Source organism: Pipra filicauda, unplaced genomic scaffold (genome assembly GCF_003945595.2).
Source record: "Pipra filicauda isolate LSUMZ 115617 unplaced genomic scaffold, ASM394559v2 scaffold2_size9829703_pilon, whole genome shotgun sequence".
Classification (NCBI taxonomy): domain Eukaryota; kingdom Metazoa; phylum Chordata; class Aves; order Passeriformes; family Pipridae; genus Pipra; species Pipra filicauda.
In genome coordinates this window covers 422,377-486,479 of record NW_024104421.1, presented here as the reverse complement: position 1 = coordinate 486,479, position 64,103 = coordinate 422,377, and the positions used below count along the sequence as shown (strand labels likewise).

Genomic DNA, 64,103 nt, shown 5'->3' with positions numbered 1-64,103 from the left:
GCATATCTAAGGACTCCCCTGTGAGCAGCAGGTAGAAGTTTATTCAAGGGAATAATTTTTTTTCAACAAGCAGTTAGCACAGAATATGCAAAAACTGAAATAAGTGGTCAACCGAGTGGCATTTTCCAAAAGCTTTTTATCCCCCTGCTTCTCACAACAGAGAAGAAGTAAAGACGTCCTCCCTTCCAATTCCTCCTGCTCCAAAGGCAAGCTTTCACCAAACTGAGAGGCAGAAGGGATCTGGTCTGATTGCAAAGCCACATTACTGACCCAAGGATCAAAACTGATGTCTTTGTCCTGGGTGATAGTGGTGCCAGCGTGCTCTGACATCTCTGAGCTCCATCACTGGGAAAATCCCCCAGGAAGGAAGAGAAACCTGTTGTCTTCTAAGCTGGTAAGAGAACTTGTTAACTAGGAAAGCTGTTTTGGAGGCAAATTTGCAACTACACCAAGCCAGGCATGCCTTTGAATACAGACAACAAACCATGTAGTTTATAGGATCATTACAGACAACTTGGTGGGCCATAAATCATGGTAACTCCACTGGCATCACTGAACAAACAGGAAAATCAGTGAATTTTCATCAGACTGTGGGAGGTTTAAGGGTATGAGCATTGTGTTTACCCAACTCTTGTTTGAGGCTATCAAAAAGACCTTTAATGGCATTATCAAAGTCCTTCTGTCAGAATAACTATAGAATACAGGAGACAGCTCAGCTATTTGGCATTTCTTTGCTTTTAGATATATAATCAAGCAGACATAATGACCTATGACTACCTGTTTTTATGATGTTTTCTAGTTGTTTATAAAAGACAAAAAAAAAAACAGCATCCCTAAACCCACAGTTTTCTGTATGGATTAGGATCATGTACCCTATAAAGAACAAACCCTCCCATGGGTTTTGTGTCCCCATTATCAACAATCCCTGTCTATCCTGGCACAAAAATAAGTTGGGAACAGAGCACTAACTGTTGCAGAATAAACAGAAAATACTTCAGGCTGTCAAATTTAAAGCCTTTCAAATGTTTTTGTAATACAGGATAAAGGCCACATTAGATTTAGTCTATGAGTTTTCACTATGAAATGTGGTGTTGCTTTGCCTACCTATAGTTTGGAATATGCTGAAAGTTCTTTCTAGATGAAGCTGTTAATACAGATCTTAATCACGGGGGTGGTTTGTTTGTTTGTTTGTTTCTCCAGTGTTACTTGTATCTCTTACTTTCTAATTAATTCATCTTTTTATTCTGAACTACTGAAACATAACAAAATCACAGTTCGAATTGGGCAAGAATTAAAAAACAAAAAAAATCTTGCACCTGAATTCTGAGCAAACCCCTGAGACCCCTCTGCACTAATATGAAAGTGGTCTGTAAGGGCAGACACTGTTTTTTAGAGAAGGTAAATTATCTGTTTGTGCATAGCCATTGATACTAAGAGGGAAGAGTGGCCATGGGGAACATCCGTGCCTGCTCTACGTGCCCTGAGGTCTTTGCCCAGCTCTTTGGCCAGGTCTTCATTATGGACAGGGTGGACCCTTGAGCCTGAGCCCTGCCTAATGCACCAGCAACCACCTGCAGGAGATGGCAGCCCTTAGCTTAGGTCTGAAAGTCCTGTGTTACAGTCTCTGGTTAAGAAAGTTGGGACACAGTTTCTGCCTTGTGCAATCCCGACCTTTTTAAGCCAACCAAACACACCACAGTAGAGTTACTGTGTGGGCTCAGACAGGTTGTGCATTGGATGTGTGGTAAATGTGGTCTCCTCTGAGACCAACCATGGTATCACTGCATTTATGGTCCAACTTCTATTCCTGGAGCTTGTCCCTCCTCTGCAGAGTGAGCCCCTTGAGGCGGAGGGTTGTCCTCCACCAGAGTAGGTGGAACAGAGGAGACACCAGAAAGATTGGAATGCCTGAGAGGCTGAAGCTGATGGTTAAGCAAGAGCTTCCTACACAGCCACCCACCCCTGTCCTGTGCTGGGAAAGCTCCTGCCTGGCCTACCTGTGCCCAAAAGACTGCTTTTTGGGCACCTCTGGCAAATAGCTTAATGGTTTAGGTGTGGGTCTGGCAGCAGAAAGCCTGGGATTATTTTCCAGTGTTTTTTAGTTAGGTCTTCTAAACATGCTCTAATGTGATTACCACTTTTAGTGAAAAACTAAGTAATAAGCCTTGAGTGATTAAGACTACCAGGAAGCAACAGGTCAGCAGATTTCAGCAGATCAGTGCAGCAAACTTAAAAGCGTGGCAATGCAGTAATTGTTACAAGAGAAATACAGGTGGAGGCAAAATATTCTCATGGAATCCTTGAGATGTGGTCAGAAAAAGAATTACATGATACAGGAGAAAACACCTGAAAAGTATTTCTAAAATTATTATAACAGATCTGCATCTTAAACCACAGACATTCTGAGTCAGTGACTGTCAAACCTAAATAATTCATCTCCTCTGCTGTGTTGCACTATAAGGCATTTATAAAAAAAATGCAGCATTTTCTTCTCTAAAGTCACCAGGTAAGAAATCATCAGAGGAATTTCATGTTTCTCAATAGGAGATATTGCTGCATAAATGAATGAGTGCTCTTGTTATCTGCAAAACCTATAAATGACTAGTGGAGTGTAGGGCCAATGATTCATGATGAACAGTGGGACACCACAACTCTGTACACATGTGCTGGTCCTCTCCCTTGAATCCCATGGGCTGCCACAGCTGTGAGTCACAGCTGGAGCTGGTTGTGTCTGAATGGCCTTGCAGAGCAAAGCTTCAGGGTGAGCTGGTCCCATCCCTGCTGGCATTTCCTTCCCCAGAAGCCAGACACCCTCAGTCCCTCCTTAGAGCAAGGGACAACATGTGTTAGCAATGTACATAATCACAGAGTTTGTGCTCCAGTCCCGGCTTAACTGACAAAGCCAATGAAACCTGAAATATTACTCCAGTGTTAATAACAGGTCATAATAATGATAATGATAACGTGGTCTGAAATATCTAAGAGGTCTTGCCAGGTTTTCTGTATCGATTGCTCCTACAATTTTTTAAAAGCTACAGGTGCATGGATGAGAAAACCATTTCCTAAACATAACAGATAGATTCATTTCTACACAGAATTTTACTCTTCATAGCCAGAAGAAGGTATGAATCATATATATTATTCAAATATAATATTATATCAGTTGGAGAATGGCTCATCACGATACCTGGTTTGCAGAGAGAAGCACATCAGCACATGAATAAAATTGCAAATGAAGAGGAGAATTCAGTAAATATGGCTTTAGGAGACTGTGAAAAAGTTTCCCATCAATGCTTAAAAATATAGACCTGCATACTCAAAAGATGATAATGAGTTTAGAGGAAGAGTTTCATTTTTGGGTATCTTTAGATGATTTGGGTAACAATTTTGAGTTTAAAAGCACTGGTACTCATCAGTCTCAAAAACTCTAGTACAAGGCTCACTGAATAAAGCTTTTTTTTAAAAAAAATATAAAATAAATCAGGACAACTCAAAAACCATTTTAACTTTTAATTTCCAGGATTTTTTGAAGTGTCATTTCAGACCCAGCACACAAATAGGTTTAACCTCTCTGAAGACAATAAATGTTTACTGATCCCTGACCGTTCCAATCTCGTTTTTGCTTTAGGCTGCGAATACATGACCTTATTTTGATTGGACAGATGGTTTGGTTATAAAGTTATAAATCAATATACAAAAAAGAGGAAGTTTACACTGTAGTCAAAGGTATGATCCCAGCTGAGTGAGCTGTGATCCTACTGAATCCACCTGCCACCTGTTACGGTGCTGAAGACACTTTAACACGGTCTGTAAAAACTTGCTACAGTTTCTGGGAAAATGTGTGGACCAAAAGCCAAAGCCCTGTGGTGAAAACTGGAAGGCAAAGATGTGTTCATAACTACTGTCATTTGAAGCTAAATGAATTAAAGCTAAACTTGCAGTGGCACAATGGTTATCTCCAGGCAAAGATTACTCTTGTATCAAGAAATGAAAGCACGATAACTTCAGATAAAATAATGTTTCCAAAGTGCTCATAAACAATGATTTCATTTTCCAGACATGGAAAGCTTGTCGAGAATGAAGGAAAAACTTCACTGTTAGTAAAGAACATAACATCCTGTTTTTTGAAGCTGTATCTCTAAAACATGAATTATCTCCTGAATCTCTTCCTTTCTTGTGTGTTTACTGTCATCCAGCTAATTCAAATGGAAGTTTTCAAAGCTCTTTCATGGTCCTGTTTCATTATTGAACATGATTTAAATTTTTTGGACCTTGCACCTGTTGATGTGCAATTGTAAAGTGAGAGACAAAATTTTGACTTAGAAGTTTGGCTTGTAAACTTGGTTTGTAAGTGCTTGTGAAAACGCTATTTTTCTTAGGATTCCCAATCTTGTATTTCTTGACCAAAGAAATAAGACTGTAACAGAGTAAGGAAGTGAATGCAGATATCCTAAGCTCCAAGATAGTCTGTTCTACTTTAGTGTGACAAAAAAATTACTCCCTTGAGTTCATGTGTGAGGATAACAGATCCTCTAGCAAAATTTTGGAAGGTGAGGAACACTTCTTCTCATGTCAGATAATTCAGTTGTTCATGTGTAATATAATGTTACTTCCAGCTCAGTTTTCCTCTGTTCTCCTCTGCCTCCATAATGTTGATGGAGACCGACCTAAAACCTGCAGATACTAATGGAAAGTGTGGTGGAAATACCATGACTTCCATTTATTTCTGTGGATTCCAGGAGACTTCATCTGAGAGAAAATCTGAGGTGCCAGAAAGGAACAAAAATAGTTAATGCTGGGCCTTGAGCTCTCACTGTAGAGGGTAAGTTACAGCAACTTGGAAAGAGGTGATTGCAAGAAGGGGAGTAATTCCTTAACAGGATTTTCTCTTTCGATTTCAAGTTGTACAGTGCAGGGACTCACTCCAGCACCAACACAAACAACCCTAGCCCTGCATGCGGTCCCAAGCCAGAGGTCCCCCTTTTTGGATCAGCTGGGCTGGATTATTTGCAGATTTTTGTTGTTGATACCAGATGTTGGACCAATTTGGCCTGGTTACTGTAATCAATCCTGTTCCTTGTATTTCTGTGTCTTTTTTCTTTTTTCTTTTCCCTCTTAATTCAACTTTCAATATAACAAGTCTTGCAAAGACTTCCCATGTGTACTCTCTGCTCTGTATTCTGATAACTTTTCACCAATTCAGGTGGTTTAGGAGATAAAATCATTTAGGTAGTACATTGATTTGACACATTTTTCCTTAAGTACCTGCTGCTAAGGTAACTTTGTTCTGCAATTTTTCATTCATTCGAACCTTCAGCCCTCTCAGAGCTTTATAGGATCAGCAGGAGCATACTTGTTTAATACATTGTCTGCTACTGCTTTCCAGTGAATGCCAATATTGACATCTATTCCAAGTTCAAATTGACTGCAAAGTCCATCCCTTCTCCAGTAGCATCACGGATATAGAGATAATGACAACTCACCCAGTGGCAGGACTTCCAGACCTGCTAATGCTTGGATGACCTTAAGGACTAGCTGTTGAATTCCTTATATCCCTGGTGGATTTGTCAAACAGGACTGGAATAAGAGCATTTATGAGACCTGGATGGCAAAAGCATTTCTTACCCTCCACAATGCTTCTTTTTAGCCAACCCAATGCATTCCTGAAGTCAATGAAAACAAGAAACAGCTTTAAATCCCGTGTATTAAAATGAGGATTAAAAAAAGACTAGTGGGCTGAAATTAATGATGATTCAGAAATGAGTCAGCTATTGAATTCTCCTTCAAAATCTGTTTTCAAGAGGAAAGAAAAAAAAGAAGAATAGTATGAATAATTGGAAACTAAGAAGCTTTTGCAAGTAAATACTTGCAGGTACTTAATATGCGTCTAAGTAAGGAATTCCAGAAAGCAGGCATGAGAAGGAGCACTAAAACAACTAACTAGTGCTATTACTGCAGGTATCTTTTAAAATGATTGATAACAAAGATTTTAGATGAATGCAACTAAAAATTTTGTCATTTACTTTTTGAAAGACTAGAGAGATCTGACTGCAGACAAGACATTTACCCTTGAAGTAAGTTGAACATGGTGGTCCACCCCTGTTCAGGTTTGTAACCCTAATCTGACAGGGCACTCAGGGTGGGCTTGCATAGAACTCTAGGGTGTCCTAGATGTTTCATATTTCACACTGATACACTAAATTAATGGTATTTTTTAAATTATAAGAATTTTATTAGAAGGGAAACATGTATGTTCAAAAGTGAAATCAGGTCTGTTGTTATGCTTCATTGAATACAATGAGTGACAGATGGCCACTTTACCAAGAAATTAATTTTATAAATTCTTAAGTTAAGAAAGAAGAGCTAATCTTTAACATTGATTCAGATGAACACTAATGAGCTTGAACAGGTAAGTCAAGTTATTCACAGTTGATGGATTTGCACTAGTGGATGACCTGTCTGAGATTTTTTTTGTCTCTGTGTCATATGTCTGTGACACATTTTATTGCCTGTAGTCCTGCTCCAGAATAAAACTTCAGTAACATTCATGGGGTAGCATACATTGCATAAAAACTGAATGAGCTTTGCATTGACTCAGATAAAGCTCATGGTACTACGCAGACTTAGAAAAACACATTTTTTTAATGTTTTTCAGCTTTACCTTGAAGTGGAGATAAAAAAAAAAAGAAAGAAGAAAAAAAAACCAACACCTTAAGCAAAGCATACTTAGCTCCAGAAGTATTCCTGTACTGATTTTGGACATCAAGTACTTTTTACTAAGTGGGAAAGATTCAATAAAGTTATTTTTCTGTGCACTAATAGAAAAGACAAAAATAATTCCCTGACCTGCCTTAGGCACAGAAAGTAGCAAAGGAGTAAAGGCTTATCTTCTCTTTGCATGCTTTTTCTCTCACCTATGGTGCAAGCCCTGAACATAGTACATTTATTTTGCAGTTCATAGCATGTCACCTTCTCTGTGTTTCTTTTGGGGGGGAAAGATAATTTCTTAAAATTCTTGTCGAAGTTTTGATTCATTCCTGCTCTCCCAGAGCTCATCATGCAGATGATTCCAGCTTTACTTTTAGCTTGTTTGCATCCATTCTAGTCTGAAAGAGCATTTCAAACCCACCCAGTTTCCCATCCTTTTCATGCTATTATATGAAAGAATTTAATGTTTGCAAGAAACTCCTGATGATGGTAAACTCCCATTCTGGGTGTCTGTTCCACAGTTTCCTGTGCTGCTGCTGAGGCTTCTCTGCAGGGCTCTCACCTGGCCTGGGCCAAAACCAGCAATGAAAAGGAGCCAGGCTGAGGTATTTTAAGTGTGAAAAATTAAACCTTTTTTCTGACACTGTTTGCCAAGAACCCTCACTTATCCATGAAAAAAAAAAAACCCAAACACAAACACGAAAAGCACATAAAGAAAACCAACACACACACACACAGTTGCTACAACAACTTCCAGCTTTCTGAGTTGGAAACTGGCTCTCAGGGCTTAGAGGCATTGCTCCTAATATTAAAAACTCTAATGTATTAATGAAGGGACCTGAATAAACATGTCCTGCTTTTCCAAAGAGTTAAGCAAAGGGATATATTTCGAGCAGGTGGATAAAACAGTAGACGTAGATTTTTAACTTTACTTACTCAATGTGTAAAAATTGTGGCTGCAGTGACGGATTGTTGCTGAAACACATTCAGGCACATCTTTCCACTGAGTAATTGTTCTCTTCTCAAAAACAATAATGAAAAAAGTATCTAAGATTTCCTCCCAGGACTGTAAAGGCATTCAAAATTCTCTCTCTAGTTTATTTTGAATCTCTCCTGAACATGTGTCGCACCAGTCATCATTATTTCTTGCTGGTTTTCCACAAGAAAGGGGAAAATCCCCTTGATAAGCCAAAGAGGCCAGTATATTAATCTCATTAGCCTGGAGTAACAACTTCCTAAATCTGCTACAGGACATAACACCTTTTTTCTGACATTGTTGAGTCCTTATGCATAATTCTCTTAGTCTGTTGTCTGGAATTAGCTCTTGTTTTCAGTTAAAACTGGTATATTTTGTCATATAAAACATGTTTTTGAAGGTTACAGATTTTGGATTACAAATATCTCATTCAAACCCCTGTCTGTCCTTCCCCATAGGAAATTACATATGCAGCAAGATGTGTTAATAAAATGTACTCTGAACAAAGCATCTGGAATAGAACCAGAACTACAGAGTTGCAATTGCTTTCCCTGCCAAACTCACTCTCAAGTTCAGCAGTTAGATAAGGTTGTTCATTTCTTTATGTCCCACAGGTCTTTCCTATGGCTGTATCTGAATATGTCAAAGCAAACACAATTGTAGGACAAGACCAGATCAGCTTTAGAATTATAGAATCACAGAATCATTTAGGTTGGAAAAGACCTCCAAGATCATCAAGTCCAACCTTTGACCAATCACCACCTTGTCAACTAAACCAGAGCACTAAGTGCCATGTCCAGTTGTTTCTTGAATACATCCAGGGATGGTGATTCCACCACCTCCCTTGGGAGCCCATTTCAGTGCCTGACCACTCTTTCCATGAAGAAATTCTTCCTGATGTCCAATCTGAATCTCTTCTGGCACAGCTTGAGGCTATTTCCTCTTGTTCTGTCACTTATTGCCTGGGAGAAGAGGCCGATCCCCACCTTGCTACAATCTCCTTTTTGGTAGTTGAAGAAAACTATTAATAGTCTCCCCTGAGCCTCCTTTTCTCCAGGCTAAAGAAGAATAAAGAACTTCTCTAGTTTTGCTACACGGAGAATCTCTGCCTTGGAAAAACGTCCCATTCTTCTCCCTTCAGCTGCTGCAATCACTGCTAAGTGACTGTCATGACAGACAACACTTATTTCAGAACAATTCAGTGTTTTCCTCAATGTACTTTTTCTTATCTAGCATGTCTATTAACCACATCCCACTGAGCCCTGAGCATCCATTTTAGAGTATCAACCACCCAATTCAATCCCTGTTGTGAAATGGTACACATATACACATCTTTTTATTTAAAGTAATAACAGGTTGTCAAGCTCCAAGTGACATGATGAATGCAAGCCAACAAATACACAAAATCAGCTTTGAATACACGAGGTAAAGGCTCGTGCTGAGGAAAATTTTAAGGTGTATGGAACCACATATGGGTGTTTTGCCTGCCTGATGATTAATTTCTCCCAGAATAACCGAGACTGAACACGACAGACGTATCCATAGTCGCAATAATCACAGGGGTAATGCTGTCGTTTGAGTTCCCTCTGCCGGACACTGCCTGGCATAGCAATGCAACAACTAGTGCGTGGATGTGCTTTCCTTGGAAAAAAAAAACAGCGCCGCGAAATTCAGAGTATTTCTTAAGTTTCGTGAAACTTCGGTAAAAAAAAAAAAATAGTTCTTAATAAAATTCTACGACTCTGAGATTTTTAAAAACAATTATTTCCTTTACGACAACCTATTTGCAGTTTTAAGTAGGCATAACATTTTCAGCTGAGCTAAGACAAAATGCTTCTTGGAAAAATACTGCTTTTGCCAATCTGGCGATGGGAAAGGATTGCAATGACTCCTTTAGATGAGCTGGAAATGTTTTGCTTAAGTGCTTTGGTTTTACTGTGAATTCTGATTGAATTCAATGGAATCAGAAAGCTGCTCTTGGTCTTGAGTTTGTCATTCCTGTGGCAGTCCACTGCATGGATCTGCATGCAGGATCAGCATCACCTCTTGTGGGCCTTGGCATACGGATGTTTTGGCAGCAGTCCTCTTTGATCCCACTAAAAATACCTGACTGGTTCTATCAGAAATGTCAAGGGAGGTTTTTCTTTATCTGTTGAGAATTTGGTTCAGTTTGTGTAACTTGTTCTGTCTGTCACTGGTAGCCGGGTACACATAAGGCACTTCCACATTTGTTTGTTAGTTTTATTGTTCTTGATCACAGGTTTGCTATTACTTATACTTTCTGAACAGTGTTATTATTTATTATTTAGTTACTCATAACATTGCAAAGGTTGTTTCTAAAAGAAGCTGACCTGATTGTGTGTCACTGGTCTAAATTTCTTTCTAAATAGAAGATTCATCTTCCCCATCAGGAGAACCTGGCAAACATTGCTTGATCTTGCAATTTTCTTCTTTGTTCACAGAAGCATCTTCTTGTCCATTCTCTATAGGCTTGGAGTTCTTATTTTGAAAGTGTTTCTTTATCAATATATAAAATATGATTGCAACCAAGAAGGAAGGACCTCTTAACACCGCTGCTAAACCAAGGAAGACATACCTGTGGGACAGAGCACAGAAGACAGTGCAAGGCATTGAACTTTTCAAAGACACTAAAATAAATCAATTTCATGGCTTTTAAGGATCACATCAAAATATCAACATCAAAACATCTTAGGGAAAAATGTTGAAACTCATTATTAGTGAGTGGTACCACAAACTGGACATTTTTGCTTGCAAAAACTTCTCTTAAAGAATTGATATTATTCTTTTTGCTTATGAAGATGGTTGCAAAGCTGAACTTTCATCATCTTCCCTTTGTTTTGGAAGACTTTTGAATCACTTTAAGGCTTTAGGCCTTTTAGGGTAGAAATATATCGAGGTCATCAGAGTGAGCTATAGTGTATAAAAATAAAAAACACTTTAGAGATGGCCAAGGCTTGAGTGAAACTGAAAAAAAAATCTGTGGAATATTCCTCCTGAAGTCTGATAGTGTTTAGGTTTAACCAACACTTACAGCTACTCAGCACAATATTCTTCCATCATTTTTTTTCTCAAATGTGGCCAATGCACAGAGTTAAAGTTCTTGCCAGTATGAGAAAACTATCTGGAAATAAAGTAAAATTGGGTCCTTTCCCTCTTGACGGTAAATCCTAAAGTCTCAGGTGTTTTTAATTGGCTCAAAGGGTATTAATAATACAAAATTAATTCAGACACCTCCATCATGGCTATTAAATTTCTTTTGCAGAACATAAACACTGACTAAAAACTGAGAGCTCAACATCTGATCTTGAGATTTTTAAACTTTAGGAACTCCAGACTGACTTAGACTCTGAGACCAGTGTCAGTATTTGACCATAATTTTTGATCCATGGTCTCACACACCAGAGCATAAAAGAACAAAACATGTTTCTCTGTAGGGAGGAGATGCTTGAGGGTTTTTGTGCCCTGATTTGCCTTACCTGTTAGCAATGGAGTCATAGAGCCTGCAAGCCCCTCTCTGCCCACAGCTTGTGCTTCCCCATTTCAAGCACGTCTTGTCAATCACTGCGCCGAAGTAAACTGGTGCTGGAACCCCGGCTGTGAGGAGACAAGCAAAAGCATCACAAGATTTCACAGGAAAGGACATCTTTTTAGAAATCAGCTCTATATTTTTTATTAGTGGTGACTTACACGCTGCAATGGGTGGGTCGGATTGTGTGGAGCTTTTCTTTCCCTTTATCAGAATAACTGTAAACTGGGACACTGTCTCTGTACCTTGAGGAAAATCAGTCCCCGTGCAATGTGGACTGATGGTTTTTGGCCAGGCTTGCAGTCATGCACGTTTTCTCATGCATGGCTCTGAGACCCAACACTGGCTTCCTGTGCAGACTAAGATCCTGCAAGGAAGAGCTGTTGTGCCTTTGGAGCACTGAACTGATGCACAGTTACCTCTTCTATGCACATCCTAAATTATACACACTGGCTGATAGTTCCTTCTGCTTGAATTAGAGAAAAGTAACTGAAATTCTTGTGAGGTCAGATATTAGCTTTTGCTTTACTGCAAAACATGACAGATATGGGACAAAATCCCAGCCTTACTGAAGTAAAGGTGAGGATTAACCTCAGAGGTATCCAGGTTTCCACGTGTAAAGTACCATATGTTACATTAGTTTTGTTCCTACAGGAGCATTCTTATATAGGAAATAATTTATTGTGTAAAAGCAGGTGCTGTCTCAACCTGTTCTCTCAGGGCTCTTGTGAGAGTCTGAGCTCAGTAATCTGTCTTAAAGGCCTGGGTGTTACAATCCTCTGTGCTGTAGTCAGGGTACAATGAAAAAAATGCTCATTTTGGAGGTTCTTTAGTGAAAGAAGATGGGAGCACATCATATTTGATCTCTGAGTCACTGAAGAGAAATGCCAGCTTTTTTGAATCAGTGACAGTGGCCCTCCCCCTGCCTGCAATGGAAGGAGCAGGCTGGCTCAATGTGCTGAAGCAGAAGCCTGTAGAAAGGGGGCAGTTCTTCTTACATGATGCTTCTTTTAATTTTCCTGTGTACGAAATTGCTCTGAGAATTGCATTGGTGTTGCTTATCCTGGGAGCTGGGGAAGAAATTCTGCACCTGCAAATTGTGATGTTAAAAGCAGAAGAGGACAAAATACAGAAACACCTTCCTAACTCAGAATGTCCCATCACAATCCTGACTAGACACCACAGCCATAACCAGCTCTGATTGTAGACATTTGTAAGTGGCTGTTGATTTTTTTAATTTCATAGCAAACTCTCCTGGCTTGTGTCTTCACACAAGTTTCTCTACATTTCTGAAATGCAGGCACTCATATTCCATTGAAAAAGAGAACTAAAGGAAATAAAAATATGTTTTCTTGTATGCCTAGGTATCTTAATCAACCACCTCATTAGCCTCAAATAAAAGAGAAGGAAAAAGTGCTTTGCAGGAAGTTTTAAAGTGAGTTGAAATCTAAGCTGTCATCTACCAGGAAAGTGAAAATTCAACATGGAGGAAACACTGTGATATGAGCAGAGTTGTATTAGTGTTGAATTAAGTCCTACTGGAGCACTCTTTTTGATCTTACGTGCAGCATTGTGTCTCAGTGAGCCATTGACTGAGACAGAACTTTGAAACCTTACAGTGCTATTTAGAAATGCGACCTAATACTTCAATTTCGCTTAAAAACTCTTCCCATTTTGGAACACCAGGCTTCCAAACTGCATTTAGCTAACACTAATTGTGTTAGCTGGTTTACCAACGAACTCTGGACTGAATATTGGACCTTCGGGAAGAAACAGGATATTCAGGAACAGCCCAGGATCTAAGAGCTGTTTCAAGGACACATCTGGTTTGCAAATGGTGGTTACATTGGTGTCATTTAAAGCCATGTGAACCAACATCTCAGTCAGAATGATTTCTCTTACCTAACGTTCTCATAACGAGCGTGTATAGACCAACTGCAAGAGCTTTGAACTGTGGCTGAACACATCTGAAAGAAAGAGGGATAAGTATGAAGTGTTGGCCTATCTAGTGCTTAGACCTGTCTATTAAACTGCTGTTAATTACCCTGAATTTAACACTCCTATTGACAGAAAGCCAGGATTTGGAAGAAGGGTCCTTCCTACACCTTCTGAAAACATGTTAAGTGTTATGAAAAACCTACCGATTTCCCACTCCCATACCTCCTGGGAAATCCATTCATTAGGCATAATTAAAGAAGTGAAATTTTAAATAATCACAGTCTATCTTGGTCTTATTGAAATAGGCTTTCCAACTGCTTTATCTCCCAGACAATACATTTCACTCATTTGATGGGAAATTTTCATTGCTCTAAGACAAAAGAGTTGCAAGTATTAGGATTATGCAGCATCTTTGCGTGCTTGAATCATATCCCTCTGTACAATGACATATCTTGGACTGCACAAAGCCACCTGGCAAAATGCCCCTCTGTTCCACGGGGAACCACACTCCAAGCATCAGATATGGGACTGATTTTGCATCCATTATATATCCAGACTTTGCCATGTCCTTACACATTCAGAAATCCTGACAAATGCATGGCATTTTCAAAATCCATATAGTAAGAAAATCCAAGCAGAGAAAAAGGACATGTTCTGGAAAACCTGAGACTAGAATTGTAGAATGGTTTGGGTTGGAAGTGACCCTAAACATCATTTTGCTCCAACACCCCCTGCCATGGGAAAGGACACCTTCCACTAGACCAGGTTGCTCAGAGCCCCATCCAACCTGACCTTGAACACTTCCACAGCTTCTCTGGGCAACCTGTTCCAGTGCCTCACCATTCTCATAGTAATGAATTTCTTCTGTAAATCCAACCTAAACCTCCCTTCTTTCGGTTTGAACCCATTACTCCTTCTCCTGCCACTACAGTTCCTGACGACCAAAACAGAAACCATTCTGCAGGAGGTGGAGGCAACACACTGGAAGTGACTTGCAGGCAGCAGCAAAGTAAGGTTTGGTGCTAACAGCTGCCAAAAAATGGGAAATGACAAAACTCATTAGAGCAAGCATGTTATACTGCAAGAAACCCTTTTCTTTCCTAAGGGAAAGGAACATAAACATGATTTTGAAAGCCTCGTTGGAAAGCCTGCACCTTTGGTACACAGTTAGTTGTACTTACCTAAACACAAGCATGTATGCTGGAGTGCCTCCCAATGCGTAACAAAAGCCACCTATGACTTGTATTACTGTATAATAAATAAAATTCATTGAACAAGCTTCACTTTTTGGACACTGCCCCAAGGTGGCAGTGTTGTTTCCTGTCCATGAGCTGCTGATTTCAAGACATCTGCAGTTATTGAAGACCTGGAAGACACAAAGCAGGTTTGGTAGGACACTGCTCATGCAATGGGGATTCTTTTGGAGAGAAAACTGAGTACAAGATACAGCTCCAGACCATGTGTCTTCTGAAAACATGGGAATGGCATAATCCAGTGAAGGTTTACATCCATGAACTGGAACTTCTCTGAGACTCTGGACATTATCCCCAGCACTCTGTGCCAAGAAGAAATCAGTCACCCAGAAAAATAAGCAGTATCCTGACATGCCAGAGTCTCACATGAAGGAAACGAGCTGCCTTCCCTAAATCCTTAAACATTATTGATCAGTATCAGGGAAGACACCACCCTATCTTAGTGTACTTCAACTGTTGGTTAAAACCTCAGGGCAGCCAAAATGAGATTTATGAAAAGCAAACCATGGACAAGCTTCAGACAACATGAAACCAACTTGATTTGTCTGTTTCTGCCTCTTGTGGTCAACCTGCAAAAGGTGAAAGTAAATATCTACAACAAAGAGACTTTCTGCTTAATGTGCAGAAAAATCTCTCACTCCTGTGCTGTTTGTAGCCAGAAATCATAAATACTTTACTGACTGGTCCCCAGCAACGTTTGTTTTCCTTAAATTCTTAAATACTATGAAATACCTGTTACATGGAAAATAAGCTGGTAGAAAACCTCAGAAACTGATGCAGGGTCTTACCGTGTTCTTTCCATGTCCCACCGAGGACTCGCACCCAGCCAGACACGCCGAAACGTACGTGATTCCATTGGCTCCACACACAGGATCCCACACATTGGAGTCACACTTGCAGTGAGAGTTGCAGTCAGAAAACACGGCATTTTCGTCAAATGGAATGGGTGCACTTGGAAGTTAAGTTCAGACAAGTGTAAGAAATTTTTATTTCAGTGTAATCCCTTCCATGTGGCAATATTGCTGTCCTGAAACCCAGCTCATATGCCCAGGACATAAGTTTTCACAGCTGAGTCTCTACAGTATTGGTCTGTTTGAGATTCCATCCTACTTGCACTGATATTAAAGTGATTACTAAATTATAAAGAATTTTAAAACAAATAAAACATTGCTACTGATTTTACTGACAGGTGTAAGCAGGAAAGAAAAAGGAGTGAGAGGTCAACTAGACTCCTCCAATGGAAATTAAATCTAAGAACAGTTATCACAGTCTTATAAAGTATATCTTTAGCTGTTGGTAAAAATTCACCAGTGATAGAAATTAGATTTCCTGGTCTCCATAATTAGAAAATGCTCCCCCCTGAAGTCTAGCCTAACTCTTCCTAGAGAATACTGAGAATGCTGTATTTCCTTTTAATTTCAGACATCCTTTGGGGGCTGAGGTCTGTGAAAAAGAGGGATGTCTTTCCTCATCTTATTCTTTCTGGGTTAATTAAGCTTATGGGTGTGCCTTTCCTTTCATCTCAGTACTTACTAAGCATATTCCCTGGTCCACCAGTTACATTTTTAGTGAAAACATTGCAGACCACATGTCAAGCCATGAGTAGGCCTCCAGTTCCCAAAAATATAAACATCTTGCCTGTCCAGTTCCACATTTTCAGCTCTGAACCAGCATGGTTTGATAAACGAACTGCAGTGACAAACTATTGAACTGCAGGTAAGTCTTCAGTGAGATGCAGACAGGATAACAGCAGCCAGGAGGTACTCTGGACATGAGCAGTACAACCCATATCCTCATGTGTTTCTGGGTCCCCCTGGACAGGCAGATCCTAGCACACATTCCCTATTCTGGTGTCTTTACTCCAAGAAAAAATAGAAGTCTGTAACTTTTAAATCCACATTCTCCTGAGAGAAGAGAGGATCTTCAGTAGGCATAAAAGCTTTATTTAGTTTTACAGCAGGCTGAGAGTCTAGTATGTTGTAGTTTTTTCTTCTCTCTGCAGGATATGTGATCCATGCCCTCTGTTACATATGCTTCATCTTTTTACTGAATAGACTTTGGTAGAAAACTGCTTCTGGTACAGAGATAGCACTGTGTGAAACAGCAATATCACCCCACACACAACTAAATAGCCCACATTGGGAATGATGCAATTCGTTAGTCTTTGACCAGTGTTGGGCTTTGGCAGGGTGATGCTCTGCTGAACAACAAATCTATCCCAATGACATGTGGTAGTGTTACCTTTCTCCTAAGCATTGTAAAGGCATGTTGCTCTTTCAGGTTTGATGTTACGGTACATTTTTTTTTTTTAACTATTGCTGCCATGCAGAAAAAGCCACTCTTCTTCATTTTATACTCACCCTTCATAGGACACTGTCATTCCTGCCACCGCATAGTTCTCACAGCCAACAAAAAAGTGCAAAAAACTGATGGCATAGGACAAAAATGACATGGTAAATGAAAACTTGGTTGCTGCAACGATGCCCATTTTGTACTTTTTCATTATAAACCCCCCTAGGAAAATTCCAATACCAACAGGAGGTAAGGATGTTACTCCTGAAAGAGATAATAGAAGGGGAATGTTAAAATTAAAGAATTACAATGGGTTTAAGAGCCAAAGCCAGTCCTCAGGTTGATGTCCCTGGAAACTTTATGGTCTATTATGATGACTGTAGGTGGTTTTGTGTTCAGTCCAATTCCCCGGTTGCATATGCTGTTTTTGAAGTGCCTAGCCCTCAAAACCCACTTCCATTGCAAGGCATTTGTCAGATGCTTCAGCAATTAAGACTCTCACACCACACTCATTGCATATTTGGAATGCCCCTGCTATAATGTAAATATAATATGATATAATATAAAATAAAAATTTCTTGTAGTCCCATAGGCACAAAACCATTGACATCAACCTGTTTTGCAAGGAATTCAGTCCTAGATAAAGCACTGTTTATATCACAAAGCAGTCCTTACATGGTGTAACTCACCTATTAGAAAGTTAGATTTGGATGTAGATTGTCCATACTGCTGTTCCATGTACTTTGGTTTGTAAGTTATGAAACCAACAAAACTACTGAACTGTAACAGTGAGCAACACAAAAATGTAAAGTACATTCGATTACTCAATACTTTTTTCAGGGAGGTACAGAAATCTGAAAAAAAGGGACATATGAGTTGGCTTTGAAAGATGCATGGCATAATTACTGGTGAGTAACCTGCAAATCTTAGGGCAAAATCCTGCTCTCAGCTGTCCAAGTGCAGGTTGTACTGATCTTCATCTGCATGAAAGTATCTGAAAGCAAAATCAGGTTCTTGAAGAACACCAGAGGTGTTCTTCTCTTCATACAGGAAGAGACTCCTAGAAGAAGACAGAAGTGTGGGTTAAGGCCTGGATGCTCTGTTGAATTCTGCACATGAAGACTAAAGGGCTCCACACAGCAAAGACTTCATTCAGCTCACAATATTCACAAAGAATATTATCACAGGTTCAAATGTAAGTGAGATCTGTCTTTGTGGAGATGCCCAGTGTTTCCTACTGGGATCTAAACAGCAGGAGAATTTGACTACTGAAGCAAAGCCACCTCTTTCCATCGCCTTTCCACCCCTTTCTTGACCTAAGGACTGCACAACCATGGCTGTTATTCAAGCCTGATGTATTTTCATCAGGTAACAACTATGTGCTTCAGAGTCTCCAGGAGCTGTATTAGATGAATAATTTGCTTTTCCATATTGCAAAAGGAGCCTTCTAGTATTTTCTTTAGGTCCTGGTACAGAAACACTTCAAACTTCTTCTAGCACAAAATTTTAGAGGTAGATGCCACTCAGGTGATGATTTATTGCAGGTGATACAGGCAGAACCTCAGAGTCTTGAGCAAGATCTTTCACTTCTAATAATTTTTAGAGGACCTCTCCTTTTCTGGGAATACCTGACTGGTTTAGACAGAAGTGCAGGGGAGGCAAAATGCTTTGCAGAACTACTACATTTTCCCTGTATGTTGTACCTAATGCTTTTCACATTTATACAACATGGGAAACACTTGCCTTTCAGCATTACTGACCACTTCCTTCTCTTGGGGTTTTCAGGATTCAGTTTCTTCCTTTTGGCACCCTTGTTTTCAAAGAGACCCCATGAAGTTTTTTCATTATTGGCTTCCTCTGGCTTTTTCAGACTCTTTGGCAGGAAGCAAAATGGAATAGCAGACAGGAGATTGGTTGTTCCAGCTATTAAAAAGCCAAGCCACCACGCACCCACCCAGCGGGAGTCCTGGGGGGTGATAGTGATGCTTCCTAGAATTGAGGGAAACAGGCACAAGTTACCCAAATGAAGAAGCTGAACCTTCCCAGCCTTTGTCTGCTACAACAGCTACATTTTAATGTCTGACTTCCAGTGGTAACAATAATCATCTAATGAGGGACCATCCATGCAGTGAAGGCATCAGGAATCATACCCTGAATGGTGTTATAGAACCATAAAACCATAGAGTGGTTTGGGTTGGGAAGGACCTTAAAGATCACCTAGTTCCAGCCCTCCAGGTGGAAGGGACACCTTTCATTAGATCAGGTTGCTCAGAGCTCCATCCAACCTGGCCTTGAACACTTCCAGGGAAGAGGTATCCGCAATTTCTCTGGGTCACATGTTCCAGTGCCTCACCACCCTCACAGTGGAGAATTTCTTCCTAACATCTGATCTAAACCTACACCCTGTCAGTTTGAATCCATTCCCCCTTGTCCTGTCACTATGGTGTTGTTTCATCTGCCTTCCATCACCTTACACTGACTGTTGTTTTGTGGCAGATATGGCAACACCGAGGCCCTTGCTCAACACACGGGGACACCAAAAGGGGTGGCAGACAAGCCTGGAGCATTGTAATAAAGTATATAATAAAATTCATGAAACAAATATAAAGTAAATATAAATTATAGAAATATAATTAATATAATATAAACTTAGGCAACTGCTTAGAGGAACACGTTATGAGCAAGTATTAGCCTACTTTCACTTTTCCTTTGTTTTGCTTACCTGGATCAACAAATCCAATATCCACATACAGTTTTGCACACAAAGATCCCAACAGGAAACCAAACATCGGGCCAAACATGGCTATTGTGTGCAAACAGGCTGAAAATACAAAGAAGCAGATGCTTCATTTAGTGGCTGAACTTTTTCCTCTGCATAGGCGATATTACACTGTGAATTTCTCAGTTTACTTCGTGTTGAGATTACCTACATACACAGGAACATTCTCTTCTTTAGCAAAATCATCAAGATAAGAGATGCCCAATGGTGTTACTGGTGTCTCACCAATTCCACGTAACATGTTTCCCAGTAAGATATATATCCACATATATGATGATGGTTCCTTCTCACAGCCTGCAGATGAGAGTTTGCACCTTTGTAATAAAATAGTTGAATGGGAAACAGTGACAAATCACAGGAAATTCAGCACATGAATTATTATTTAAGGTATTAACAGCATTTTCCTCATGGAAGATAATTGAAAGGCTGTCAATCTTATCAGAACTTTTAATAAAGTTTTAACAGCACTTTCCTCCATCTCCATTGTATTTGGTTTCTAAAAATAAGCATCACCCATCAGAAAAAAACACTCATTTTAAAAAATGGCACATTTATATTGTCATAAATATATTCCCTGGTATATAAAACATATCTTTAATGTGAGAAGTCTGAGATAATTTCTGGGTCACAGCTTGGTTCTCTCTCTACCTGTGTCCTGTGCAAAGCAACAAATAAAACAACTGTATTCCATATTGTAAGGAAGATAACAAGAATCTGCATTTATTTCCAGTAAACTCATTGTAGTTTCATGTCCTGTCACACTATCTTTTCCACCTCTTCAGCTCCTGGTCCTGTGTAACTGAACCCATTCAAACAGAGTCTCAGCTTCCCTTTTAGTGTTAGGTGATTTATTGTAATTTGGAAGCGTGAACATGGAAAACTGGGGATCCGTATCCTTATAATTTGTGTTTGCTGGATACTTCTTCTCCAAATGAGATGCACCTAGTGCATTTAGATGTTGGCGATGTTGCCAGACAGGTAGAGACAGGTAGAGAGAAGTTCTTCTTAACAGAGAAGGAATCTGAGCATCTTACACGGGGAAACAACCTATTCCACTTGCAACCAAGGACAAAACTAGCTCCTGTGTTTGTACTTACACTTACAGTTCCTTACCTGAACGTGAGGCTTCCAACGCGGTGTCATTCACATCTTGATGTAGGGAACAGGGATTTATGCTAGTTGAGTTGGCTGAAGAAGCTCTATGTGATGCTGCCTCATACTTATAACTGAAAACACACAACAGTAGGTTTAGAAGCAGAGCTCAGTAGGGAAATACCAGTGCAGTAGGGCAGGAAGCTCTGACTGCTGTTTTCCTGAAGAGAGAGGTACCATTGATTAAATATCAATTAACAGTGCTTCTCAAGGAGCAAATAAAAAGATTATTTAAGCACAGTTTGGAAAACTGAAACACTAAAATGAAAAAACAAATAAAATTCTGTCTGAAAGAAATAATATTTTAAGCTGGAAAATTTGAAAGGGCTTGTGAAAGTAACTCAATATTTAATTTTTGGTGTCAAAATTTAGGGTCAGGTCCAAGTGAGCTCCCTATGCTGATTCAAGGAGAAAGAGAAGAATCTTTTGAGTGTGAGTGTAGGTCCCTCTTTGCATCTTTGATATGTATTTTGATCTGTTCAGCTGCTTTAACATGATCCCTTTCCCAGATACGAGCACTGCTGAGGTACAAAGTACAATTAGCTTTAGGAGAACAACATGGTAAAGCACACATTCTGCTTCTAGGAACTGGGCCGACTCTGCTAGACCAGGTAGGTTTATTTTTCAGGTTGAAACAAAGAGCAGTCATCAGGAGAGACAGTGCAGAATAGTTTCCTTACAAGTGAGTTGCCCAGTGTACGTGAGTGTGATACATGGTTTGTCTTAAGCAATGGAAAACTTATGAGAAGTCTGATGCTAGTGCAAGATCCACTAACATGAAAAAAAAGCATTAATGGGTTTTCTCTTTACAGTAGTATGTCTAAAACTATTCTAATACTTTTAGGAGAAATATGCCTTACTCTGTGCCCAAGCTATGGCTAGAAGCACTATCACATATAAGTAACACGCCTGGAACATGGAAAATATGAACAAAAATTAGCTTAACCAGATATGGAAAATCAGTTTAACCAGCCATGTGCATTTGGAACAGGAAAAACCCTGGTACTTGTTCTACAAGCACTGGTCCATCTGCAGGTTTTGTGTGAAGCTGAGAGGCTGTTCGTGTGAGGAGCAGCTGTTTGCCACAAAATGCACCGTCTTTCACAATAAGGCTCTGGTTTGTTCTTTGAAGGAGGAGGATTTCTTTCAATGAGGACCTCTGTGTGTTGGTTTGTTCACTGAGTAAGCTCTGAATCCCTGATTTTACATGAGTTGCCTGTTACTGTAAGTAAAGTCATACTGCAGGTTGAGATGTCCCTCAGTATGAAGTTACCTGCTCAGAGCTTGGAGATCCTATTCCAAACAGCACAAACTTATCTGGAAATCACATATGTGCATTCTGTATTTCTCATACATTTACTGTGCTTCATAATGGTTTGATTTTCCTGGCTACGTTAATTGTAACATCTCTGTTAGCAACCAATGATGCCACATTCTTGGGCTTTCTGATTTTCCTGATAAGGTGTTCTTACTGTTTGCCAAAATTCATTAAAGCAATAACACCAGCATAGTAGCCAGCTTGAAGATTTTCAAAGAATAATGTATTTTGTTTGAAACTTGAATTTTCATAAGATTTTTATAGTTGCTTCCCCCTGAGAAAAAATTTTCTAGCATCATTTCCTTCTTTACTTCTTTTCTGAACACATATGAGTGACAACTAAAGCACTGTGATTTTCCCAGTTTTTGAGAAGTTGAAGTTGTGTTTCAGAGGAGCCATATTTTTACAACCAGATGTAATGAACATTCATCATCACAGTAGGGATGTGTGTGTCAAGCGTGGTTCATTGCACACTGAGGTGAGGTTCTTTAGGCCCTTGGATATCTAAGAATTAATATACACCAAGTTTCATTTAAAAACCAGAAAGCAGGATGCAATTCCAATCATAGGTCACTCAAATTAACCTTGATTAGTACTTACTATCCCATGAAGAAATGAGGCATTGCCGATAAAAAGCATCCCAAAGCCATAGTAATGCATCCCACAGCTATTACTTTGGGTCTATGAAGTTTGGCTCCAAAGTAGCTTACAAATGCAATCACCAGCAGGTTACCTGGGAGGCAATGAACCAAATTTAGTGCCAGATGCTGTGTCTCATACTCCTCTGAGCAGTTTTCTGCATGTTACGGAAATCAATTACCTATCTCAAAGCTTCCATCGACGAAACCTGCAGTGGATGATGTCAGGTCAAACCTTCGCTCAATCTGAGTGATGGAGCTTTTCATAATCACACCAGACAACGCTTTACTGAAGTAGCTGAATGACAGAGCAGCCAGAAATGCCTGAGGAAAGATTAAGACAGAAAATGGGAGGTAGAGGCAGGGAAAGCAGTCACAGAGGGACCAAATGTGTTTAAAACTATGTGGGACAATCACCACCATAACATAAGTTTGTTACTCAAATTGGAGTGGCAACGTTGTGGGTGAATTTTCAAATACTCTAATGCTGCAGGGTGCCAGGGTGGTATCTCAGTACATTTTGCTCTCTGCTCTGGTTTTCTCTGATGCAGAAGGGGTGCTAGGTGCTGCACTGAGAGCAGTTGCTTACTTTAGGGTTCAGGTTTGCAATAGCCATTTTAATTGCCAGAAAACCTGATCTTCCCAGCTTCGCTGTCCAGAGACTTCTAAAGTGGAACTGAGGACCTTAAATTTGACAAAGAACTTGCTGGGCACCACTCACCTTACTGGCATCTGTGGTTAAACTTATCACAAAGCTGAGTACCAAAGCTGGGCAGCCAAAATGGTGCCAAAGCTGTTGCAGAAACATAAAATTTACCAGAGGTAAAATACCTAATCAGGATAGATTTACTGACACTAGTGCAAATCAAAGTTATTTGGGCTGTATGTAATTTATTTTAGGCCAGTTCATAACTGCTTCTAACTTAATCATATAGATAGCCATGGCATCAAAATAAAGGCTTTATGCAAGTTTTTATGATATTCCCATATGTGGAAGGCGACACGTACGGACTGAGTTCATCTCTGTCTCAGATGACATATTTTGAAATGTTGCCTGTATACCATATACCTCATAAGGAAAAGCTTAATACTCTTTGTAATTTTATAGTTGCTTCAACCAACACACATTGTGGCTTTGGCAAATAAAGATTTATTTGCTAAAAAGTTAAACTAAGTTTGTTTAAATATTATCCAGCTATTTCCACATAGGCTAAAAAACAAACTGACTTATTGCTCACTGGGCAAAAGTTCCAATACAACAGAAACTTGTGTAAGTAAACAAAGTAAATATGGATTTAGACTTTGCAATATTATCTACCGTAAAAAACTAGGGCAATCCAGGAAGCAAAAGCTTGAAAATAGACATATTTACTCTCTTTTCATCAGGAATGAAGAGAAAAATTTCCCAAATGTGGGCTTTGTCCTGGCATGTTTTATATTTCCTGAGCTTGACTGGCAAAATTCTGAGAACCACCTTTTGTGCCTTATGCCAGCAGCACTCTCAGGGGGCTTTGGCTGGAATCACAAGCTGCTGATAAGCAAAAAAACACAAACAAAAATGACCTGAATATTTTGTGTTTGAAAATGCAATCCCCAGGTCAGCCATAAAACATTTTATAAGATAATGAGGTATAATAGCAGCTTGTCTTTTATTCCTTCCACATTGTAGTGTGTATTAAGCTCTAACTGCCGTAGAGTTAGACTTATTGCCCACATATGTGATGTAAAATTAGTCCTGTGAGTCTCCTAGAGAGGTCAAATTCTATTTCTGCAGGGGTATATCGGTGGCAAACATGAGTCAGATAAAATAAGAAGAAAACAACCTTTGCCTGATGCTTAAGATGAACTATTTTGGATGTTTGAGAAACTTGCAATTACATATTTTTTTCTTTCATTTTACAGACCTTTCTATAGAGAGGAATGTGACCTTAATTGCAACTCTACCGAGTCTATGGAATTTAGCTTGAGATGAAGCTGGCTCAAGATTTAGTCAAAACATAAACCCAAACACATCAGTGTCAGAAGAAAACTTGCCCTTGAGCTTGCTTTGCAGCTCAGCCAGAAGCAATAAATACTAAGGCCTTAAAGTGGTACAGAATTTCTCATTAGTTTACTTGCTTTGATCAGTCCATTCTTCTCGTGCACTCCTGGAAGCCTGTGTGCTTGTGGGAATCACTGGACTGTTTGACCTACAGCGCTGGATTAGATAAAAGTCCTGGAATACGATTCACCTCACACTATTTTGGCCCTACAAGAATGAGTGGTGACAGAAACCTCCAGGCAAGTGTATTGTAGGCACCTATTTCAGACTGGCTCAAGTCTCCCACTGGAGTTTGCTGCCTCTCTCTAACGACCAAGAAGAGGAACCACCTACGAGTAACTTGTAAGTAAATATGGCAGATCAGGAATTTTTATTTTCTTTAGGACAAAGATAAGATCTGACTATCCCCTGTACCTCTAGTATATATCCAGCTCCAGAAAAGATAGGGGGAAGAGGAATGGAGGAATTTGGCATGTCACACCTTGAATAACATTTCTTAACATACAGCAATGGTAATTCATGGTAATATTGATAGGGCATCACACCTTCAATCCAGTGCAACAGGAAGTCTTCTTTTTGACTGGTGGAATTTTGTTTTCTTCATCATCTAAAGGCTGTTTGGGTTCTGCTTCCTGATTTGAGCCACTGACATTGCTGGATTTGGTTTCCACTGTCATGGTTGATTTCTTTACTGAGTGATCCGAACCTGGGAGAAAATGCAAATAAATACAAAAGCTCATATGCCAAAATAGAGTTGCTTAAGGACTTTTCTGATGAAGCAGCAGTTACAGGAAAATGCTGAGATGTTGAAACTGAACCTTTCCATTGAAAACTATTTGGCTTTCTGACTTGAGTGTTTCAAAGTGTATATTTCTTTAAATTCTGAAATATCTTATTTTGACCTCTTTTCAAGAGAAATGGAAACCACTACCCCACCCCCTCCAGTCTTTTAATGCTAAAAAGACAATTTCCATAAAAGAGTAAGAGACAGTCTCTGTCCAAAAATAAACTACAAGGGTCACCAAAGTGTCAGTGTTGAAGAAGGAGTCCTAGGGAAGCTCTAAACTTGTAGTCCACATGGCTTAGGACTCCATCAATTTAATAAGACCTCTGTAGCAACATACAACTGATTTCTCTACACTGACCTGTTGGAAACAACTCCTAGTGACAAAAGAATTCGTTAATTTAGCTAATTGACCTCCTATGAGTAAGTCAGTTTTTTCTTCTTGCAAAAATATACTTCTGTTTGCAGAGTGCTGTCTGTATGCCCTGATGAATATAGTTGTCTGCAGCTCAACAGTTCAGCAGAACTGCTCCACTTCCCCCAGGAACAGCACATCCTGTAGCCATAGGCAATGATATACCCCTTGACATTTTTTTTATTGTTGAAAGCCTTTTGTTATTAAGTTGAAATTTGTTTTATTACAGTGAATAGTTCAATACTTCATTTTTAAATTTTTTTTGGTCTTTTTATCTTTTAAAAACCCAATTAAAAATAACACTTCAGGGAAAAGCTGTAAGTCTATATATCTGTTTGCAAAGTTTGTTTAAAGAATGAAAACACTTGCCCGTTTGTGCAACTCCAACTACAAACAGAATAGATTTCCAAAGGATGATCCAGGTGCCACTGCAGAGCCCCTTGGAAAATAACAGCTCACTTGAAAGAAGCCATCTTCAGATCTGCAGGTGGGAATATTGCATTTTCTGTTAGAGTGTTGAAACTAATATCCCCAAATCAGAACTCAGAAATCATAACTCACATGATCTGTTTCACCTTTCACAATACTCCTCTCATTTGAGAAAAAGGTGAAGAAGACAGAGAGGGGAAACAAATCACATAAACAGAGGTTTTCTGTGCTTGAATGGAGCTGAAAAAAAGTTGGATGAACTTTTCCAATGCTGGAAAAGGTCCATCTGCTTTCTCACTGCTAATATCTACTTCCCAAACTCTTCTGTGGCTATGCTCTAAGTCTGGGTCAGCACATGTATCAGGACAAAAAACATATCTTTTCCTTCCCCTTGGCTATTCAGACAGATAGGAAAAAGAAGTAGAAAAAGGATTTCTCCAAGTCTGCACAGCTACCAAGAGAAATACTATGAAATGAGATCCTTAGCGCTCAGGAAATGTTAGTACACAAATACTTTTGAGCATCTGGTCCTCTGAAATTCGTCTGTCCCTGTGTCATCTGAAGACATTATCTTCTCCTTGTTACTATGATACATTGACAACCACCATAAGATGCTGAAGGAGCCTATCATTGCAGGTCACAGGACTAAAGTGGCTTTTTTGAGAGTTTGAAGGTATAACTTGACTTAGCATCTCAGCATAAGGAGAGAAGGAGTGAAGATAGAAATTAGAGGAAAAGTAGATAGAAGAGAAAGACAGTCAGTTATCCATTTAACTGAAGAAGTTTAGATATGAGGAGCCTATCCCATAAAAAACGTTTCTGAGAAAGGTTGAGAAGGAACAGGAAGGGAGGACAGTAAGACTGAAAAGTGTGAGCATAAATATTAAAGAGCAGGTTGAGCAGTTAGATGCAAATAGTGAAAAGGGCATCCAGAGAGAGAGGTTAGGGTACTGGGCAAGATAAGAAATAAAAAAAAAGAGAAGAAAGTAAAATAAAATGCGTCTTCATGGGGCAAAAGCTTCTTGATGTACACAGGAAAGTGTGAAGCCAGCTAGGAAGTGGAAAGTAGTTATCTCAGCACTGTCAGTGCTTAGCTCCTCCAGCAATCCAGGGGAAGGCCTCTGAGACAAGACACAGGTGACCAGCTCGTGTCAGTAGTGAATGACACGTCTTATGAATGCTTTGCAAAGATGCTGTCGGATGTGGTGATACTTTTGCTTGTGAGGGCTAGGACAGAGGGGAACGAAGCAAAAAGATGATGCAACTGTGCTGGAGAAATATTAGAGCAGGTTACGTGCAGTGATCAACAGTTGGAGCTGCTGGCAGCATCTCCTCCCATCCTCAGTTGACCCTGACCAACACAGCTATCTGCTGGAGATGGAAGAGATCAGGGCCGGGGAAATTCCAGGTCACAGGAAAGTTAGAAAAAAAGATAAAAGATAGATTCACAACTGATGTCCACATACAGCTGCTGAGCTTGATTTCAGCTAGCAAAAGATCATCTGGTTTATGATTCAAAAATATTATTCTCTATATCTTTAGGTGAGTCAGTTTGCAAATAACCTATTCTTTAGGTAGTCAGTCAACCTGAACAAAAATTAGCCTGACTTTCTTCCTGGGAGAAGAAAACAATCCTCTCTCCAAAAACAAGCATATAGAAAAAAAAAACCCACCAAAATGCCCTAAGCCATACTTTGAGAATAAAATTTAACACACCTCCTGTTCATTTTTGCAACATACTCAGGGAACATTTGACAAATTGGTTTGATTTTATGCTCAGTAAAGTCTCTTCTGAGAAAGACTTTGGGTGGGGAAGATCAAGGGTCTTAACTAATAATCATCATGGATAATTTGTATTGGTGGGAGCTGACAACTTTCACAAAATCATGGGAAATCATGAAGCACCTTGCAATGCAATTTCAGAGTGAATGCAGCCAGCCTTGCAAAGGACAGCTGCAGACATCTTCAGTGCTTCAATATGACCTTATAGTGGCCATTGCCTAACTCTGAGTTTGTTAGGTAAATCTACTCCCTCATGAATATATTAAAAAAAAATCAAACTTTATTTTATACTCTCAAATTATATGCAAATTATAGTTAATAAGAGCAGCAATTAAAAAACCTTAGCATGAATAACAGGTATTTAGTTCACAAAGGTCAAGACAACAGTTCGCTACAGGTTTTGTAGATTATTACAAAAGAAAAGTATAGTGATTTTGAGGAATATTAAGAATCCAGCAAAGTCCTTGGGCTGCTTGTCTCCACCCTCAGGTTGTACCCTCAGGGACCATGCCACCATCCAGTAGAATAAAAAAGTCACAAATCAAGATCCACATTTCCTCCAACAATTTACGGAAATGTAATGATTTACACTAACTGTAGTGCTAATACAATTGTCTTACTGACAAAAATCCCATTGATTTTTAGGTAGAATTATAGTAAGACCTTTTAAGTTAACCTAATATGAAAAATGATTATCACAGCCCTGTGCAGATCCCAATGCTGCTCTCATTGTTCAAGACATAATTACTGTTCAGAGACACACATGAAAATGTGTGATGCCATCATTAAAGCATTGACACTTTCAACAGGAACATTACTGGTGTTACTGGTTACAGGAAATGCAATTAGTAGGACACAGGTAATGTTCATTAGCTGCAAACAATGGCAACATTTTATGGTTAAGAAAAACAAAAAGAATATTAAAGAGGTTCCTACCTAGGTTCTGTGTCCACAACGACAGCAGTTAAACTACCACATAAATGCTCAAAAGTCAGAGTATTCTCTCCTTAAGCAAAGCTGTGCTGGTACTTCGTAGAAGAATCATTAACTTCCAACACAAACTAAATTAAACATTTTAATCTCGTCTCCTCCCATTCTGCCCTCTGTTTAAGGTCCCAAAATTCATGTTTATCCATGTTTATCTATGGTCAAAATTTAATTAGGAAGAAAACCTGCAAGTGTGTTCTTTTTGTACATTTTTGTAAAACATCTTTTTTATTCCTGAGCTTGTCTAGATTATAATGGTTCATACTTTCCTGACATTTAAAAGTAGGGTGTCCCAACTTCAGAAATGTTTCTGGTTCCAAAGCCTTTTGGTATGAAGTTTTATTTTCATAGTCTATGGCTGAAGTCCACTGAGCTCAGACCTGCTTGAGCCAGCCAAGGACTTGCAGGAGGAGAAAATATTATGCCTTGGATGTATAGAACAAACTGGATATTCAAGAAACACTCATGCTTAGAAGAGTGTTTAGGTTTATAGTTTAGTGCTGTTGACAGCACAGGCACACCAAATGTCAAAGTATATTGGGGCTATGTGTACTTTGGAGCAACCCTTTACATACTTACAGCCCTAGTTCAAGGAACTGGTTAATGAGAAATATTTTATTTGATTGTACCCCCCTTGTGCATTCTGCCTGATTGTACCTAATCGTACTCAAAAGATAAGTCATTCTTAAAGCAGGTGAGCTACATCTACTCTTTGCCTAGATGTTACACCAGAATGTGTCATTCCTGGTAGTTCATGCCCCCTTCCCTGCCACAACTTTCACCACACCTATTCTTTTACTTGCTGTGAACAATTACAGCCTACTTAATTACGCTGGCCTTTGGAGAATCTTTCTGCACTCAGTACTGTTATTGGTTATACCTTGCACTGCTCATGGCGCTTCTGACTCTCGACCAGACAGTTCCCTTTAACTTCCTAGGGCAAGGGGCACCATCACCAACAAAATGGTAGTTACTTCAAAACTGTATGTCAGAACAGTTCAGCTGCAAGTGTTAGTGAAATTTTAAAATAAGAATGCGGGAGGAATCCAGACCACAAATCCAGCCTGTGAACTCAAAATGATCTTTTGTGAAAAGACCAGGTTCTGTCTTGAGAAGAGTAAAGAGTTGCCTTCCCTTCCACTCCATCCATTTCTAAGGCTACTGCAAAAGATTCGTCTTCTGATGCATAGGAACCTTCTTTTAATTCCCAGTCATGACCAAATTATATTCTGGTTTTGAAACGACAGGGTCCTCTAGCCTTAAAATTTTTGCTCTCCATCTGATACTTAGAACTCAACCTTGACCATAAATGAAGGCAGCACGTTTTTTTCAACACATTTTTCTAGGTCAACAAATTAATCATGCTTAATAATTTCTTGAAAAATAACCTTTCTTGATTCTACAGCACACCCTTGAAGCCTTTGGCCACAGTGGATCCATATTTTATCAATGCATATGGCTAAAGAGGTATAGAGTAGTTCAACTGTAATCTCAATGCCACATCTTGAAATATTAACTATTCCTTATCTCTAGCCTGGTCTAATATGTTCTAGGATTACAAATAACCTTTTCAGAAAAGCATCCAGGTGTTTCATAGTTTTCTACAATTAATAAATACTCTAGTGGTCTTCTCAAAAATTTTCATCTAAGAAACAGAAATTCCTATTACTGGCCATCAGCTGTGCAACTTTCTATTTAACATCATGTTCCACTCCTATTTTACCATTCTCACGTTAATTCTTTTTTCCATCTATAATATCCAGCCTCTCTTCTGTTTAACCATTCCATCCAGCTTTGTGCCTTTGCTGCTATTTCAAAAAATGGAGCTGCAATGTTGAGCATAATATATTTAGAAATCCAGTAACAATGCTGAAAGCTGAAGAGACAGACTGGTGTCTAGCCGAGAAACCTAAAATAGATGTGTCTTGGGTCTTGACTTCATCAAAGTTTGGATGCCTTTAGAAGGAAGTAATCCTAGAGAAGATCTTAGAGAAAGCCTTAGAATCACAGCATGATTTAGACTGGAAGGAAATTGGAGCTCATTTGGCCCAATCCTCTTCAATTAAAGCAGGATTAACTTTCCAGTTTGTTGGTGTTGCTCAGGTCTCATCAAGTTGAATTTTGGATGGAAATTTCCACAGGAGGAAATTTTATCCTTGCAGAGAAAATCCATGCTGTTACATTATGATTGTATCCATCAGATTTAAATCTGAATTAAAAACCCCAAACAATCAACATTGCTTCCCCTGCAATTTTTCTAAAAGGGTACAGTCAGGAATCATGTACTTAGCATTAACCACACACAAGAGATCAAAATTCGTGGTCCTATAACAGATGTGGGCCTCTTCTTCTCAGAGCTGGTGAGTCTTCATGTCCTGTTGTGGCATGAAGCATCAGCCATCCCCTTCCAGCAGGTTTCTTATACCATGATTGACATTTTCTAGTCACAAGACAGACATCTTGGCCCTTGTTTAGTGCTCTTTGTTCCAGAGTAATATACCATACTTCTGCTTATCTGTTGGTCCCAGGTGTTCCACCAAGGGCACACACACCAACACCTGTGTACTCATCCATCTCCAGAGGTGTGCCACAAGCTCCACTATTATGCACTGGCTATGTCAAGACAACTATTCCCTGTTGTTTCACAAAGTTTTTTGATGGAGCTTTGCATTCCTAAGGTTTCATTTTCAGGTTATCTTCCGAAGTGTTAGCAGACCTACCCAATGCTTTTATTCCCTCTTAAACCTGAATATCTGAAAAGGGATGGAGCTAAATCTACTCTGTAATCTGAGAGTAGTAGAACCTGTAAAAAAAGATGCCACTTTCTTTTTCATGTAGTAAAAGGGGAAACAGTATTCCTTTGGTTTCTTCATTCTGACAAATGGATACACATAATTTTCTCTGTATTTTTCCTAATCCTGTATATACCATTACTTTGCAATTTTCCAGGAATTAAAATATCTTTTATACTTTACTTTCAGCACAGCTGAGAAGAATTTTTCTGTAATCAGACTGCTGCTGTCCAAGCTGCCTGTGGAAGCATTCATATTCAAAGCTGACTTCTTGAACCAAAAACTGTTGACCAAAATTAACAGAATGGGAAATGTGAAACCAGTGAAGTCAAATCAAAGACTGTAGTCTCACAACTGAAAAAAAAAAAAGACATATCTCTTTTTTTCATCCAAGGCCCCCCTCCATATGACTTACACTGGCAGGCAAAAAGTGGATTATGATAGTAAAAGTCTCCCTAATAAGAACATTGACATATCACTAATTTCTGATTACTCCTGAGATTAAAGACAATCCTCACAAAAGCCTCAGTAAATCACCTTTACCACAGGAGCTGGTTGCAGACTCCTCCAGGCAGAGGGTGGCAGCAGACTCCCACCAGGAGAAGTGGCTGCCAAGGCCCCAGTTTGCAGGGGTGAGCCAGGAGTAGCAGGGAGCAGCCGGCCAGGCAGAGGCCAACTGCAGTGGGCAGCTTTGATTAGAGCCCTTCTTATTCTTAATCCCTAAATACAGAAAATCAATGTGTTTCGAAATTTAACCCTTCGTTAACAAACTAAGTAAAAGGGATGGTGTGTGGCTAAGCAAACGTTAAGCTACTACAGGAACCCTGAGAAGGTGAAAAACCTTTACAATACTGGAAAAGGCTTCTTGGTGCTCCTGTCTCAGTGTGTCTGGTTTCAGTCTGATGCTGTAGAGTTAACAGGAAAGAAAAGCACGCTGAGAGGCCGATTTGTTGTCACTATTGTAGCTACTGTCTGGGACTTGATCCTTCCACTGCTAAGTGGAGCTTTTGTCTTTCATAAGAACTCAATAATTTTGTCATTAATTTCCATCATGCACCTATCTGGGGGATAGTAGAACTATCATTAAAACAGGATGAGCTGTTTTAATGATAGTTCTTATTTTTCTAGTTAAAATACAATCAGGTAATGCTGATTGTACAGTTTCTCCTTGCATTCAGTCTTAATCAGAGACTTCAGTGAATTGGAGTTGTTATTACGGATGCAGAATTGAAGTGTAAGTCATTGTCAGTGTGAGTACTTTAGACCTTTGTAGGGCTAATCCAAATATGTGCAGGATCATAGCATAACAGAAACAAAAAACATTCACCCCTCAGGCGAAATCCCAGGGCAAACCCCCCATCACCTTCACTCAGTCTGGAATATTACCTGAGATAACAGAACTGAAAAAATTGTTATGATTCACATAATTAGATACCTGGCATTATATACAACACCACTCCACTGAGCTGTTCATCTACCTTGTTAAACCAGAGCAGATCTTATACAAGAATGGTCAAGTCTTGATTTAAAGACTACACACGACAGGAAAATCTATCAGATGTCAGAAATGTGCTGAAGACCTGTTGTTCTAATGAAAAAAAATGTATCTTATTTCTAACAGAGTTTTATCTTGTTGGATTTCCTGGCACTGGAATATAGTTTACCTTTGTGTGCAGAATTAAATAAGCTGACTGCATAACACTATCACAGGGTTTTTTTCTAGACCAGTCCCCATTTTTCAGCACCTTGTTTTAGAAGGATCAACAAGAGGGTTCTGATACCGCTGTGTACAACAACGACCTTTCAAAATTACCACGCCTGGCAGCCCCGAGAGAGAGCTTCCTGACCTGGTCACCATCCAGCTGTGAGAATGTGCTCCACTTGCTCTCCACTAAATCCTTTCCTTATTTACTCTCTTCAAAATTCAATGAACTGTATTAATTTGGGATGAGCTGTTGGTTAACTAACCTCCTGATACTAACCACATGTTGGTTAAGTAAGGTCCTTTTAATGAGCACTTTAAATGATCCCACATTTAAACTGCTTTCATAATTTTTACAGCAACTATGAACTTTCTTTTTTCTAGAGATTGATTAGCACTGGATGAAGAAATGCCTTAGGCAGCACTTGCTTAGTGATGCTCCAGGTTACAAAAAGAGACAACCAGGCCGGGTCAGACCTATGCAACAGCCTTAGGGCTACATTACTAATAATTATTAATAATGTTTATCTATTTGCAAATACTTTTAAAAAACCCTGTGACCTAGCTACTTGCAAGTCTATGTACCGTACCCTTCACAACTTTTGTAAGTTCTAGTAATTTGTTTTTCTTTCAATGTTATGCAGAATTAAGCTGCATCAACGGTCAAACAAGCCAAAGCAATACTGTCAATATTTTCTCTCAAATTATACCAATTGCCGTTATTTAAAAGATTACAGTAGTTTTCTCATATCTTCATCAGTCTTACTCATTATTTTGAGCACTTCAAAGAGGCAATCTATCATTGTTCGGCCTGTGCATTCTTTTTCATACATTCACACCTTTTGCTCCCTGTTTTTTTGCTAATTCCCTCAGATTAGAGGGAATATGTAGCCATGTCATAGTGGCACAAGGATGGGGTCGCTGCTCCACTCTCTGTGACCCGAAAATACTTCACCCTATACTGATGCTTCTTTCCCCTCACACGCTGGGAAGGCATGAGCTATAGACAAATCATCCTTTTGCCTCCTTTATTTCTTAGAAGTTCTTGATGATTCCCTCCCGACACGATTAGAAATGATGTGCCTATAAGTAAGACATACCATGTCATTGGAGAGTTGCATTTTTTGCCAGGAGGTAGAGGAGGAAATGTGCATTGGCTCATGAGCCCCAGGCCTGGTTGCACATCCCATCATATGACATGGCCTGACACCCTTGCCTTCTCCTGTTCCACAAGCCCATCAGGTTCCTTGCTATAATATACCATTTTTTACATGGCATACAGTCCAGGAGTACTTCTCAACAAGGTTGTGAGTCCCACTCTGGCCTCAAAGGCAGACATAAAATATTGGGTAATCACCTCAGCCAGTTCTCTTAACAATTTCACCTTTAAAGATGAAAAGTGTTTGCTTCTTTGGTCTCATAATTGTGGTTTAATATCTCTAACTCTAGAAATAAAAGACCTAAATTTGTTGATCTTTTTTGAGACAGCACCTGTTGCAGACATAGTTTATGATGAAAAATTCTGATAGGAAGATCCTGACAGATCCAAATCCCTTAATGTTGAGACTATTCCTTCATGTATTATAACAAATCCAGAATATGTATCTCTAGTCAGACACTCCATGCATCCACTTTACTACTTGAGGTACTAAAATAAAGTAGCAGAGTGGAAAATATTCTGAAATAGGAATGATATATATCTGTTATTGCTAAATAGTGGCAGGAAAAAAGTGGTCATTTTCAAACCATAATGAAAATAAGACTTACTGAAACAAATTCTTGTATAGTATTACTATGTGTAAAAAAATGGGATATGGCAGGAAAACCCATGCTTTAAAAGAATTATTTACTAAATCCAGGCATATATAAGCATGGGTGATAACCCAAGAAGTTGTTTTTTCCTGGTTGTTTTTTTTTTTTTTTTTTTTTTTTTCCTGAACTAGGGTAGGATATGTTTATTTCTTTAAAATTCTTTATTTGTCTGTTGTGGTTTAGCTCCAGCCAACAACTAAGTACCACACAGCTACTCATTCACCCTGTCCCCCACAGTAGCATGGAGACAAGAATTGAAAAAAAAAAGTAGAACTCATAGATTAAGAACAGTTTAATAACTGAAATAAAATAATATAATCATAATAGAATAATAATAATTGCAATGAAAAGGAAGACAACCAAAAGAGGGAAAGAGAAATAAAACTCAAGAAAGAGAACTAATGCACAATATAGTTGCTGGCCGATGCCCAGTCCAGTCCCTAGCAGTGATCAGCTCCTCCTGGCCAGTTCTCCCCAAGTTTATATACTGGAAATGACATTCTAGGTTGGAGAATATCCCTTTGGCTAGTTTAGGTCAGCTGTCCTGGCCACGCTTCCTCCCAGATTCTTGTGCAGCTTCCCACTGGCAGAGCATGGGAAACTGGAAAGTCCTTGACTTACGATAAGCACAACTCAGCAACAACTAAAACATCACTGTGTTATCAACGTCATTCTCATGCTAAATCCAAAACACAGCACTGCACCAGCTACTAAGAAGAAAATTTTCTCTATCCCAGGTGAGAGCAGTGGATTTTCCTGGCACATGCAGAACTGCCTCTGTGAAAGCTTCAGCATCGCTGAGCAGCAGTGTCCCTGCCTGAAAACTTGCCAGGACTGATTCAAAAATTAGGAATCATCCCCATTTATCTGACACATATACAACATCAAGCATTGAGTGAAATGCAGATATCCCTCCTTTTTATCCTGGTTTGTACTTAAGTTGGGTTCCTCCTTTCTCTCACAGGATCTGACAGCTCATTGCTATGAGCAGTGCCCTCCCAAGGAGGCAGTGGAAAGCTCCAAGCATCACTCCTGCTCCTGGATGCTGATGTAGTTTGATATTTTTTGCTGTTTTTATGATGATGTAGTATGAATGAGACCAGAGACTGGAATGCCATTTTCTGTGATTCACCCTAGCCACAATTCTCCATTTAGTCTGATACTCATAAACCTTAAAATTATTTTAATTATGTTTGTTTAGTTCAATATCCAGTTATACAAGGTAAAGTGAACAGCCACAGCTCTCCAGCACCCCATTGCCTGTAGCCTCTGTCACTCTCCTGGGGGGACGAATTGCTGGGACAGGAGACCAAGTCCCCCATATATCAGGCTACTGCCTAAACAATCACCCATGTGGCAAACGATGGGTCACATGTGCCCTTCCTCTGACAACTGCATTTTCTCAAGGGATGGGTTTAAAGCCTTACCTTCTGCAGATATTTGGTGCTTAAGCACCATTCTCCTTCTTGGTGTTCCTGTTGAACAGATCAGGTAGTTCCTAATGGCATAGTGTAAACAATTAGCATCTATAAAGGCCAGTGAATCCCATTCTTACACATGTGTCCCTCCCCATGTATCCCACAGGAGAGGCTCCACATCTGCCTCTGACCTGCACACCCAGCTCAGCAGTAGGGACCTACAGTCACTGCTGAGACACAAGTGATGTGATATGGGTTTGTTTTGCCAATATCATGGTGAAGGATGAAGCCTGTTCTCTGAAATCCTGAAAGGATATCACAGTAGTGCCATAACTATCTTTTTCAGTGCACGCTTTCTTGAGATTTTGTTTGGCATTAAACAGCTCTCCAGAACCCAAATATATTTAAAACCAAATACTGACAGACTGCAAAAATGATATGTAAAGGGATACTATAATACATATCTTAGTTTCACCTAGAAAATACAACAAATTAAAAGGAAAAACCCCAAGTCACTTGGTCTTTTAATTAATTTTATTTTTCCCAAGCTCTCCTGTCATAGATTTTTAAAAAATAAATCATACGTATCTTTTATCATGGTGTTATTACATTGAATAAAGTGCATGGAATTATTTAGTACACTGAGTACTAGCAAGTAGCAAGAAACTGCTGAAAACCTAAAAAAGCTCTATTTTATTCCAGTTTCCTTTGGTCAATACTCTTGTGGTCTCTTTGCCTGCAACGACAGCTTTTATTGCTGTTACTGTTGTATTATAACAGAGTTACTTGAAAAAGGATCCCTAACCACAACATTTAATGTCCTAAGTGTTATGGGTCGAATTCATGAGATGCCCAGAGCCTGTAGCTGATTTCACCTTCCAGCAAACCACCTTCCTCCTGCCCGGTGCCGCACTGTTTGCAAGGGCGGGCTACGTGCCGATGATCCCTCCACCTTCCAGGCTGCCAAGTCAGGTTTTGTGCACCAGCTCCTCTTGGGCTGGCTCCATGGCAGAGAAAGCTGCATGGCAGCCTCTCCACTACCCCTCACACACAGGAGGGCAGCAGCAGCTGTTGCAGCTTGATGAGGAGGGAGGGAGATGAGGAGCAGCCATAAAAACGGTTTCTCGGTGAGGGAGGAAGCTGCCCCTCCCCAGCCATAAGTACTCCCCTCACTTGGCAGAAGAATTGGTGAGCAGTGTATTCAGAGCTGTACATGTGCTAAAAATGGTTGTCTTTTCTTTTGTCATTTACAGTGAAAATTACACAAAGTTTAACATTTTCAGGGTGGATATTAAGATACTGCTTCACTGATGATGAATTTTTGCCTGGAACACCACTCACTGGGTAAAATCACAGTGGACATCTCAGTCTTCCTAAAGTCTAGTCTCCTTTTCTGGCCAGTAAGTTGACTGAATTAAACAGTCACTATTGCCAAAATTATCTTTTCTGCTCTTTGTCCCACAGGTGCCTCTCTCCCCGTTGGCTGAGAGGGTCTCATCTGGTGGAGAAGACCTTTTCCGGAGAACCCAAAGGACAGCAACACTGAAGAAAATGGACACCGTGCCCAACACCAAAGTCAGTCCCAGGTACACATACCTGAGAGAGAAATGATTGATCAGAGCCTATTTCAAAGGCAACATTTGACTAGAAGTCATCAAGAACACATTCATATTCTCATGTGGTAAGGCTGAGTAAGGGGAATGACCCTGGAGAGGGGAGTTTGTCAGCTCATCCAGGTCAGGTGGGTGTGGTCTGTGGCCAAGAAAGCATCTCAGGCATTATCTGATCTCCTCCACTCCAATGTGCTTCAGTAAGAATAGCACTAAAATTTTTAGGGCAATTCCTCTATTTTATGCTTGCCTCATAAAAAGTACCAATGATATCAAAACCATTTGATGGCATTTTTTCTTTACAGGTATAATGACAGCAACAACAACAGCAGCAACAATAACATCATTATGTTTTATCAGCAAAAAGAGTCCCAACTGAGCTTTTGTTCTTTCCTTCCAATTTTCAAAACATTTTTTCCTGGGGGTGGGGGGAAAGCACAACGTTTTCTCCCATTTTCCTCTTACCCTTGTTATTCCATTCTTCCTTTCTGGTGACACCTTTCATGAATGCATTTCAGATAATTATAGCCCTCTAGCAATAAATCGATAAAGACAACACTGCACTTAAGGCCCTAGATAAGACAAACATGCTTTGTAGTACCTTTCCCTTCTGTTTTGTGGTTCAGCTCCAACATGGAGAAACAATGAGTTTTAATAACCCTTCTACTTATTTACACATTACCACAGCAGAGTCATTGAAAAATGGGGGAAGCTTTAGCATAAAATTGAGGTTTCAACAGAACCTCAGTGTTTTTAGGTGAACAATTAAGTGACAAATATTTTCAGCTGATACTGAAACAAGATGATCCCCTCTCCCCCTAAAAAAAGATTAAATCAAAAGAGAATGCCGAAACCTGAACATTATTGTTAATATTGTTAGTCAGAGTCTTTCATTCAGTTTCAAATCTTTCACTCAAATTTTCTAACAGAAATTCTTCTGCCAGTGCCAGGCACAGATGTACTTAAAGGGCACAAGTTAAAGAACGAATGGAGAAGAGCTGTTACCTGAGTGCACTGGAGTCATAGAGTCTGCACGCTCCTCTTCCCCCACATCTTTTGCTGCCCCATTTCAGGCAAGTGGTATCTATGGCTACCCCAAAATACACTGGGGCTGGAATTCCCGCTGGGTGTATTTAACAAATAAATAGAGGTAAGAAAGTTACTTTCCAGGGTGATCAGTTCTGATCTAGAGACATGTTCGGGTAGAACATTAAATCACACATTAGAAAAGCAGTGACACTTCCACACTGTTTGCTGCTTTGAGGAGACGTGCCTCGTGCTGCCCAGGCACACAACGCCCTTTCCTCCCTGTGGGAAGCCAGGGAAGCGTAACAGAACATCAAAAAGCCTGTGGAAGCCAGCGGAAGGAGGGCTGGCCATGATTTGGTTTCCTCACCCTGCGGGACACCTCTGGAGGAAAAAAAAAAAAGGAGATAGTTCTCCTTTCTCGGGAGCAACGGAGCCTTTTCAGCTTGGGTTTAGAGGGTGTCCTGTGTGTGGGTTGGAGGGGGTGAGAAGGGAGAGAGACAGCGAGGCTGCCTGTAGTGGGGTTACAAGTATCCTACAAGTATCCTGAGATGCTGCTGTGGCAGGGACAAACCTGCCACAAAGTGCTTGTGGGTGATGGAAAGGATAGGCCTTTTTTCATATGCTAATGGGATATCCTGGACTCTGTGCCACCTGGGTTGCTGGAGAAGAAAGTAAGCCAGAAGGGAAAAATCTTGGCCTGCAATGGTGTGAGAAAGCAGCCAACGGTGTTGATCTGCTCTATTTAAGTAGGTGACTTGCTATTATTTTTTTTCTGTGAAGACACAGAGGATTTTAGAATCTCCAGTTCGTTGGCATCTCACGGTACCCTTGATTTCAGTGACAACTTAGAGGTGACTCTACCACAAGGCTGCAGCGAAACCTGCCCCCAGGCACACCTGTACTCAGAGTAATTCCCTTAGAAACTAATGAAAATTTGCCTGAAAAACAATCACACATTCTCAGCCATAGCAGTTCTATTATGCTTGTTGCTGAGTAAGGAGAGATAAGATGTAGTTTTTCATAGTCTGAAGGAACACTTGTCATCTCTATGGATATTGGCCATGTATATCTTAATTATACCTAAGTGACAGTTATACAATTTAGGAAGCTATTTCATTTTTGCAACCCTTTTCCTATTTTTTTTTAATTCATATGATAATTTCTTCTCAGTTAGACATTGTTCTTTCCAACAATCAGAGCTTAATTCTAAGATAAATGATTAATGAGGAGGGTATTAAAACAAACTCAAGAGTTCAAATGGACTTACCAAGCACTCTTATTGCCAGGGTATAGATACCAAGTGCAAATGATTTCAAGTGGGGTTTAATGCATCTAAAAATAATAATAATAAAAAAGATGTTACGTACAAATAAAGAAGCAAGTGTGAATAATTTGAACACAAATAGAAAGCATGAGAAAGGAAAGAAATGTGACTTTTTCCTTCTCAATGTCACTGACTAACCAAATTACAGAAATACGTAAAAAATGTGATAAAATCAGAACAGAACCTAGGAATTCTGAACGCCTATATTCAATATCACATTTTAAGATAGTTGTGGATTCTCAGATGATATCAGCACTTAGGACTTACCCACACAGGACAAGAAAATTGATTGTGAAATCATGCATCCATTGGATAGCCTTATTCAGCTAGATAATCTCTGAATTTCAGGATCATGATCCAGGCTAGTACAAGGTATTTAGGCACTCACTTTTCATTGCACTGTATCTAGGATCAGGATCACACCTCCTGTAAAGGTAAATCCTCCAAGCTGTTCTCTGACTTTACTGAGCTTTCAGGGGAGTCTAACACACACATCAGTCCTTCCAGCTCCAGATCAGCCCTGCTCCAGCCTTCAGTTATCACCCTGGCCCACTGAGGAAGACAGGGGTGGTGGGCAGGAGAACAGCTGCCTTTCACAACCATGCTACGAGCGGTGTGTGTATGGACCCACTCAAATTCGTAGGACTCACCTGCTGCTCCCTCACCAGCTGTCAAGTGTGCTGTTTTCCCCAGCAGGTACCAGATTGCCAATTATATCCAGCACGAATCTGAGTACACGCTTGGCTTTTAACGAGTAGCCCCAGTCACATAATTAAACGGGGACATGTTTGATATGTGGGGTAACATATGTGTGTCAATATAGTAACTGATAACATTCCCTGTTGTCACAGTCATTATCTTCATTAGAAAACAGAAAAAAAAATTGGGCGGAAATTCAGTTGTCACTATGGATGAATGCAGCACTCTGGAGGTCCAGTCTGTGTGCTCTGAACTAGGATGGGCTCAGCTTCTGCAGAAATTAATGTAATTTGGAATACATTTTAAAAAAAATAATAAAGACATCACAGAACTAGCTCTTTTGTTCCCCACCAGTGATTTTTTTAAAATTTCCCAGAACAGCATTAAGAACCCATACTGCAAACGATATTTGGATCATCTTCCTCTAATTTACTGAAAATAGAAAGGACAGGAAGGACATTTAAGGAAGAAGGTAGCCTGGAGAAGAGATGATTGAGAGGAGATCTGATGCATACACACATCTGAAGGGCAGGTTTCAAGAGGATGTGGTCAGAATCTTTTCAGTGGTGCCCAGTGACAGGACAAAGGACAATGGGCACAAACTTAAACACAGGGAGTTCCATCTGAGTGTGAGGAAAAACTACTGTGAGGGTGACAGAGCACTGGAACAGGCTGCCCAGACAGACTGTGGAGGCTCCTCTGGGCATATTCAAAACCTGCCTAGACACCAGCCCATGCAACCTGCTCTATGTGACTCTGCCTTGGCAGGAGGGTTGGACTAGGTGATCTCCAGAAGTCCTTACCAGCTCCAGTCATTCCGTGACTCTCTGAAAAGAACACCGAAGTATCATAGTAAAAAAAAAAAAATAATAATCGTGTGCAGCTCATTTTATAATGTCAACACTTTATTCTCTAATGCCCTGGTCGTGAATTATCATCACGCAGTCTGTTGCATTGTGGCTTATACAAGCACTGCCATCTATGTAGGCATGACTGTAATATGATTTTAAGCTGTAAGAACAGTGACTTGCTCTCCTATCAGACACACCTTACACAAGCAAGCCTCAGACTGGAGTCCTTCTAAACAAATCTGAGGGCATAGAAAGGAAAATTGGAAAATAAACCAAATAACTGGATATTTATTATGTGTTCCATAGGATTTATATCCTGCAGAAAAAATCTTCACTTTCAGATGAAAAAAAAAGGAATTGTTTGAGCATTTGTATTGTGTTTGCACGGAAACAGGAGTTCTTTGTGATCCTGAGTGATAACCAGAGCTCTCAGGGAGATCTGAGACTTCCTTTTCACTGCCTGATCACCTGCTATTAATAACTGGTGCTTGAACAACAGGTATCTGAACTACACGGTGTTTTTCTACAAAACTTTAGGGCTTTCCCAAGTTCCTTGGTGATTGCAATTAGGCTAATACCACTAAAAAGACACTTCAGCAAATGACTCAGTCACTAGCTTTAAGCATATTTCAATGGCTTCAGTCATGTAAACCCTTAAAGAAAATGTCACTAAATCGAAAGGCTAAAGGGATTTAGCTGTGTTGGTGCTCTGTGGCAGGTGCAATGATATCTGCCCAACAGAAAACATCAGATTGCTTAAGTGCTGGAATCTTAACAGAGCTGACTGAATATTGAATAATTTTAAAAACAGATCATTGGAAAAAGTACTTAATGAAGTCTGCAACTTGACCTTGGGACTATCTGTTTTCAAAGAAAATTTATTTTCCTTCTGGTAACAGAAGCACACTTTCAATTCAGCCAGATTTTCAGGGAATGTCAGTCAGTGATGGATTACAGAAAAGAGAAAAGTAAGCATGAGTTTAAAGTGGAATTGTGCCCACAGGTCATTTGTAGTGCTGAAAAAAAAAACCAAAACAAAGCCAAAAGGAAAAAGAAGGATTGAACTTACTGAAACACCTTTTATTTAGCTGCACATCAGAGGTGGATGCCCTCAGTCCAGCAGGAAAACACATAACTTCTCAATTTCAGTTAAATGTCTCTCAAAATAAAATGATTTTCAACAGCAATAAAAGATTTGGAGCCGAACCAGTAAAACTGTTTTGCTGATTTCATATATAAAGTGTTTCAGTATTGTAATTGAAAACCTTTCTAAGCTTTTCTAAATAAATCCATTAAGCAATAAGATTCCCAAGAGAAAGTTCTTAGGGCTGAGAAGTGATGGCAACTCTGTGATTTAAACTTGTAGGTGCTCATTTATGAACATCTCCTCCCAAACACTTAATTTTTTACACAGTGGAGACAAGAGGAAAAGCAGGAGGTTGAGCAATGGCTACAACGGTTTTGAGGCCCTGTGTGGTACAATATCCATACACCTTCTACTCTGTGTCTTATGGATAGGAAGGAGACATCATGTAGAGGGAAAGAGAAAGGAAACTGCGTCTCTGCATAGCCCTATGCCCATATTTATGCAGTGTGTCAGAAGCAACCACAGAGAGAAATCTGGCTTTGCTGCAAGCTCTCAACTCATGAATCGTCCTCATCTTGGTGCATGGACGGTTCAGTGGTGCATAAGCTTCAGTAAAAAATGTCCAAAATGGATTATAATATGATTGTTCTTGGAGTGAGGCCTTGGGGAGAGAGAGATCAGTGGTAACCCTGCAAGGTCCACGAGGAAAGCTGTGCGGCTGCTGTGGTCTAAAGCACACACCTCACTGGCAGTGTTTGTCTAGGGCAGTGGAGAAGGATTCTCACTCCAACCATTTCTGAAAGTCTCTGTGTGAATATTGATTCTGGTTCAAGGATTGTGATGGAACCACAGCTGAAGTCACATTCTTTATCCAGTTTTTTTCCATATAGCCTATATTGAGCCAGTTCTAGCACTGGCTTTGTCCGCGTGATATAAAGGCACCAACAACGAGACAGAGCCTGTTCCAGAAAATTTCATTCAAAAACAAAGAGAATTTTGAGGTAAGAAAGCACAATTATAATACTAAAGATTAGTTAGCCTGGGTCTACTGTTGTTTTGTTTGAGAAGTAGAATGTGCCCATCTGGAAATAATTTGGAAAAAGGAACTGAGTAAGAAAGCTTTCCAAAACAGAGTGGAGCAGCACTTGGAATCCAAAAATTGCAGAAATTGACAAAAATCCAGATTAAGTCCTGGTAGTATTACATGCCTTTTGCGCTTTCTAAAATTAGTTTCAAAGCTTACACTCAGTGATGGACAAATAGTCCCAGCAGTTAAATATGTATTGGAACAATCCCTTAGGAAAAGCATTTAATAAATCCGCAATTATCAGAACAGAAAAAAAAAATCTCTTTCTAAATCAATCTTTGTTTTGAAGAGAAAAAATCTGGAACAGAACAGTCATATGGGATAATAAATTGGGCTAGAGGAGAAGAGTTGAGAGTATATAGAGGGTTTGGGTTAGAATACCTCCATGTAGTTGTGCATCAGTATCCATAGGAATTGAGGAAAACTGGCTGTTCATATACATATATGTGCACACACTGACACATACAGAGCTAATTTCCATTTGCAGGGAGGTCATACAACCCCATTCTAGTAATGTAAAAGGCATTAAGGGAAAGGGATTTTGGTATAAACTATAACTAGGCCTCTTATGTCATGTTTGAAATCAGAAAGATATTGCTGGTAAAGATTATCATAAACACATTGTTGCATCGATGGTAAAAAACTCGTTGCAAAATTCTGAGGATGCTTTTCCATAGTAAAAAAAAAAAAAATATTTTAAAAGCCACCTTGCATAGCTGAAAACATTTCACAATACTAGGAATACTAGGAGGGGAGGGAGACCCAGTCACATACATCAAAACCCCTTGAAAACATTTGGCAATGCTGGCAGGAATTATTTCTTACCTTAGAAGCAGGATGTATCCGGGTGTGCCACCTACTGACAAAGTGTATGAAGTGATAACCGATACTACTAGAAAATACAGAAACATTTTTGGACACTCATTTCCTTTTTGACACGGTCCCACCACAGCTGAGGAGCTTTGTGAAGATTCAAAGGTTCCCACACAGCTGCAGTTAAAAAATACCTAGAAGAGAGCAGGTGAAAATGTATGATAACTTAAGCAGTGGAGAAGTGGATGTTCAGGAATTGCACATCATGCTTTTCTGGGTAGCTGAAGGTTTAAATCCAAAGTGGAAATGTTTTGCAAAAGGAAAAGGTTTATTTATTGAAGGATACAATTATAAAGTATCTGCTGTTGATGAATGTATTTATTACATTTTTTTTTTCCAAGAGTCTTGGTAGCCAAAAGCTAAATAAAACCCCCTCCAAAACATTCTCTGCTTGTGATTTCTGCCGGAAAGATAACTCAAGAAAGTTTTAAATGTGGGTGGCAGATTGCTAAAAAACCCCGAGGAGTTTAGGGTTGAAGAGGATGTGCCTTAGTAAATTTTAATCCACTTACTCTGACAGACCTGGCTGTATTTGGAAAAAATATCACATCACACATGGAAACGAAAGATTGCCTTACGGTGTTTTTCCCACTGCCGTTGGACGCCTGGCAGCCGGCGAGACAGGCAGAAATGTAGGTAACTCCATCTTCTCCACAGATGGGGTCCCAGTCGTTCTTGGAACATGAGCAGCCGGAATTGCACTCTGAAAACACGGCTTGCTCGTAATCAGTTGTCTGTTTGGTTCTGAGGAAAAAGAGAAATTGCGAAGACGTTTTCTAGTAGACGTGGAAGAAATCATTACCAAATCACGGGCTGTGCTCTCTGACAGGTGCTCCTGGCCAGACTTCCCCTCTGTAGTCCATTAAATGTTGTCCCTTCGCATCCATGCAGCACTGTAAATTCTTATTTCTCTCTTATCCAAATGTCTTAGCAATATCACACCATCTACTGCGAGATGGTAGCTACTTTATTAAGGGTGACAGCTAACAATTTCTATTCATGAATTTGCTCATATTTTCTAAGATTTTAGTTATCTGAGGTTTGATGTAGTTTTAACAAAACTGGACAAACGGCAAAGGGGGGATTGAGCTCCTCTTGGGAAATGGTCTCTGTAGAAGTTAGTGAGGAGCTTATCAGATTGGGATTCAGTTTTGTTTAACCTCTGCTGTCCATTTGAGATTTGTACCAACTCAGTGGGGCACAAACTTGCATGCAGCTGTCAAACATCAGTGTGTCATATTCCACCCCCACACCTCCACGGCATTTTTTTTTGTTCTGACCAATCCTGCATTCAAGGTGCAGTGGAGGAGACTGTGCAGACCCTCTGCACCTCTGCTGAACTGACGTCCAATACCTTGCAATCTGCCAACTTCAGTCACCTGCTGCTAAAGACACTAGTGGAGCAGCTCCTGGAGCAGCTGTGCAGTCAGTGCTGGAAATTCCTACCAAAAAGTGAGCTTTACAGAGTAACAGAATGGGCAAAAGTGACCCAAAAGTGACCCTTAGGTGTACCTGATGGTTAACATCATGGCTTACTCATGGTTAATCCTGGAATTCTGAAGTTTTGGGTTCGAATGCTATTAAACAACATATGTTTTTCAGCACACGGAAGCAGGGAACAATTAATGGAATCCCCACTACTGAGCTCCTCACATTTCCAGAAATCGCTAGGCTCAAGGGATGGGTCCCATGGAAATAACAATTACAAAGTAATCAGAAAAATAATCTGCACTTGTGACATGAACCCCTCTGGTTTATGCCACAATCATGAAAGTGTTCTGACACGATGTCCCCTGGAATAGATGGAGTGGTTTCCACCGCTTTGAATCAAGTTTCTGGGAAGCATATTTGGGTCCATCACTCTCTTTTCAAAAATATATATACTTTGTGGCATAAAATGAGGAAGGAGTTTGGTTTGCAATAGCACTTGGTGCCGTAGGATGCCCTTCCCAGCATACCCATGGTACGACACGGTCAGTCCGGCCACTTCCGAGTTCTCACAGCCCATTGCAAACAGTGAGAGGAGCAAAAGGTAACCAAAGAAAGACGATCCCAGGGAAAGTTTTGCGGCCCCTAAAACACCAATTCTGAATTTTTTCATGACGAGTCCTCCAGAGAATATGCCAAAGGCCACAGCAGGAATGTTGATAAGACCTGAAATCGGACAGAAAAATCTGTATTAATGAAAACCCCAGCTCAATGGGCTAACTAACCTTCCCAGCCGAAAAATCAGCTGCAGCAATAAGATGAAGGAACAAAAGATAAAAGGTCTTCAGTCAGGGCATTTTATTTTGTCCAGACTTGAACTGATCCTTGGGCTGTTACCAAGGTGCTGGAGCTGCTTTTAAAAATTGCTCCCAGGGACATGCTTCACTGCTAGTTCTTTGACAGAAATAAAGAATTGGATAAAGTTTAGCTAACAATCCTCCAATTTCTTAATTTCTTAATCTAGGTGGTTTTCTCCACTGTTAGTTGGTCAGTGGAGGGATTTGCTCATTCCTAGAGGACTAATTTAATTTTACCTACAGTGTTATGAAATCTGGAGCAACACTTGCTTTTTCTCTCTCTCTCCTTTTTTTTTTTTTTTAAATGCTTCGAATTGCTCTGGCAATTTTGAAATCTCTCAGAGAGATTGTGATAGAATTTTTCAAAAAAAATAGCAAAAGAGAGAGGGAAAGTGAAATAAACACTGTAAGTTCTAGTCAGCCCTCAGCAAGGGGGAATTTGAAGAGAAAGGAAAAGAAGGAAGAAAAACTACCTTATTGCAGGGATCCACTCAGTCAGGATCCTTCCCTAGCCAAGTCATTGCATGCTTTCTGTTGCATGTGTTCCCTATGCTCAGTGAAATCAAACTGTTCTTAATCCCCACTCAGTTTGCACATACCTGAAAGCTTAGCTCCAAAAAAATCTTTAAATACAATTGGAAGTGCTCTACTGAATGTAGGGATTGTTTTCTGGACTTTCTCTGGCCATCAACTATTCTTCAAGATTTCTCCTTGCTTTGAGGAGCTTCGTGCCAGGAAATTCCAGCTTCTATCTTTAAGGAATTAGCACATAGCACAATGGATCAATACAGCTTTTCTGCATATATATACCTCTGTTGCTGTGCAACTAATGCTGCCCTGAAACAAGGCAGTTCCCTCTGTATTGGGTAGATGTAAACCTCTTTGCTGTTTAATGCTGATGAATCCCCGGACTTTAGGAAGGGAACTCAAGCCTGTGTGCAGGTTCAGCAACTGGGCATTTGAGTTCATGATCCTGAAGTCATCTACAAAAATGGCCACCATGGTACCCGAAGGCAGAAGCAGCATCTCTCTTTCTTGTGCTGTAGAGAAGATTTTGGAATATGACTTGCCTTCCTTTTTTTTAACCCCAACCTCTTCAGAAAGTAAGAAATCACTGGCAATATGACATTACTTTATGGTTAATCCTTTAGCACTCACTGACATGATCTTTATTTCGTTGAAATAAATGGGATGCCAGCAAGGAAACAGATCTGTCTGATGACAAATTTACATAAAGTATTTTAAAATCAATTCTCTTCTCAATTACTTTCTTGTGCTGTACATATATAGTATTTTTCAAATTTCCAGTTAAATGGGAATTAAGGTATCAAATAATGTGAACTTTCACAGTAACTCTTGCATAGATAAACTCAGAGCTAACTAGTGCTAAGGAAGAAATGAAAGAACTTACCTGCTATAAGCTACTACTCAAAGTCAGACAAGGAAGGAGAAGAAATAAACATATCCTAAAAAAATACAATTTTCCCTATATGAATGTACATGCCACTCCTAAAATGTCCACTTTAAAGATATCAAGAAGCAGATATAGCATTACCTATAACAAAGTTAGTTTTTGAAGATGTTTGCCCATACTGTTGTTCAATATACTTTGGCTTATATGTCACCATGCCGATTAAAGAATTGAACTGAATGATACTTGCACACAAATACAGAATGTAAACTGGATTCCCAAAGAGGCACTTCAGTGATGGAAAGAAGTCTGCAAGACAAAACAGCAGAAATGACAAGCAGACCAGAGAGAGAATAACTGCTGTGAATAATGCTTTGTGATATGTTTGCACCTTCTAAAAAAAGGATTGCAGAACGTTTCAGAAGGAATCCATGAAGTTCCATGATGCTCCTAAGAGCTCTCCCATTTCTGGATGGGGGAACAGTGGAGGAAAACACTAAGCATCAATATCGCAGAAGAGGCATCTTGTTTTCTATTCCTTCTTTCGATCATAAACCAGGACTGATTTGGTTTCTATGTGTCCTCAACAGCCACAGCACCTTTCAGCTTAATTTGGGGCAGAGACTGCTCAGCACAGCTGACAGTAAGCACAGACATATTGAGTTACAGATTCAAGTACTGAGGGAAAATGCTTTTGGCAAAGTAAGGCCAAGGAAATGCAACTGTGCAAACCAGCTCCTGCCTAAATCCAGACAGCCTCCAACAACACTGTAGTGAGTCGGTGCCCATCCTTATTCTGATCAGATATTGAACGTGTTTTTCTAATGAATGAACTTACAGAAAAAGGTTTAGCAAAAACCAAAAGTCTTTTTTGACCACTGCTTCTGCAACAGTCATTATCTGTGAATGAAAAAATTTTGCACGGTTTCATGGGATTTGCTGGCCCACTAGCATAATTTTATAAATCCCAGATGAAGAAATCCCACATGCAAGAGCAGGTCCAGGAAACAATGAAAAGACCCATTATATGTCTGTTATTTAGGTGGAGAGTGACACCTGGGGGAAAAATCATAATTCTCAGCCCACTAAAATAGGGCCTCAGAAAGTATAAAATTTTAAAGTATAAAAGCCTTTGAGAGAAAAACAACAATCAGGAAAGAAACTCCAGTGATTTGCCTTTTGCCATCTCAGCAATCTTCGTTTGTTGCTGATAAGGTTTGTGTTGGTCCTTGTTATCCTTGATGATGAACTTGGACTGCTCAGAAGAGGTGCTGGAGTCCTTCCTGCTCTCCGGTTTTGGGAGGTGCTTCGGCAGGAACCAGAAGGGGATGCCGGCCAGAACGCTGATCACACCGGCTATCAAGTAACCCAGCCACCATGCTCCCACCCACTGCACGTCCTTGGGAGTTATTGTGATGCTGTCTGGAGAAAGCCAAAAGAAAGAAGAAACAAACAGATGCTTTTCGAGAGTGCTGATAACAAGGAAGGTGGTTTTTCAGGGACTTTCTCTGCAGGAGTCTGTTCCCGCCTCACCAGGTTTAACTGTGCGTCTCTGAGGGTGTTACAAGAGCAGCTGTGGGGATGCAACAAGGACTTGCTGATTGCTGTGACACAGCAGCAGCCTGGCCCTGACACTGCTGTGCCGCTCGCACATCCCCAGAGATGCTGCAAGGCCCGGGAGATGGGGTAGTCCAGGTGGCCACTCCCTTGCTCCCGGTCAGGCTGTTCTGTACAAAAGCCCCAAGGAAAAACAGGGTGGAAAGCGTTTTCTCAGGCAGAAGGCAATCAGGAGACCCAGTGCCCACTGCCAAACTATGTTTCCAGGCAACAACAGGATACTAAAAAATGCACACACAAATCCTGAGCCTCAGTCTTGCCTCCTCCTGGCACCTGCTGTCTCCCCTGAGTCTCCTCCCCAGGGCATCTCTTGGAGGCACCTGCTGCAGGCTTGCTGGGACTGAGGAAGAGTCAGATCTTCTAATTCCTCCACAACCATCCTTTTTGTCAGCCTTTTCTGAATGGACCACTCTATTGCTGTCATCCTTTTTATTTCATAATTACAGAATATGCTGAGCTGGAAGGGACCCATTAGGATCATCGAGCCCTGCACAGGACCATCCCCAAGAGTCACACCATGCGCCTGTTCTGCTCCTGTTAGCCCCTTATGCATAACCAGATAGTTCTTGGCCCAAAATAGGAATTTTGGAGCCTGACTGAATTTTTGAAACCCGAGTTTCCTGACTTACCCAGATCTACGAAGCCTATGTCAACATAAAGTTTGGCACACAGGGATCCCAGAAGAAAGCCAAATATTGGCCCTATAATTGCCACTGTCTGTACACAGCCTGGAATAAGAAATAGGGGACTGTTACACTCCCAAGTCAAAAAGAGCACTGGTTCTTCTGCACCTAAAAGCAGAGTATGCCATCTGTAAGTGCTAGAAACTCTTTAGCTAAATACATTAAAGTAACTGGAAAGCAAATGGCAATTATTTAAGTGATCACTTTAGGCTGAGGTGGGACTCTGAATAGGCTGAAAAATACCATTATTTTGGTATCCAATAATAACATTTCCCTACACCCTCAGCCAAACTTTCTGAATACTGTGAATTTTCAAAATTCGTCTGGGAAGACTGAATCTTTTACAGAGAGAACCTGAGTTTTTGCCAGTTACCAGGCTGGAAACTTGTCAAGACAGGATGCTGATGGGGAAGGAATTTTTTGGTAATATTCCAGGTGAATGTGCAGAGGTCAGGTAATGAACACAAGAAAGCAGTGATACCAACTTTCTAAAGCCTCAGCACTATTGTTTATAATTCTGCTGGAATCTGGAGGCAATGTTTTGAACGCCTGCTAAAATTCTATTTTAAGTGCTTGAAAGAGCATGTTTTTATCACTTTCCAGAGAACTGAATGTGCACAGAGGCTCAGCAGTCCACATCCAGAAGAATTAGGAAGATTAGGAGAACAGCAGGAACCTAAGGTCAAATTCTTTCATCAAATTAAGATAATGGAACTGCTGGTATAATTAAAGGGGAACTTGGTCCCTTGAGTGTACATGACTTAAATAAATTTTAATATTGGAAATTATGCAAACAAAACAATCAGGGCAAGTTAATTCAATAACACTCATTCCATTATTTGGAATGACTCCCTTTCCTCTGGGGAAAAATCCATTAGGAAAATAAGTAATATTTATTTTACCAATATATAAGGCAGCGTTCTCTTCTATGGCATAATCATCAATGTATGTAATTCCCAGAGGCTGGATAGGGGTTTCACCTATTCCACGCAAAAGATTTCCAAGTAAAACGTAGATCCACATGGAAGAGCCTGCTTCCTTTTCACATCCTGAATACATAACAAGAGACAGCAATTATATGCTTTTCATGCCAGTTTGACACTGAATGCACAGGTTTTCTAAAATAATTCTAAATTGGGAAAAACAGAAGGAAAACTGGGAAGTGCGGGGATGGTAATTTTAACCCAATCAGCTTAAGTGGAAATATTTTTAGCACAAACTGCCTCAAAGATACTAGGAGTTCACTGATTTTATAAATTTGTCACCACGTCCCATTTTAGAAAACTTTTTCACTTTTTTCTAACCAAAACTGGGATCCCCTGATGGAAAGATTTGGGAAACATTGATGATAGTAAGCACTGCTGGCCACATTTAATCCACAGGTGTGGGGATGCAAACATACACACATTTTGGGACACATAGAGGGTCTGATTTGCCAGGCATAGGGGAGGAAAGTTCCTTCCCCACGAGGAACTCAATGCATCCAGCAGGGACACAGCTCTGTGGTGTGCAAAACAGGGTCAACAGGCAGGGAGAGAAACAAGAAGCAGAGTCTGCAGGCTGGGAGACCCAATGGCTCTTTCCAGCAGGCTGAGGATCTGAAGACATATTTCCACTACTGTGTCCAGCTCTGGGCCCCTCAGTTCAGGAAGGATATTGAGGGGCTGGAGCAGGTCCAGAGAAGAGCAACAAGGCTGGTGAAGGGATTTGAACACAAGTCTTTTGAGAAGAGGCTGAGGGAGCTGGGGCTGTTCAGCCTGGAGAAGAGAAGGCTCAGGGGAGACCTCATCATTCTCTACAACTCCCTGACAGGAGGGTGTAGCCAGGTGGGGGTTGGTCTCTTCTCCCACACAACCAGCAGTAGGACAAGAGGGCATGGCCTTAAGCTGTGCCAGGAGAGGTTTAGGCTGAATAGTAAGAAGAAATTCTTTACAGAGAGGGTAATCAGACATTGGAATGGGCTGCCCAGGGAAGTGGTGGATTCACCGTCCTCAGAGGTTTTTAGGATGAAACCAGATGTGGCATCAGTGCCATGGTCTGGTAACTAAGGCGGTGTTGGATCAAGGGTTGGACTTGATGATCTCAGAGGTCTTTGATTCTATGATTCTATGATTTCCCAGCAAAGGAAACACCAAGACTTTCCAAGGACCCCATGGGAGACTGGTGTTTCTGCAAAACACAGAGCTGCAGAAAGTTGCTGAAGGAGAAAGTAAAGCTGGAGGAAAGGCTGCAGCCCGAAAAGAACTCTCGGGCAGTTATACATTTATTTTGAATACACTTGCCTCAGCCAGTCTTTTCTGTGGGAAATATTAATCTGATTTTCTTTTTTTTCCTTTTTTTTTTTTTTTTTGCTTTCTGATTAAGTAGTGCATGAGCCTTTTAAAGCCTTGTGATATATTTTAGGGTGCTTATCACAATATTTAACAGAGATCTCTCTCACCTTCATTTATTTTTGCTTGAGACTTTTCCAAGGATGTGAGTGGAGTTTGGCTTTTATCCTGCAGACATGGAGAGATGTTAACAGTCGAGTTGATGGTGGAAGGGAATCTTTCATAGCGATATCTGTTTAAAAAAACAAAGTTATATTTGTTTATAAGAACTGATAAGAAAAAGCAATCGGATCTGTTAATACCAGGTAGGCCTATAGCACTTAAGTGCAAATTTCATCCTGAGTTTAGTCATCACTTCTTCACTGATGCTTCAACAATTCCTAAACCGTGTCAAAATGTGGCCAGTCAAGATCACAGACTAATAAAACAACAAGCTGATTACAACTGAGATAGTATATATGTTAAATTATTTGCTCCACAGGAATAAGTCCTTTCAGGAAAAATATCAGATTAAGTAACAACATCCACATATGCATATTTCTACGGGGATCTTCATAATCAATGCCTGAATATTTTAGTGAGCTGCCATTCAGTGTGCACAGCCCAGCTGTAAAATGCTGATCTCTTTGCACTTACCGTCCCATGAAGAACTGGGGCATCGCAATTAGGAATGTTCCAGCTGACATAATTAAGCAGCCTGCTCCAATTATTCTTGGCCTGTGAAGCTTTGCTCCAAAGTAGCTTACAAGAATTATGATTAGGAGGTTCCCTTCGAGAGTACAAAAGGAAAACTGAGTTTTACTGCTTGTTGATAAGAGATCCCCTAAAATAACCACTCCTAGTATGTGGTATAGGCAGTGTTTTCAGGGAGAGAGGGCTGATGGTCTGGGGTTGCTCTTTCTCCCTCTTTCCAGGCATTCTACAGGAACCCAATGCCTTCTGTGATAAGAAAACCATAAACTTTTGGATAAACAGCTGGAAAAGAGGAGAAGGACTGTGTCAGCTGAAGAGAGCAAATCACCAAAAAAGCAGGAAAAGGGGGAATCAAACAGAGTTTTATATACTTAGGCTAAGATTTCATTCCCATGAGTACCACACTCCAATGAGATAAATTCACTAATCTGAAATCGTAAGAGACAATGTCTTGCTGGAAACTTTAGTACACAGGGAAGGAGATGGACTGGAAAATAAATGTAGATTACAGTTAGAGGTTTGTACTCCTGCTGCTTAATAAATTATAACAGGTAAACACTTGCAGGGGAGGTAGATTACTGACAAAAGCAAAGAGAAAGCATAAATCTGTGCAGGTAAATTCTCATTTAACAGTCAAAATTTCTGTTAGTAATTATTAGCCAGACACTAAGCTTAACAAATCACAAGGACTATGCCTAATTTCTTGTATTAGCAACCAACCCGATGCTATCCAAAGTAATCATACTGACAGTCCCACTGATTTTTACTAGGGTAATCTTGCTCAGTTTTAATGGCTCAAGGAGATTTGTACAATCATTCTTCACAACAAATTGCATCATTCTTTTTTACTGAGAATAAAAATGGGTTTCTACAGCACGTACCAATTTCAAAACTTCCATCGATAACGCCAACCAAAGAGGAAGGGATATCAAATCTTCTTTCTATTTGTGTGATAGTACTTTTTAGATAACTTCCTGACAGTGCTTTAGCAAAATAAACAAAAGACAATGCACCGAGAAATATCTGTGGAAAAAAATTGACAGTGATTAGAATAGGCAGTACAGAAGACTTTACTTTGTGAATTATTTTTAAGCAATTTTTACATTTCCACCTCTCCTTTTCCCAAATAACCACGTCAATATTTCTCCTAATTTTTTATTAAATCCTATATTGCTGGTTTGTTCATTTCTTATGAGCAATATTGGTACGTATTGAACTGAACTTGCTATCAACCACTGCTAATTTCAGGTAGGTGTCAAAGGTGCTGCCACAACAGACAAAGACATAGATCTCCCTCAGGATGTTCTAAGGAGGGGGTATCTTACACAGTAAACCATGAGGGTAAATGTTAAGTGTGGCTTGGTGGGGAGGTGAGTTATTTGGGCATTTTTAAGCACAGGCTTTTGCAATGATCTGGAATTGAGAGGCTCTAAGCTGTTCCCACTCAAGTCCAGGGTGACCAGGAGGGAGAAATCTTTGCTTTCTGTTACATGGCTCCATGAGTTGAACAGTGACCTGCCATGAAATTACCTTCTAGGCTCATCCTCTGCTCACCAAATATCTTGCAAGCTGCAACACATACGTTTTCTTTTGAAAAAGAAAACATTTTACTGGGAACAACCTTCTCCCATCCTTTAGTTTTTCAGAGACAGTTATTTTTGCTTAGTTATCACTGTATCAGTTTTAGCCCATTGCTCTGGATCAGGAGCAAGCTTTGGGAATTAAACTCCCACCCCCTTCACTGTGCTTTGCTACGTACTGCAAATGCGCAGGCTGAAACCCTTTCACACAAAATTAAACAGGAAGATGTGTTCCAGACAGGCATTACATTCACTTCAACAGTCAATGGCTCTTCAGTCTCTGGGACAAGATGAGGGTTGGTCTGAAGTATCTCCCCACTCTGAAATGCCTATAGTGGGAGTGCAGGGTCCTTAGCACCAACTGTTCTGCTCCTGCAGAGCTACTGCTTTAATTTGCCTTCACTGAATGCAGCCCTACTGAGTTTATGAGCTCCATGGATACTCACACATCATGCAATTGGTCATAGAAATCACAACATTGCTTTCTACCTTCAGATACAGGTTTTGTTGACTGAATATAAATGTGGATGTTCTTTGTAAACGGCGTTAAAAAAAGAAACCCAAACCCTAACCGAGAAATTAAAAGACACAGTAATGTTTCATAAGAATAGAGGTCTAGAGCCTTGGCCTGCTCCTTAATCCTCTCTGAGCAATCATGCTTCCAGTGAGTAGGTGCTCTGAAGTGATGTACTCACCTCCAGTACAAAACTCCTCACAACACCTCATTTGACAGGGCACAGTGGTAATAACACTGGTGCTACTACTACTGAACACAAATCCTTGTGTTAAGATTCAAATGTATCTCTGTGTCTCCCTCAGCACACTTTGTCCAGTGTTGGTTATTCCTCCTTCAGAAACAGTTGTGGGCAAATAAACATACACAACCACTGTCTAGTCCCTATTTCCTACAGCAATGGCTCTCAAAGAACACTCTTGTAAAAATATTGCCATAGTATTTTACATTTTCTATGTGTTTATGCCCTTGGATTCTAAATAGTAATGTGAAAGCACATATGTTTTTTTTTACAGGAAAGTCATATAGGTAAACTAGAACTTGAAATGTCTCTGTCTCTCTTTGACACAAGTTTATTTACTGGGGTTGCGACTGTCCCAGGTGTGCTCCTGATTTAGAGCTGGGACAGAAAGGCGCCCATGATTTCAAATTCTGCTCTGGTTTTTCAATGCCTGTTAGTAAATATTTTACCACATCTTTCTGGTTTATAAAGGCAGTTTTAACACACAGAAAGGCTGATAATTGGTAAAAACAACTCGTTGAATCTGCATATTGTTTTGCTAACATATTAGGCAAATACAGACCTGAAGCAGACTTTTTCATAACTTAGAAATTTATTTAATAATTTTGTTCTGACTAGAAATGCATGATCAGAACAGAAAAAGACTTAGTTCCCAAAAAAAAAAAAAAAAAAAGAGGTTTTCTAAGTCCCTACTGGAATGGGTTAGTTGTGTCTGTTTGGGTTCCCAGAAGACACAAATTCTTCGGACAGAAAGAAATCGAGCTGAAATATTATTGCTTTTCTACTTTTGGAGCTAATAAGCTGATTCCTGACTGGCTAAGCTGTGACTGAAGGTTTATTCATTGAGGGGATCGGATTATCATTGCAGCAAATGGAGGAACAATGATAGAATTACTATTATGCTACAAGATTTAATTAATACAACTCATCTTCTATTTCAAAACCAGAAGATTCCAATTTATAGACTTCAGGGCAATTATCAGTGATGTTATTGGCTGTATTGGGAGCTGAATTAATATCTGAAAGTAGATATGTGTAAGAGAGAGAGAGAAAAAACAAAAGAAATGAAGACTGTGCAAGATGAAAAGAACGGGGCAAGGCCGAAGACGCGTTTTCTGTATAACTCAAATAATTTCATCTCGTCATTGCATGGTGATTTTTGAGACCTCACCCAAGAGGGTGTCAGCATTTTACAGCCTGGCTTTAAAAAGCAGGCAGGGACAGTAGGCAAAGCACCATGCTGCCTCCTGCACCCCAGTGTCCCATGCAGGGAGGAATGCTCCTCCGAGGCGCAGCGGTCCTACTGCCAGGTCGGTACAGCTGCGCTACGAGGCTTAGAGCAGGGAGCTTCCATCGCCTCGAGGAAGAACTGCTCTAGGGTGAGATAAATGCAGATACAGTGGTGATACTTCTGCAGTTTCATTTCAAAGTCATCTCACGCAGAGTTCTCTTGAACAAGGAATATTACAATAATACTTTAATAATATTGCACTCAAAACGCATGGACCGTTATACGAATAGTATTTTTGAAAGCCCAGAGAACTACCAAGGCTACAATCTTAAAAGAGAAATTTGTACTAACAGCTGCCTGTGGTACCTGTCTTCCAAAGCTTTGTTCTTAACTTCAGGTGGTGCAATAAGGAGGATTGAGTGGCTTTTCAGGATGACCCTTGAAGATCTCCTAACAGGCAAGCCCCAACCGACAAGTTATACTGGAATATTGCCAAATGTTAGGCAAACACAGATCTGAAGAAAACTTTCTTTGTGACTTGAAAATATCTTCAATAGTTTCATACTGACTCAGCAAGACATAATCGGAAGTGAAAAAGCGATTTTTCACCAAAAAGAACAAAAAGAGATTTTCTACATTCCTACTGGAATATTCAAAAACTCTTACTCTACCTTTATACCTCCACAACACGAGTGTTTTTCCCTGGATGCAGAAGATTCAGATTTGAATGAAGATCGGTCCACAGGCAGGATTGTGTTGTTTGAGAAAAAGCGGGCATTTTCTTTTGATGAAACCTCCATGATGGTATCCTCTGTCTCTAAAGCACAAAACATGGAGAACATTTTAAAAGGGCATCCTATTAGCTCAGCCTCAAAAGCTTGTCATGTGACAGCAACACCCCGCTGTACTGTTTTCCCTACAACAGCAATTATCAAACTTTACAACAGAATCTGACCAATGCACTGGATGTTTAATTATGGAAATTTGCAATCCACTTGCCTATAACAATGGAGATTAAATCATTCTCAGCAAACAGCCATTATCTTCACTCTCTAGCTGTCATCAGCATGATTTCATTTAACATTTAACCAAGAACTACCAGCAGACTAAGCAAGGCTAGTTAGCGTTTTAAACAACATTTTGTGAGTCTACATGTAAGTTCATGTTTCTAGATGTGACCATGTCTGCAGAGATTTCTCAGAGCTGATCTCTGAATTTCCCATATATCTGGGACATTAAGTAATTAGATCAAAGGAAATCTATCCCCGCTAATGAGGGACTTGAATTGTTTTAGATGGAAACATTAGCTCTAATCGTCTGACGTTAGCTAATGAGTTACACAAGAATAAAGAGGTTTAGTTCCCTTTACCATTTTACATAGAGTCTTAGGGCTCAGTGGTCAATTGTTTCAGGAAAAATGTGAATTTACTTCTTTGCAGGTAAATACAAAGAAGTAAAGAAAACCTAAATGCTGAACTTTGAGAACAAAAGATATCAGTAATTCTTAAATCTCTGGTTACATACAGCAGTACTTTGTTCTTAATTTCAATCTCTAAATCAGATCTGAAAATATTTATGAAATCAGCTTCTGTGTTCACTTTTAAGAAGTACTATGTTTTACAGAACTGCTGCCTGAAAGTATAAATAGGAGAAGTTCCTATTCTTCTGTGTTTATCTAAAGACAAAGATCTTACATAAGTTAAATATATATATGGTTTCATGTATATGTATATATACTGTGGATACATGTGTTTTCATGGCTTTCCAAGGGTCTGCGCAATAGATACTTGTGTCACCAGAAATGCAAAAAACCATAAGTATATCTAGATGCTAAGATTTACTCATGCAAATATTTTCCTAGGCTCTGTTCATATATGACTGTGGCACCAACATTTTTGCTGAAATCTTTCCATCAAATGAAATAAGAGCTCCTGACTACACATAAGAAACATATTTGATACTGCCTTGACAGGGACGTTAATAAATTTCCTTGTCAACACTAATGAGTATATAGATTTTTTTTTTAACAACAGTAACAAAATCAAAATAGTTTGTGCTTACTGTACACCCATTGCACCTATTCCTGCTCTGCTTCTGACTTTCTTGTGATCTTGGGAAAAGTCACACATTGTCTCTCTCTGCCCCACTTCTGAACTTGTCCAATGGGTAATGAGAGCATGTACCTCAAATGTACCTCACAGCACTCATGTGAGGATAAATTCCTTTAAACTTTTGAGCATGGGCATGACAATCACATAAGGTATGCTGCTACATACACACATCAAATACCCTTTAGGTTAAGGTTTTAAATGCTCTGCACATCTACAGCAATTTCAGAATAAAACAAAAAAAAGCACAAAGCCTGGAAAAGGAAAACATACGAACCACAGTCAAGTGAATTGTCCTTATCTCTGAGCAGAGCAACATCCAGCTAGAGGAAGTTCAGCAGAGGTGCAGAGGGCCTGCACAGTCTCCTCCACTGCACCTCGAATGCAGGATTGGTCAGAACAAAAAAAATGCCATGTAGGTGTGGGGGTGGAATATGACACACTGATGTTTGACAGCTGCATGCAAGTTTGTGCCCTGCTGAGTTGGTACAAATCTCAAAGAGACAGCAGAGGTTAAACAAAACTTATGTCTAGAAGCATAAAAAACATTACAGCATAAAAATCATTGGCATTTATTATCTTCCAAATGGAAGAGTGCAAGGAAAGACTTGCCATAATGGTTTTACAGGCTTTAATGTATCCCCAGTTGCTCTTGTGGCACAGCTTTAAGGAGGTGGGTAGTTTTCAGGCCCAGAGCCACCTGCAAAAACATATCTCAGAGCATCAGTTTGGTTGCCCTGACAATGTCTCTGATGGAAGCCCTTAACACAAGACAGAGAGCAGAGAACTGTGCCCAGTGGTACTACAGCAGGCCACACTAGTGGCTTTGATCCTTCCTCTTTTCTGCAATCAGAATACATAGGAATGTTCCACTGTAATCCCAAATTTGCCCTACGCCGCTCAAATACTTTTTGGTGGGAGTATTCATAATACACTGTTAACTGCAGTGAGAGGTCAAAGACAGCTCTGGTTTTAAACAAGCAGACACCTGGATGCTAAGGATGGTCTCTTACAGATTTGGGTATAGTGACAGCCTCAGGTTTTTGCCGTCCCTGGGATACCATATTTCTCTGGTGACACGAAACATGAGGACAGAGCCCATGTCAGCATTTCCTTTCCAAACTTGGCAAATGTGCCAGAAGAATGCAATCATAGAAGCATTTGGGTTGGAAAAGACCTCTAAGATCATCAAGTCCAACTGTTGACCTGGCAAGTCCACCACTAAACTATGTCTCTAAGTGTCATATCCACCTGTCTTTTAAATACCTCTGGGGTGGTGACTCAACCACTTCACTGGCAGCCCGTTCCAGGACTTGACAATGTTTTCAGGAAAGAAATTTTTCCTAATATCCAATCTAAACCTCCCCTGATGCAACTTGAACCTGTTTTCTCTTGTCCTATAGCTTGTTACTCAGAAGAAGAGACCCACTCCCCCCTGGCTACTACCTCCTTTCAGGCAGTTTTAGAGGGTGATGAGGTCTCCCCTGAGCCTCCTTTTCTCCAAGGTAAATAGCCCCAGCTCCCACAGCAGCTCCTCATCTGACTTGTGCTCCAGACCCTTCACCAACTTCCCTGCCCTTCTCTGGACACAGCCCAACACCTCAATGTCCTTCTCATAGTGAGAGGTCCAAAACTGAACACAGGACTCGAGGTACAGCCTCACCAGTGAAGAGTACAGGGGGGTGATCACTTCCCTAGTCCTGCTGGTCACACTATTTCCAATACAGGCCATGATGCCATTGGTCTGCTCCTGCACCTTTAAGATTTCTTTCTTGGAGAGCATCCAACCTTCCTTGACCCTTTTGCCCCTTACAACTACCTCCCAAGGGACTCTGTCAACCAGTCTCCTAAACAGGCCGAACTCTGCCCTCCAGAAACCCAAAGTGGCAATTCTGCTGACCTACCTCTGTACTACTCCAAGAACCAAAAGTTCTCTCATTTCATGATCACTGTGCCCAAGACTGCCTCCAACCACCACATCACCCACAAGCCCTTCTCTGTTCACAAACAACAGGTTCAATGGAACACCTCCCCTCATTGGCTCCCTCATCAGGTGTGTCAGGAAGTTATCTTCCACATGCTCCACAAACCTCCTAGGTTGTCTGGACCTCCTAGAACTCCCTTCTTCTCTGCTGTGTTGTATTTCTAGCAGACTTCCACCATGACATCTGCCTGGTTGCCCTTCCCACTGACTCTTACCCATGAACACTCAGCCTTATCACCACCATCATTAAGGTCTAGTAATCAAAACACATTGTAACATATAGGACTACCCCATTGCCTCTACCTCCTTGCCTGTCCCTTCTGAAGAGTTTATAGCCATCCACTGCAGTGCTGCAGTTGTGCTTCATCACACCTACAGCGCCTGTTCAGGTGGGTGACACTCTGCCTGAAGGACAGCTGCTGGCCATGCTCACACCTTATCCCTGGCTGTCACCTGGGCCCACAGCCGGGGGCTCTGACCCCTCCTTGCATCCCTGGCTCCAGCTGGATGGGGTGTGGGAGCCCTCTCTGGTGGCTGTGCGTTCTATCCCACGGGAAGCACGGCCGGTCGCTCACCTGTGACACAGCTCTGGCGGCAGCGGCGCTCACCCTCCCGGGAGCTGGCATGTGGAGCTGTGCCTCATGGTCAGGTCCAGGGACGGACTCATCCCTCAACATGCATGCAGTGGGCTGAGACAAGTCTAGGCAGTTCCTGAAGAGTCTCCCTTCACTCATTCAAACTCCAGGCAATGGAAAAATGTCCTTCCCCCCCCGGGAAACTCCCCCATTTGCAGTAAGCCTCCTTAGACATGCCTTTACTGCGTGTCAGCCCGCAGGCACAGGAGCTGCACTTGCTACAATGGGTGGACACAGAAGGCTGGTACAGAGACTGTTCACCCATGAACCCAGCTAAAGGACATTCTCTCTGAAAGGTGAATCAGCAAAGAGAAGAAGAAAAGCCAAATCTTACCTGGCAGCAGGGATCCCCAGAGATGGTGCCTACTAGTTTTCATAGGTAAGCTTCTTGTATAGCTTATGCATATACCTACATGCAGGCATGGGCACTGTTCCCAGCTTAGAAGCGGGAAAAACTGCAGGGGAAAACCACCTCTTAGAATTTACCCTGTCCAGGGATGTACATCTTATACTGGAGGCAGAGAAAGGAAAAAGCATAAGGGTGGGGGAACTTGTTTTGTCTCTTGTTTTGCCTGAGCATTTGCTAGTTGTCTGCCCCCCATCCTCCTACCCCACCTCCTCACTTTTTTCTTCCTCTATCCCCTCCTATGAATTCCAGGACTCAGGGCACACTGGTAAAGCAAAGACGCCGGGTGCCCTAGATGGAAATCATAAAGTGTATCTAAATGGTTCCCAGGGGGTATTTTTCTTTGCAAGTTGCTGTAAGTTTGATGGGGCACGTGACAAAGCTTTGTGGAGAGGAAAAAGCCCCAAACCCTGATCTTCTTAATTGCTCAGTGCCAGGAAACAAAAGACTTCAAGGGGGAACGGACTAGAAGAAAAAAAAAAAAAGGGAAAAAAAAAAAAGAAAAAAAGGGGAATGTGTGGGAAAAAAATAGGCTTCGGGGTGAACAGGTAATTCACATAGATTTCCTGTCCAGTGCCTGGTTGTTCCTGTTATGCCCAGTATGCCCTGCTCCTCCAAACCTGCAGGACAAAGTCCCTGTCAACATGACATAAAACCAGAATGAAAAGATCCATTAAAGGAGAAGACAGAATTGCATGGGAGAGTCAGTCAAGCCCTTTGCCACAATGAAAGGAAAACTTTGCAGACTTCATTCCAACCCTGTGTTTTTCCTGTCACAAGGAAATGCTACTGCAACAGCATTTATTTGCAAGTTTGGGTAAGGTGAAAAACGTGAGTAGTTCCCAGTGTAGTTTCTTGAGCAGAGAGAGGCTGTAAACCCTGTCTTCTGCTAACCTCTAGGCTTTAATTATACAAACAGAAAAGGTATTAAAGTTAGAAATTCTTCTTCCTTTTCCCTTCTTGCTCTCCCACCCTCTGCAGTATGGCAGGTTCCCATGGCAGCTAAACCCTCACTCACACAGCCAAACACGGCACCTTGGAGTAGGCTTCTGCTTTCCTAGA

At 40.4% G+C, this 64,103-nt stretch overlaps 2 protein-coding genes across 2 annotated transcripts; both read right to left on the bottom strand.

The window, feature by feature from the left end:
* Positions 1 to 8,993: 8,993 nt before the first annotated feature.
* On the bottom strand, positions 8,994 to 26,309 carry LOC113990826 (solute carrier organic anion transporter family member 1B3-like). The gene is made up of 15 exons (XM_027726625.2): positions 26,211 to 26,309; positions 25,188 to 25,348; positions 22,784 to 22,925; positions 22,564 to 22,696; positions 20,607 to 20,719; positions 19,641 to 19,787; positions 19,437 to 19,535; positions 18,458 to 18,703; positions 17,404 to 17,568; positions 16,783 to 16,978; positions 15,211 to 15,373; positions 14,351 to 14,535; positions 13,134 to 13,198; positions 11,182 to 11,299; positions 8,994 to 10,280 (listed from the first exon to the last, which is right to left on the bottom strand). The coding sequence occupies exons 2-15, from the start codon at positions 25,317 to 25,319 to the stop codon at positions 10,067 to 10,069; spliced, it is 2,118 nt and encodes a 705-aa protein (XP_027582426.2). The 5' UTR covers positions 25,320 to 25,348; positions 26,211 to 26,309; the 3' UTR covers positions 8,994 to 10,066.
* Positions 26,310 to 37,282: 10,973 nt separating this feature from the next.
* On the bottom strand, positions 37,283 to 63,056 carry LOC113990827 (solute carrier organic anion transporter family member 1C1-like). Its single transcript, XM_027726626.2, has 15 exons — positions 62,970 to 63,056; positions 58,580 to 58,725; positions 55,224 to 55,365; positions 54,286 to 54,418; positions 53,760 to 53,881; positions 52,222 to 52,368; positions 51,266 to 51,364; positions 50,196 to 50,441; positions 49,164 to 49,328; positions 47,282 to 47,477; positions 45,902 to 46,067; positions 45,276 to 45,457; positions 40,670 to 40,734; positions 39,379 to 39,496; positions 37,283 to 38,359 (listed from the first exon to the last, which is right to left on the bottom strand). The coding sequence occupies exons 1-15, from the start codon at positions 63,010 to 63,012 to the stop codon at positions 38,137 to 38,139; spliced, it is 2,193 nt and encodes a 730-aa protein (XP_027582427.2). The 5' UTR covers positions 63,013 to 63,056; the 3' UTR covers positions 37,283 to 38,136.
* Between the last annotated feature and the right edge of the window lie 1,047 nt (positions 63,057 to 64,103).

What these genes read in the sequence shown, in the direction of transcription:
- LOC113990827 (XM_027726626.2), bottom strand. Translation starts at nt 63,012, where the DNA reads ATGAAAACTAGTAGGCACCATCTCTGGGGATCCCTGCTGCCAG. An exon ending in CATAGGCTTCGTAGATCTGG is followed by an intron (nt 50,442 to 51,265) that starts GTAAGTCAGGAA and finishes GGCTTTCTCCAG; the next exon opens with ACAGCATCACAATAACTCCC. An exon ending in TATGACTCCAGTGCACTCAG is followed by an intron (nt 38,360 to 39,378) that starts GTAACAGCTCTT and finishes TTTCTCTCTCAG; the next exon opens with GTATGTGTACCTGGGACTGA.
- LOC113990826 (XM_027726625.2), bottom strand. Translation starts at nt 25,319, where the DNA reads ATGACAGTGGAAACCAAATCCAGCAATGTCAGTGGCTCAAATCAGGAA. An exon ending in GAATGTTCCTGTGTATGTAG is followed by an intron (nt 19,536 to 19,640) that starts GTAATCTCAACA and finishes TTGTATTTTCAG; the next exon opens with CCTGTTTGCACACAATAGCC. An exon ending in GTGGTCAGTAATGCTGAAAG is followed by an intron (nt 17,569 to 18,457) that starts GCAAGTGTTTCC and finishes CCTTTTTTTCAG; the next exon opens with ATTTCTGTACCTCCCTGAAA.